The sequence below is a fragment of the Cavia porcellus genome, unplaced genomic scaffold (assembly GCF_034190915.1).
Source record: "Cavia porcellus strain 051 isolate PalLab524CR breed Dunkin Hartley unplaced genomic scaffold, mCavPor4.1 scaffold_10, whole genome shotgun sequence".
Lineage (NCBI taxonomy): Eukaryota > Metazoa > Chordata > Mammalia > Rodentia > Caviidae > Cavia > Cavia porcellus.
Window position 1 is genome coordinate 11,810,013 of NW_026947493.1, and position 66,957 is coordinate 11,876,969.

The 66,957-nt window shown below is 39.0% G+C and overlaps 1 protein-coding gene across 1 annotated transcript; it reads right to left on the reverse strand.

Annotated features, from left to right (window-relative positions):
- Nucleotides 1–18,824: 18,824 nt before the first annotated feature.
- Nucleotides 18,825–60,670, reverse strand: Efhb (EF-hand domain family member B). The gene is made up of 13 exons (XM_063256995.1): nucleotides 59,791–60,670; nucleotides 55,876–55,938; nucleotides 54,932–55,075; nucleotides 53,562–53,742; nucleotides 52,364–52,474; nucleotides 45,779–45,908; nucleotides 37,492–37,575; nucleotides 36,794–36,861; nucleotides 34,524–34,678; nucleotides 28,593–28,800; nucleotides 24,115–24,327; nucleotides 22,850–23,031; nucleotides 18,825–19,033 (listed from the first exon to the last, which is right to left on the reverse strand). Exons 1-13 carry the CDS (start codon nucleotides 60,538–60,540, stop codon nucleotides 18,860–18,862), a joined length of 2,463 nt encoding a protein of 820 aa, XP_063113065.1. The 5' UTR covers nucleotides 60,541–60,670; the 3' UTR covers nucleotides 18,825–18,859.
- Nucleotides 60,671–66,957: the final 6,287 nt, after the last annotated feature.

A 66,957-nucleotide genomic window follows, 5' to 3' on the forward strand; every position in this document is an offset into this window, starting at 1 on the left:
AGACAAAGGACTTACATCTAGTATATATAAAAAATTAAATGAAATCAGATGCCCAAAATTCAAAGACTTAATCCAAAAATGGGCATCTGAGATGAATACACAGTTCTCAGTTGAAGAAATACAAATGGCAAATAAATACATGAAATAATGTTCAGCATCGTTGGTCATTAGAGAAATGCAAATTTAAACAACACTGAGATTCCATCTCACTCCAGAAAGAATAGTCAGGATCAAGAAAACCACCAACAACGAATGCTGGAGAGGCTGGGGGTAAAAGGAACTATTCTGCACTGTTGGGGAAGTGCAGACTGGTGCAACCACTGTGGAGATCAGTTTGGACATTCTTCAAAAAGCTGGGATTGGAAATCTGTTTGAACCAGCTATTCCATTTCTGGGCATATTCCCAAAAGAATCAAAAACATCATACCACATTGATATATGTGCACCTCTGTTTATAGTAGCACATTTTGTAATGGCCAAACCTTGGAAACAACCAAATGCCCATCAACTGAGGAATGGATAAAAAAGATGTAGTATTTTTATACAATGGAGTACTACTCAGCTATGAAGAAGGATCACATTGAGGCTTTTATAGGTAAACGAGTGCAACTTGAGACCATACTCAATAAGTGAAATAAATCAAACTCAAGTGTGCAAATATTGTATTTCCTCCCTATTGTAAGAAACTGAAAAAGTAAATAAGACACAAAATCTTCAATAAATCTTGTGAAAGAATAAGAAACTGCTTAAAGGAGAAAAAATAAATCAGGTAGAGAAAAGGAGAAAATAAGGAAAAGAAAATAAAAAAGACATAAATTTGTATATACACTTAAGATAGCAAAGATGATTGTACAGCTAATTCTACTATATGTTGGAATAAAACAGTTAACATTCATAGGATTAGATCATTCATAGGATTAGATCATTTTGCATGTTTATATCTGGTAATCTGAATAACTCTTTTGAAGATAACTATGCAAAAATAACAACCTTAGTTATGCTCCTACCACCTTGTTTTGAAAGTCTATATTGTTATTATTTGGGGCCCTTCATTATTGTTATTTATTTGTCTCTTTTGTTTCTTGTTTTTCTTGTATTTTGGTTTTGTTGTTGTTGTTGTTTTGTTTTGTTTTTCCCTCTAATACAGAAAGGATAGATGTATATGTACAGGTTTATACATGCCTAGATCTTCTCCTAAAGGATTTATAAGAATTGATTTTATTACATGTGATGGTATCAACGCTACTTAGAAGAAAATGAGCCATTGCTGATTTTATTATCATCTTGTTTTAAAGTCCAGTAATACTTTGATTGGTTTTAGTCTATTTTCTATTATTTTATTTCAGTATGTGTGAAGGTATGGACAGCTATTTTGAAGAGAACAAGAGACATTTATGGTAGCCATTGTTGATTTTCCTGTTGTCTGGTTTTGAAGGCCTATAAAGCTTTCATTCTGTTGTTTTGATCAGCTTATACTACACTGTTTTGTTTGAATTCATTGTGTGTGAAGAGGACAACTATTTCAAAGACAAAAAGAGACATTATGGTATCCACTATTATTTCCCATTGTCTTGTTTTGAAATCTTGTATTGCTTGCATTATTTTGTTCTGATCGGCTTTGTTCTGTTTTGTTTTTTCTCTTTAAATTTAAAAAATAATTAGAAACATCAAAAGCATGAGGCTGATTAAAATGATAATTCTTCGTACTTTTTAATATAGCCAAAAGCTATAGATATCCATATTATTCTACGTAAACTTAAAGAACTCCCTGCTTCATGTTCCTCATAATACCCCAAGCTCCATGCACAGCCATATACTACCATTTCGTTTCAGTAGTTTATGGTGTGGAATGAGGCTGATTTCGCTGGCAAGCCATTGATTTTTGCTAAGCCTTCACCAAAGACAAATGAAGTTCACATTTGCTGGGTTCAAATATTTCTTCAGTGACCGAATAACATATGCCAATAAATGATGTCAAAAAAACAGCCACAGTGCTGGCCTTAACAGGAGGTAAACTAGAAAGTTTTCAACTGATCAGACATTAAGAAAGACAATCTTTACAAAGTTCCAAGAGTCCCTTGATGAAATTCTCAGCCAGACATCTGGCAGCAAACACAAGCCAGATGGCCTGTAACAGACATAGACAGCCTCTGCGTACTTCCTACTGCAATTTAACAGTAAATTTCAGTGAAAACACTGGGCTTACCCAACAGATGGCAGCAATCTTGAGAAGCTGGAGAGCATGCTATAGAGAACTAATAATCATCACTCAAGGCAAAAATCCCATTCTAGTCAGCCATGGTGGTGCATGTTCATAATCCGAGCACTAGGAAGGCTGAGACAGAAGGATCACTGAAAGTTCAAGGCCATTTTGGGCTGCAAAGTGAGTTCAAGGCCAGCCTGAACTACATAGTAAGACCCTATCTCAGAACAGCCCTCCCCTCAAAAATGTGGGCATTAATTTCTCTCTTATTTTTTTCTCTTATCTCACAAAATTGCCTGAACATACATTGTTGCAGTATTGTGTTCTATGTTCTATGATTTGCTTGCTTGGGTTTGTTAAATTAATATTAGTCATTGTTCCCCTTTTTTAATTTTTATTAGTACATGTTTGCAGTACAGATATTACATGCATTGTGAAGAGCTCATTCATGTATGAAACAATTCTCAATTCTTTTTTTGTTTTAATTCTCAGTTCTTTTTACATCCTTTTTTCTTCTATCCCCTTCTGGCTGCATTTCTCTCCTGCTCTCCCTCCCCCCCCCCTTTCCACCTCCCTCCATTTCTTTTTTATTTTTTTTTGTTATCTTTTATTTTTCTCTTTACTTGTATTGTGGGTTTTTCATACAATAAAATCTATGAGGTATGTAAGCTTGGATGTTTGATTTATTTCGCTTAACATTATGGTCTCAAGGTGCATCCATTTACCCATAAAAGACTCAAATTTATCCCTCTTTATAGCAGAGTAATACTAAGTTGTGTAGAAATATCACATTTTCTTTTTTCTCTTTCTTTCTTTTTTGGTCGTTTTGAGACAGGGTCTCACTAGGCAATTTAGTCTCACCTTGGGCTCACTTTGTAACCCAGGCTGTCCTCACACTTGCAAACTATTCTCCTGCCTCAGCCTCCCAGGTGCTGGGATTACAGGACTGTGCTACCACGTTCGATGAAATATTACATTTTCTTTACCCAAATCACCTGTTTGTGAACATTTAAACTAAATCCAAGACTTGGTTATTGTGCTAGACGTGATGGTGCATACCTGTAATCCCAGCATTCAAGGAGGCTAAAGCAGGAGGATCGATGTGAGTTCTAAGGGAGCCTTGGCTACATAGTTCAAGGTCAGCCTGAACTGCATAGTGAAACCCTGTCTTGAAAAAAAAGATTTAGTCATTGTGAATCATGTTGCTATAAATCTGAGTACGCATGTATCACTGCAATATGGTGTGTTTAATACTTTCAGGAAGATACCTCACAGAGAGAAAGAGCTGGATCAAATGGACTTTTGTGTAGTTTTAGCTTTTTGAAGATTCTCCACTGAATTTCAGAGTGGCTGTACTATTTTACATTCCTACTAACAATGAAGAAGGATTCTTTTCTCTCCACAGCCTCGCCAACATTTATTTTCTGATTTCTTCATGGTAGCTATTCTTTCTGGAGTAAAATGAAATGCTGTTTTAATTTGCATTCTCTAATAACCATGTATGTATTGTTCATTTGTACTTCTGTGATGTGTCTGATCATTTCAATTCCCCATTTTTTCATTTGGTCTTTTATATGGGAAGGTCTAAGTTTTTGAGCTCTTTATATATTTTAGATATTAGTCCTCCATCCAATGAATAGCTGGCAAATTTTTTCTATTGTATAAGTTCCCTTCTAATTGTATCACTTGTTCCCTTTGCTGTGCAGAAGCTTTTTAATTTGATGTGATCCCATAGTTGAATCACCAGTGTCTTTGAGAGGTTTTATTTTATCTTCAAGCAAATTGTTTCTGTTTTAGTATTTAGATCTTTGATCCATTTTATTTCAGTTTAGTGTATGGTGAAAGATTTAGGTCTAGTTCAGCCTCTGGCATGTGGATAGCAAGTTTTCCCAGCACTGTTCATTAAAGGACTTATCTTTCTTGTAGTGTAAGTTTGTGGTCCCTTTGTCAAAAATTAGGTAGCTGAATGTGCATCCTCTATTCTGTATCACTGAACTACATATTTGGGAGTTTTGTTGTTGTTGTTACATTGTTTTGTTTTAGCTAATGTTGTGCTGTTTTTATCACTGTAGTTTTATAGGATAACTTGAAGTCTGAAATTGTGATTCTGCCTTGCTCTTGTTGCCCAGGATTGCTATGCAAGTTTTCATCTGGCTCTATATGAATTTTAGGATTATTTTCTCCAGTTCCACAGTGAATGCTTTTGGCATTTTGATTTCAGGATTGTGTTAAACATGCATATTACTTTTGGAAGTATAGCCATTTGGACTGTACTAGTTCTTCCTGTCCAGGAGCAGGGAATGTCGTTCCATTTTCTGATATTCTCTTCAACCACCTTTTTCAGACGACCATGGTTTTTGCTGTGGAAGTATTTCATTTTCTTGGTTAGGTTAATTCCTAATCATTTAATTTTTCTCGATGCTATTGTGAAAGATATTAATTCTCTAATTTCTTTCTAGTGAATTTTTTATTGGTGTACAAAAACACTATTGAGATTTGTGTACTGTCTTTATATCCTTCCGTGCTACTGGGTTTGGTCATTGATTCTAAAAGGTTTTTGGTGGAATCTTCTGAGTCTTCTATGAAAAGAATCATGTCATTTGCAAATGATAATTTAATGTCTCCCTTTTCTTGTACATGTCCCTTTTATTTCTTCTTCTTGCCTAATACGTCTAATATTTTGAGAACTACACTGAACAGAATTGGTGATAGTAAACATTTGTATATTGTTTCTGATTTTAGAGAGAAAGCTTTTACTATCTCCCCATTTAATATGATTTTGGCCATTTGTTTATCATAAATAACTTTTCAGGAGCCAGGTATGGCAGCACACCCCTGTAGTCGCAGGACTTGTGAGGCTGAGGCAGGAGGATTATTGCAAGTCTGAGGCCAGCCTGGGCTACAAAGTGAGTTCAAAGCCAGCTTTAACTGTATAGTGAAACTATGTGTTGAAAAGACAAAAAAAAAGTAGCTTTTCAAATTGAGATAAGATCCTTGTACATCTATTTTCTTTGGGGGTATTTTTTAAACCATGAATTAATGTTGGATTTTGTCAAAGGCTTTTTCTCTGCTTTTTCTCTGCCATCTCAATTGAGATGATCTTATGTTTTTTGTTGCTTCTGTTTATATACTATATTTATTGATACACATATATTGAATCATCCCTCAGATAAATCTTTCTTTGACATGATGGATTAGCATTATTTTCTCTCTGTGAATTCAAGTACAGGGAACTTATTCAAATTTGGTGCATCTGTATGCTGACATTTTATTATTGAAGTGTCCTAATATTATCATTTATTCTCATTACAGAACGCCTTACACATGTCAAACAATGTGGCTAGTCATAATTTGGAATGAGAAATAGAGTAGAAAGTTAATTTTCTACTTGTGAGCCATTATATTCAAGTTGAAAATATACAGTTGTAGTCCATATTATAGCCTACAAGGAACAAAATTTAGATGCCTTATAAGTGATATACATGAAGGACACATATGTTTATACTGAGGAAGTAGATTTTTTTAAAAAGAGAGTCTGGTTTGACATAATGGCAACACTGGTAATCTAAGAGCTCATGTGACTGAGACAAGAATTGCAAGTTTACTGGATATCTCCACCCAGACTGTTGGAGTCCCCCCAGGCTTCCAGGTGCAGTGAAGGGGAGAGGTGGGTTTGAGGCTTCCACATCAGCCTCCCCATTCCGGTTGCACTTGGAGAACTGCTGAGCTCCCGACGGGTGGGAGGGCCCACACTATCAGCCGAGCCCAGCCTGTTGTGCTGCCGCGCCTGGCCATCGGTGTGCAGAGGAGGAGCTGGGCAGATCTGGGGTGCCCTCATCGGCCTCTCCGTGTGTCTGGAGGACTGTGGATATCTCTGCAAGCAGGGAGGGACCACAGGTTCCTGAGGCACAGAGGCCTGTGGTGAGTACCCTAACCCGACTGCAATTGAAGAACTGTGGAGCTTCCAAGGGGCAGGTGGGTGCACAGTGTCCCTGAGGCCCAGCTTGTCTGGAACTGCGGAGTTCTGAGCAGGCAGAGGAGGGCCACTGGTTCTGTAGGCCCAATGGCTTGGGGTAGCGTGGTGCCAGAGTTTCAGTAGCTGCAAACATAGGAGGGGATTTTCAACAGATACTGAGGAAGCTTTCAAATAACACTTGAAACACAGAAATATAGGAAAATGACAAAACGAAAGACCAAATTATAAGCTCAAACCTCCATACCATCTCAAGAAACCCTAGGAGCGATGTATATAGAAGAAAATATATCCCATCCACCTCATATATTGGACACAATAGCTACTGAAATTGACAAGCAACTCCAGGAAGCTTTAAAGAAATTCAAACTCGAAATAATCTCCCAGATAAAAGAAGAAATGATAAAAGAAATGAAAGAGATTCTAAATATATCTAAAGAAAACACAGATAAAAAATTGGAGGAACTAAACAAAAAGATAGAATCCATAGACGAGCAATATAAGAAACAAACAGAATACATAATGCAGATGCACAGAGATATACAGGAAATAAAAAACTCCACTGAAAGTTGTAAAAACCACCTTAATGAAAGTGAAGATAGAATTTCAGACCTTGAAGACAGGATTGCAGCTAGTGAACAGGAAAGAAAAGATCTTTTGAAAATAACAAGGAATCAGGAAACAACAATTCAACAACTGCAAGACGATGCAAAGAAAAACAACATAAGAATGATAGGGATTAATGAAAGAGAGGGAGACAACATGAAGGATGTCAGGAGGATATTTAGAGAAGTAATAGCTGAAAATTTCCCAAGCATGAGATCAGAAACTGACATCGGGATCAGTGAAGCATATAGAACTCCAAATAGTCATAACCAAAATAAAACTACACCCAGACATATAATAATCACCATCCCAGAAATCCAACACAAGAATAGATTATTAAAAGCTGTCAGAGAGAAAAGACAGATCACTTATAAAGGAAAACCTATCAGAATCACAGCAGACTTCTCAGCACAAACGATAAAGTCAAGAAGAACATGGAGTGAAATATTCCAGATCCTAAAGCAAAATGATTTCCAACCAAGACTGATATATCCTGCAAAACTATCATTCAAAATAGATGGTGAAATACGATACTTCCATAACAAAGAACAGCTGAAGAACTTCATGAACACCAAACAAACCCTGCAAAAAATATTGAAAGACAGTTTAGATACACAAAGGAAAAAACCACTAAGCAAAGCAAATAATTAAACAGAACAGAAAGATAAAGATGCAACAGCAGAGAGATAACATTCCTACAATTAACCAGCATTTAACAGTAATAACCATTAATGTAAATGGTCTCAATGCACCAATCAAAAGAAACAGACTAGCAGAATGGATCAAGAAACAAAATCCAACCATATGCTGTTTACAGGAAACCCATCTAACCCAGAAGGATACTCACAGACTGAAAGTCAAAGGATGGAAAACAATTCTTCATGCAGCAGGAATCCAAAAAAAGGCAGGAGTAGCCATTCTGTTTGCAGACAACGTGAACTTTAAACCAACAATGACCATAAAGGACAAAGAAGGTCACTACATACTCGTAAGGGGAAAACTCCAAGAGGAAGAGATAACTATCTTAAATATATACGCACCAAACTCCAGAGCACCAAGTTATATAAAACAATTATTAACAGAAATGAAAACTCAAATTATCAGTAACACAATTGTAACAGGAGACCTTAATATGCCATTGACACCAAGGGACAGATCAACCAGACAGAAAATGAGCAAAGAAATAACAGAACTGAATCACACCTGTGAACAAATGGGTTTGATAGACATATACACAATGTTCCACCCAACAACATCAGATTACACATTCTTCTCAGCAGTACATGGATCATTTTCTAAAATAGACCATATATTAGCTAACAGAACATATTTAAGCAAATGCAAAAGAGTTGAAATCATCCCGTGCATGTTATCGGATCATAGCGCTCTGAAATTAGAAATTAATGATAAAAGATACTGCAAAAATTCCGCAAACACATGGAAACTGAATAACACACTCTTGAGCAATCAGTGGGTCACAGAAGAAATTAAACAATACCTAAAAGAAAATGAAAATGCAGATACAACTTACCGGAATCTGTGGGATGCAATGAAAGCCGTCCTGAGAGGAAAATTTATTGCACTGAGTTCCCACATCAGGAAAACAGAACGAATACAAATAAATAACTTGACACTACACCTCAAACAGCTAGAAAAAGAAGAGCAAGTCAAGCCCAAAGCCAAAAGAAGAGAGGAAATTATAAAAATCAGAGCAGAAATCAATGCAATAGAGACTAAGAAAACAATCCAAAGAATCAACAAATCAAAGAGTTGGTTCTTTGAAAGAATAAATAAAATCGATAAGCCCCTAGCCAACCTTATTTTAAAAAGGGAAGAAAAAGCCCAAATTCATGCAATAAGAAATGAAAAAGGAGAAATCACTACAGACCCAACAGAAATACAGAAGATCATCAACACCTATTTCGAAAACCTCTACTCTCAAAAGTTTGATAACACAGAAGAAATAGACAGATTCTTAGAAGCATATGAAGTACCAAAGCTAGATCAAGAGGATGTAAAACTGTCGAATAACCCAATCTCTGCTAATGAAATTGAAAATGTAATTAAGTCCTTACCCACCAAGAAGAGCTCAGGCCCAGATGGATTCACTGCAGAATTCTACAAGAAATACAAAGAAGACCTAATGCCGACACTCCTCAAACTATTCAATGAAATTGAAAGGGAAGCAATCCTTCCTAAGTCATTCCTGGAAGCAAATTATTACTCTAGTACCAAAACCTAAGAAAGACCCAACTATAAAAGAGAACTATAGACCGATCTCCCTAATGAACACAGATGCAAAAATCCTCAATAAAATATTGGCAAATAGGATCCAGCAAATCATCAAGAAGATTATACACCATGACCAAGTGGGATTCATCCCAGGAATGCAAGGATGGTTCAACATACACAAATCAATAAATGTAATCCACCACATCAGTAAAGCCAAAAATAAGAATCACATGATCATTTCTATAGATACAGAAAAAGCCTTCAATAAGGTCCAACATTTATTCAAGATAAGAATTTTACAGAAAATTGGAATAAATGGTCTTTACCTCAATATAATAAAGGCCATTTAGGACAAACCAACAGCCAACATCATACTAAATGGCCAAAAATTGAAAGCCTTTACTTTAAAATCGGGCACAAGACAAGGATGTCCTTTATCACCACTCCTATTTAATATAGTACTGGAAGTACTAGCCAGAGCAATTAGGCAAGAAAGAGAAATAAAAGGGAGAAAGATAGGAAAAGAAGAAGTTAAATTATCATTGTTTGCAGATGACATGATACTCCACATAGAAGATACCCTAAACTCCATTGAAAGACTCTTAGATACAATAAATAAATTCAGTAATGTGGCTGGATACAAAATCAATACTCAGAAATCAATAGCATTCCTATACTCAAACAACAAAATCGCAGAGAGGGAAATAAGAGAAACTGGACTATTCACATTAGCAACCAAAAAAATGAAATATTTAAGAATTACTCTCACGAAAGAAGTGAAAGACTTATACAGTGAAAATTATAATACACTGAAAAAGGAAATTGAAGATGATCTCAGAAAATGGAAAGACATCCCTTGCTCATGGATAGGAAGAACAAACATTGTGAAAATGGCCATTCTCCCAAAACTGTTATACAGATTCAATGCAATCCCAATAGAAATACCATCAACATACCTTATAGATCTAGAGAAATCACTCCTAAATTTCATCTGGAACCAGAAGAGACCTAGAATCACAAAGGCAATTCTAAGCAGCGAAGACAAAGCAGGAGGCATCACAATCCCTGACTTGAAGTTATACTACAAAGCAACAGTAGTAAAATCAACATTGTATTGGAATCAAAACAGAACCGAAGATCAATGGAATAGATTAGAAGATACAACCACAACTACAAACACACTCAACCACCTTATCTTTGATAAAGGAGCCAAGCAGGTTCACTGGAAGAACGACAGTCTCTTTAATAAATGGTGCTGGAAAAGCTGGCTCTCCATGTGCCGAAAACTAAAGCTAGACCCGTGTCTATCACCATGTACTAAATTAAAATCTAAATGGGTCAAAGATCTGAATATTAAAACAGAAACACTAAATCTATTGGAAGACAAATTAGGTAGAAACCTTGGAGACATAGGAGTAGGTAAAGAATTCATGAACAGGACTCAAACTGCACGGGAAATACTTCCCAGAATCAATAACTGGGACCATTTCTTATTAAAAAGTTTCTGCATGTCAAAAGAAATCTCCAGCATAGTGAAAAGAAAACCCACAAACTAGGAAAAGATTTTAGTGAACTCTCTCTCAGACAAGGGCCTCTTGTCTAAAACATATAAAGAATTTAAAAAACTCAGACCTCCAAAATTCAAAGATCCAATCCAAAAATGGGCATCTGAGATGAATACGCAATTCTCAGATGAAGAAATGCAAATGGCAAATAAATACATGAAAAAATGCTCATCATCATTGGTCATTAGAGAAATGCAAATTAAAACCACACTGAGATACCATCTCACTCCTGAAAGAATGGCCAGGATCAAGAAAACCAACAACAAATGCTGGAGAGGCTGTGGGGAAAAAGGAACTCTCCTGCACTGCTGTTGGGAGTGTAGACTGGTACAGCCTTTGTGGAGATCTGTATGGAGATTTCTCAAAAAGTTGGGATTGGAAATCCCATTTATTCCAGCTATTCCACTTCTAGGCATATTCCCAGAAGAACTGAAAGCATCATACCACAGTGATATATGTGCACCTATGTTTATAGCAGCACAGTTTGTAATCGCCAGATCTTGGAAACAACCCAAGTGTCCATCAACTGAGGAATGGATAAAAAAGTTGTGGTATTTCTATACAATGGAGTATTATTCAGCTATAAAGAAGGATCACATTGAGGAGACCAGAGAACATGGCGGACAGACAACAGCAACTACCAGAGGCTCTCTGAAAGGTTCGGCTCAGAGGCCAGAAATAATGCGGACTAGGGAGACACGAATCAGTAGAGATATGCTCTGCTGACTCAGGAACGAACTGGGCTGAGAGAATCCAACTTGGAATACAGTCCTGGCGCTAAAATAGGAACAGAAAAATCTCGGTGTGGAGGCTCGACTCCGCGCCATCGGAAACCGGTTTGGATTTCCCGCCGTGCGGCGGCCGGCTATCTCCACAGCGGCTCAGCAAGGAGAGACGCGCCGAGCTCTGGGAGCGCCGAGCTCTGGGAACGGGAGAACGGAGTCGAAAAAAAAAAGGACGGACAGAGGTGTACACGAAAACTGACTGGTGGCGAGGTGAGTGAGAATCTGACCCCCCACCACAGTTTGACTCTAGCGGAGATCTCTCTGGGCGCCATTCCCCTCTCGGACGGGATTGGAGAAAAGTGCCTGGCCTGAGTGACGCTGCTGGCGGACTCTCTAGGCTAGACTAGCCTAACCCAGATCCCAGAGCCGGACGATGGCCCGGAGGAGCGACTGACTTCCGCGTAGGCTGCCTCCTCCGACTCCCTGGTGCGCAGCGGTGGGCGGGAACAACTAGCCAGCGCAATTTGATCAGGCTGTGGCTGACAGGCAGGGAAGCCGGGCCTCCTTTGTAAGATTGCATTTTATAAGGAACAAAAAAATATGGGGAAGGGAAGCAACAAAAAAAGCTCCTCGGCCCCCAATCCTGAGAAACAGGCAATAATGGACGCCGCACCAGTATACATTAAGCACCATATTGAGAGCCTCATAGACCAATTCAGGAATGAAGTTATCAATGATCTGAAGCTAGAAGTATGCAGAATAGTTAGAGAAATGCTAAACACCACCCAGGAAAAAACAGATGGTGGAATGGAAGAACAGAAAAAGAGGGGAGAATTGCTTGATGGAGAAAACAGAGAAAGCATTGAGTATGTGAAGCAGGTTCAAAGGGACTATCAAGAAATTAATAAGTCTATACAAGACTGGCATAACAGCTTGAAAGAAACTAAGGACAGACTATCTGAACTGGAGGGCAGACTTGAAATATGGGAGAATGAAATGAAAAACTTCTTAAAAATAACAAAGAAACAAACAGCAATAATACAAAGACAAGAAGATGATAAGAGGAGCCACCACTTAAGGATTAAGAACATAGAAGAAGAAGTAGGGACACAAACAAATGAATTACAAAAGCTACTCACAGAAATAATCCAGGAGAATTTTCCTAATTTAGCAAAAGGTAAAGATACTCAGCTGTATGAGGCATACAGGACCCCAGCTACCTACAACCCTAACAGAGAAACACCCAGGCATATAATAATAAAAATCCCAGAAATTCAATACAAGAACAGAATATTAAAAGCTGTAAGAGACAAGAAACAGATCACTTACAAAGGAACACCCATCAGAATTACAGCAGATTTCTCTTCACAAACCATCAAATCACGAAGAGCATGGGGGGAAATAATTCAAGCTTTGAAAGATAATAATCTCCAGCCAAGATTGAGATATCCTGCACAACTGTCCCTGGAAATTGAAGGAAAAACGAGGTGCTTCCAGGATAAAGAGGAACTGGGGGAATTTGCAACCACCAATTCAACTCTACAGAAAGTATTGCAGGATATTCTAAAAAAAGAAAAATACAAAGAACCCAGAAATAGTGGCAGGGAGGCCACAACGAATGGAGCAGAGAACAAAATGAAGAAGACAAACTGACAGCTACTGACAGAAAAAGAGCTCAACAGAAATGAGACAGAGAAGATTGGATGATAGGAACAGCTATTTTTGAGAAAATGACATCTTAATAGGTAATGCTGATTCAGTACCATCTTGTTTTGAAGTCTCATCTAGCTTTTGTTCTTCTGTCTCCAATGGTCTAACCAGGTTGTATCTTATTGGATTTTGTTATGTACGTTAGTATAAGCAAAAACCTTTTAAAGACAAGGAGATTATACAGAGACCATTGTTCATTTTCTGTTAGTCAATTCCAAATACTCTATAATGCTGTCATTCTCTTAAATGGTTTTACATTGTTTTGATATACTTAATGCTACAGTATATGAAGTTGTACTCAAGGACTTCAGGGAGGGAGTCAATATGGTAACTATTTTTAAGTCGGAAATATCTGGTGGTGAAACACTATTCTGCTTAAAAGGTTATGTTTTGATCTGCCCTGTTTCGCTGTTATGCCCTCTTTTTCTTTTTCTCAATCTCCACTCCATTATATACTTTTTTATTGTTATCCATTTAATTAAAGGGAAAAATATAGCAGGATATAATATAGTAACCCACTTTGACTTTCTATTTTCTCGATTTGAAGCCCTGTATTACTCTCACCATCTTGTTTTTGACTGAGGTTCCTCTATTCTGTTTTGCTGAATAGTATCAGGTTCGAAAGTTTAGGCATCAGCTGAGAAGATAATGAGATTCATTATAACGCCCATTCTCGTTGACTTCTATCTACTTTTGAAGACCTACAATATCTCCAATGTTTTGGTTTTGTCGGTTTTATCCTTTACGGTTTTGTTCAATAGTATTACAACTAACGATATAGGCAATTCTATTAGAAATAGCGGGAGGCATTAAGGTAACCATTGTTGATCACCTTGTATTATGTTTTTATATTATCTATTATATCCACCCTTTTGACTTGACCGATTCTGTTCTGTCATGTCACATTTGGTTTTACTCTCTTCCAAAAAAGCAATAAGAACAGTGGGAGCAATGAAACCCAAAATGTGTAATAGTCACTGTACAAAAGAGAGGAAAAGAAAATGCTCTAAACTATATAACTGCATGTATATTTAAATGTATAAGACAGAAAATGATATCACAGAGTTCTAATGGATCATTGAACAGAACTGTTTGCAGTATCATTGCTGGAATGTCCACTCTACAAACTTTAATTCTGTGACTTGAACAATTATTTCTAAGATGGCAATATGTAATCTATTAACTAGTGATTTCCTACTGCGCATTTTTTTTCTTCTGTAAATCTGTATAACTTGTACCCTTCACTGTTTTTTTTTCTTTTCTTTTCTCCTTAAATAAAAATTAAAAAAAAAAAAAAAAAAAAAAAAAGAACCGCTTACCTGAAAAAAAAAAAAAAAAAAAAAAAAAAAAAAAAGAAGGATCACATTGAGATATTTATCAATAAATGGGCACAGCTTGAGACCATACTCATAAGTGAAATAAATCAATCTCGCATGGGTGAATACCGAATAGTTTCCCTAATGTAAGTAATGATTCAAATATATAAAAATATGTGGTAATCATGATTCCCCATTAGGTGGCCTTGAAGCCTTATAAACTTTTCACTCATTAATTAGAAAGGCTTTATTCTGGGCTTCTTGATATGGAAATATTTGAAGCTAGAGTATATGAAGTTTTATCCAAATATTTCAAGGAAAAAGACAGACACTATGGTAACTACTATTAAGTCGGGTTATATGGTGGTGAAGTACTAGGTTGCTGAAACAGTCATGCTTTGACCTCTATTGTTATATTGTTATGTCCTGTTTTATCTCAATCTCCCCCTTATTCTTTTAAAAAAATTATTTAGTCATTTCTTTTGTTTGTCTTACTTAAGGGAAAAAATTTTAAAAATTAGGATATATAAATAGTAACTTTTTATTTCCTGTTAACTCGTTTTGAAGTCCTGTAATACTCCCACGATCTTGTTTTGACTGATGAGACTCTGTTCCATTCTGTGTGATAGTATCAAGTTTGAGGATATAGGCAACTACTTTGAAGGCAATAAGATTCACTACGATGCCCATTCTGGTTTGACTATTGTCTTCTTTGGAAGTCCTGTAATGTTTACAATGCCTAAGTTTTATTGGTCTTGTTCTCTACTGTTTTGTCCAACTTTATAATATCTAATGAGATAGACAATTCTTTTTAAGGAAACAAGAGACAACGTTGATAGCCATTGTTGATAACCTTGTACTCTGTTCTAACACCATGTGCTATGTCTATCCTTAGTTTTGACTGACAGCTTTGTTTTTCCATATTTGACTGTATTCTCTCCCCCCCAAAAAAGTAATAAGCACTAAGGAGTAATAAAATCCAAAATGTGTAAATTTTGTTGTAAAAAAGAGAGGGAAAATAAAAATAAAAAGAGCTCTAACGGATATAACAGCAAGTGTGTTTAGGGGTGTTAAATAGCTGACTATATCAATGATTTTGGATCATTGAACACAGCTGTTTGCAGTCTCCCTGTTTGAATGTCCACCTTGTATTCTTTGATACTGTGATTTGAGCAACTATTTTCAAGATGATAATATGTAATCTATTAACAGGTGATTTCTTACTGTTATGTTTTTCTTTTTTTTTTTTTTTTTTGTAGTTCTGTATTACGTGTACCCTTACACCGCTTTGTTTTGTTTTGTGTTTTTCTCTTTTTCCTCTTAAATAAAATAAAAAAAAAAAAAAAGAATTGCAATTTCAAGACCAGCTTTGGCTGTATAGTGAGTTCAAGGCCAGCCTGAATTAAATAATAATACCTTGTCTTGAAAAAAAGAGAAGAGAGCTTGGGACCATCCTGAAAAATGATTCATCTGTTGCCTCAGTGTCAATGAGCATATGCCTTCTTGAATGTAGGATAATTATTTAAGCCCAGTGGGTGAAGAGAACATGAACTTGGAAAACATTTGTTATGCTTTGTGTCTAAGTGGCCCCCCGAGCCTCATGCAGTCCCGGAGGTGGCTGAATCTAGTGTCTGTGACTGTCTGTTGTCCAGCACTGGCACTGGCAGTGTGAGAGCTGCTCTTGCCCAGGGGCAGAGCCGGCACACAGTGTAAGGGAAGCAAGATGTGCTTTTCCCTCTTTAGCCCTTTCGCTCTTGCTGTTTGCAGCCACCAAGAATGGCTGCCCCTCAGCCATGCCACCCTGCCTTTGAGCCAACTGAGTATGCACTGAAATCTCCAAAAACTGTAAGAAATAAACCTTTCCTTCCTTCATGTTGGATGTCAGATATTTCGTCTCAGTAAGGAGAGAAAAGTAACCAAGACACATTTCAAGAGAAATCTTATTATCCTCTAATCCTTCCATTTTCTTATGTATGAGAAGAGCTGTACTAGCTGTGAGCTTGTTTTTTTTTCTTTCATATAATTAATCTTTAAAAAACAAATTTTTAAACAAAAAGGAAGAAATATAAAATGGGCAGGATTTTCTACTACATGAACATGAATCCCTTTACTATTGGTATATTACCACATCTTTGATGACCTATGACAAAAATTACAGTTCAAATCAGCTTACCTGCTGATGGTACATACCTGTAATCCCAGCACTCCAGAGGCAAAAGAATAGTGACTTCAGGCCAGCCTAGGCTACATGGTGAAAGCCTTTCTCAAAATAAAACAAAAAGTCTGGGATGTAGCTCAACAAAAAGTATTTGTCTACCATGCATGAGGACCTTGGTTCTGTCCTCAACAGTTTGAAAATAAATGAATGAATGAGCTAATGAATGACCTATATAAATTTTTATAAGTTTATTTTTCCTGGACATAGGTAAAGCAAATTTTGAGCTATAGCTTTGTCTTTTTATTTTTTATGCTGAGACTTGAACTTTTATATGCTTTGCAACTGATCCACCACGGAACTACTCTTCCAGCCCTGGTCTTTCTTGTTAAAGTCAATTTCAGCCATAGTATAACCAAAACGCTTTTGTCAAACAGTATTTTTCATACTAATCAACAACAAATTGCTCCAGACCTATCAGAAAAGTATAATGCCCAGTACTGATAATTTAATAATTAAGTTATGTTATGGTTAAAGAAAGATATTGAAGAAGATGCTACAACATGGGAAAAAAATCCCAATTTTGTGAATCAGCAGCATTTATATTGTTAGAAGGTGATATAACCAAAAGTGATCTATCAAGTCAATGCAATTGTCATCAAAATATCAACAACATTCTTCACAAAACTAGAAAACCCTGAAATTCATAGAAAATACTAAAGATCCAGAATACCCAAGGTAATGTCAACCAAAAAGGGCAAGAATGGAATCATCATAATGCCTCACTTCAAATTATACTACGAAGCCATAGTAACAAAAACAGCAAGGTACAGACACAAACATAGATACATAGACCAAGGGAAGAGAACAGAAGACACAGAAACAAACTCATGCAACCACAGTCATCTGATTCTGAACGAAGGACCCAAAAATATTCATTGGAAAAATGACAGCTTCTACAAATGGTGCTGGGAAACTGGATATTCACCAGGAGAAGACTGAAACTACATCCTTCTTTCACACCCTGAGCAGAAATCAAGTCAAAAAATACCAAAGACCTAGGCATTAAACTTGAAATTTTGCAACTGCGAAAGAAAATATAGGGCAAACGGTTGAAGTCATAGGCACATGTTATGGCTGGTGTCTAAATGTCCTGCAAAACCTCATGCACTCATGCATTTTCAAAGTTGCCTGGATTTAGAGTAGGTGACATTGAGACTGATTCATGGCGCAAATGCCAGGATCAAGGGCACAAAGATTAAGGATGCGAGTTCTACTCACCCTAAGTAACTGGGATAAAATAAAGGGATAGAAAAAACTGTGGTCATCCCTTGTTGCTTTGTTTCCCTCAGGTAATCATGAACTGTTTTCTCTGCTAGAAAGACAAATTTGTAAAAAATTAGAAATATCACATATTTCTAATATATGGAATCTAAAAAGGATGACATGAAGGCAGAAAGATGACTATTATTAGACAAGAGGACGAAAATAAGTAAGGTTTAGGATGGAGATGATCAAAATATATACATTGAAACTCAACACTCTGAAAAATTAATAGGCACTCATAATAACAAAGAATAAACAAAAACAAGCAGAAAATAGAACTACTCTAATAGACCAAGTACAGAAACTGAAAGTTCAGGAGGTGAGGATAAAGTGTCAAAGAAAACACAGAACTTCAGTTGCGGAGTCAACCCCTACTGGCACCTGTTTGATACCGGGAAACACATTCTGCTGGTGTTATTATAATAACAGCACTGCCACATCATAGCTACTAGCAATGATGGGTCAGCTGTATTCTCTTCAGATACATCAAGGACAGCATATTTCCTGGACATAGAAGGACACTAAAAATTTGGTCATTATGCAATTGTTGGAAGTCTATTTTTTCCTGTCTAAATCCTGTGATTGAATTTGTTTTCATCGTATCCTAATAAATGCCATTAAAGACAAAAAAAAAAAAAAAAAAAACCTTCTAACGTAAGCCTTTCATAAAGAAATCTAATAATAAAATAGTGAAGACAAAATTTTATGTGCCTGGAATCACAAACCAGATGAATTTCAGACAACCAACTAAAATGCACGGAACTGTTTACCCTACTGAACACTCCCTGTCTTCTGATCTCATTCTGAACTCCGCCTTTGATAAAGTTTAAAATATCTGCTCAATCATTTGTCAGATTCTTGCGTGGCTTATTGAAATCAATTTTTTAAATCTTTAAAACCAAATCTAATTTATTAGTAGCACGTAGGTGTATCAGTCCAAACACAGTGACTGCTTAATTTTAACATTTATAAAATTGGAATGGACAAACACTTTAGTTGTATACAGACTTAACAATTCTTTTATTTAAATTCATGAATTCCATAAATATCACTTGGAATTTTTACATTTGATCCGGTCTGCATGCTGTAGTTCATCTAGAACATTTCTGATATTCTCAACACAAACTTCTCCTCTGTGATGTTTTTTAGATGCAAGATTCCACACATTTTCAAATTCTTCTTCAGAAAGTTTGATGCCAATGTTACATAGTATCTCTGTAATCTAGAAAAAAAATTAGACTAAAATATGTATTTTACAATATATTTTAAAATATCTTTATAACTTCTAAGATTATGAATATTTATACCCAAAGTGTGTGTGGGGGGGGGGTATGTGTACACATGTGTAGGGAAGTATTTGTATGAGTCTATGTTATATAAAATGAGAAAGTATCAATGGACTTTTCACTCAGGAATCACTTTTTTGTTATGAATCTAGGTTATCCAGCTGTACTAACCAATATATACCATTATTTTCAATTCTAATAATTTCTGATTCTTTTACCAAGAAATAGCACAATTCAAGTAAAGAGTAAAAGATAGATTTACTGGATTTAACTTTGATCCAAGTTATTTATTGTCATTATGATTTCGCATATCTCAAGTAATCCCCTTGGATATTTATTTTTTCTGCTTTAAATTTTTAAAAAATAGAGAGAAAGAGAGACAGAGACAGAGAGAGGCAGAAAGAGAGAGAATAAACCCAGGTCCTTCACACAGAGCTACAAACCCAGCCTTTTTGTATTTTTTATTTGGAAATAAGGCCTTGGTAAATTGCCTAATTTGGTCCCAAATTTGAAATCCTACTGCCTCTGCTACCTACAGTGCTAGGATTACACGTGTCTGTCATTACACCCAGCCTAAAGTGGGTATATCTATAAAAGATACCTAACCGTCTGCTGTGAACTTTAACTATAGTCATGATTATGCAAGTGCTAGAGATAATGCACATGTAATCAAGTGAGCACACTGTTGTATTCAGGGGTTGCCAGGAGAACAATTACATACAGGACTCAGGATTTCTATTATTTTATGATGGTCATGCAGAGTTAAATACAAAAAGTGCAAGAAATCTGTCCACAACACTAAAGACCTAGAAAATCCAGCTGAGGGCCAGGATCCCACAGCAAGGTCCCACATGAGTCTAGCTGAAGACCTAGAGCCTATGACGGTGCCTCCCACGAGTCCAACTGGAGGCCTAGATCCCGTAACAATGACTTATACACGTCTATTTTATAGATTTTATAGTGATGCATAGTGACCCCAGATACCTCATGGAGAAATACACAGGGGAATGGAGCAGTGGACTGCAGTGGCTGTGAGTTATTTGGATTCACACATCTCCCAGAAGAGGGCAATTTGCCCGTAGTCATCTAGAAGAACTGAGCCTGGAACTCAGAACAGCTGCAGGCTGACTGCATCTAGAGGCTTCCAGAGTCAGGGCGATGATGCTGAGTTCAAGGAAGCAGGAAGCACGTGGAGCACAGCAGTCTGAACAAACCATGCTCCAGTCTCACAGTCAGACACCAGCCTACACTTCAGTGGACCTGGAGCTGCAGGCTTACTAGGATTATCTACTACCCCACCATAAGCCACCACTGGCTGAATCAACTCAGATCTGGACTCTGCCCATTTTTTCTACCAGTAATGGCAGACATGCCTTGAAGAGGACATTTCTTTCTTTCTTGTTTTTGTCTTTGTTTTATTTTATTCTACTTTGCCTTGTTTGTTCTTGTTTTTATCATGTGAACACTGTTTCTAGTTTTGTTGTTGTCATTCTTCTGTTGTGTTCTCGTTTTTTGTTTCTTCCTTCTCAATCTCCTGCCTGTCTTCTTCACCAGCTTCCCAAAGTTTATCCTATAGACTTGCTTCAAATATCTTATTCTTCTGTTTCTCTATTTTTTCCCCATAACCCTCATCAAATTTTCAACCTTGAGGGTAAAACTGTCATATTGAGGGCATGCAAAGGAAGGGAAGGGAAGAGAAGTGGGGAGGAGAGGGAAGGGGAGGGAAAGATTATATCCCAATTCTCTAAAACAAATACCACTATTTGCATTACAAATATGCACTAAGAATAAACAACTAACTTAAATAAACATGCAAGGTGCCCTAGACATGATGTACCTTTATGGATAAGTTATGGTATAATCAAATACAAACCAAATATTGAAATTCTAAAGACCAAGCAGAGCTGCCAGCAACTGCAGCCATACGACAAAAATGCCCTAGTACCCACCCCCACAGCTGCTGAGAAAGGGCACCTGTGCTGAAGCGAACCCACGGGGCCCTCAGCAACACTCAGCACCTGGCGGCCTCTCTGCTGCTCAGGAAGTGCTCACCTCTCAACGTGCTCGGGACCAGCAGTGCACTGACCAAACCAAGCCCTTTGTGAAGCCTACCCATTCTCAACTGAATGTCACCCTTGAGTTCTTTTTTAATCTAGACTTGCAAGAAAAAAGGGTGACTTCCTAGTTAGAATTTTTAGGCTTTATGAAACAAGCAGGAGATTTTTGTGGGGCTTTGGGGTAGCTGGTTGTTTGGTCTTTGGTTTGGACCTGTGATTGTTTGTTATTGCTTTGTTTTATTTTGCAACCCTTAAATTCTATTTTACAAGCTTTTTGGAGTGACTGAGGGAAGTGAAAACTTCTGAGAGTGTCTCTCCTCTGCCCCTGCAGGAGGATCCTGGGCTTTTCCTATAGGGCCAGCCATCAGGCATCCTCCTCGGAGTTTCCTTTCCTCTCTCCCCACCTGGGTCGGCCGCAATGAATGGTAGAAATAAATCTGTTATGAGTCAGCCATGGTGGCACATGTCTTTAATCTAGCATTCTAAAAGGTGAGGCAAAAGGATCACAGTTGGAGCCTAACCTGGTGACTTAGCAATTTAACAAGATCCCATTTCAAAATTTTTTTTTAAAAAAAGGCTGGGGATGTAGTTCCAAGGTAGAGCACTTGCTGAGTACCCTGAGGCCCTGGGTTTAGTCCTGTGCACTAAAAAGAAAGAAAAATGAAAAATAAAACAAAACAAAATGCATAGCCTGACATATAGCATGGCAATAGAACAGTATGTCTTATTTATTTGTCTTTAAAATACAATTTTTTAAATCGTTTCAACTAATCTGAGACATATGATATCACTGGACAGAAAGGATGGCAGAGGGCCCTGCTTTGATTTCAGAGGCCCGTAGGCCATCAAGATAACTTAGGCAAGGTAGGGGCTGGTCCTTTCCCTATTCCCCAATTACAAACAGTATTGAATGTTTTAGAAAATACTTTGGTTTTCAATGCAAGATCTACCATAAATACATAAAATGAATGAAATGCTTCATGTCACAAAATAATTTTTATTAGTACATGTGTTTAATACATAATAATGTTAACATTCGCTATGTGGAGTTGGTACTTGTACATAACACATTTAATTCCTTTTTCCATCCCCTTCCCTTCCCTCCTTCTGCTGCTTTCCAACTCTTGATCCTCTTACTTTATTTTGTTTTGTTTTGTTTTTTGTACCTATTTGCAGTACATAATGTTTCTATTCCATGTGTGGAGTTGGTACATGTACATAAACCAACCTAATTTCTTTTTTCATCTCTTATCCCTTTCCTCCCTCTCTCTCTTTCTATGTTGCTTGTTTCTTTTTTCTTTCTTTGTTTTTTGAGACAGGGTCTCAATATGCAGTTCTGGGAAGCCTGAAGAATGTCAGCTTTTTTTTTTTGTACCAAGGATCAAACTCAGGACTTTGCGCTTGCTAGGTAGGCACTTATGCCGCTGAGCTAAACCCCCAGCCCCATCCCTCTCCCTCTTGATCTCCTACTCTTGAGCAAAATAAAAGATAGGTAATAGGAAGTAGAGAAATAGATCTTTCTCAGAATAAATTCTTATTCAATTTGTTCCCAAAAGTGAATTATACCGGAATGTCACAACCAAATGATAACCATTACTCCTGTTTTGAGGGATCATTTGGGCTTTTATAATATAAATGCTTACATTTTGAAAAGTCTAATAAAAATTGATAAGCATTCATTTCCATGTTCCATACCTCTTCTTTGGATCTGTTCTTGAAGAAATCTCTTTCAAACACTCCTTTCTGCGCAAAGATGGTAGGATGTAATAAAGAGTAAGCATTGCCTTCTTCACCATAATTAGTTCTATCGCTGACGCGACGAATCCGAGGAGCAGGAATATCAGCTCGAACAGTTGGAACACCATGGATGGGGTAACCTTGGTCATAAGAGGAGGAGAAACACATTCTAAGAGTAAGCCATATGACACAACAGCCATTAGCCACATGGGGCTACTGACCGCTCAAAATGTGGCTCATTTCAACTGCAATCTGCTGTAAAACTAAAATTCTGTCTGCACTCAAAAGAAAAACTGCCAAGTCAGGCCATGGTAGTGCACACTTGTAATTTCAGCACTCAGGAGACTGAGGCAGGAGGATCGCCTCAAGTTTGAAGCCAGCCTAGACCACCTAATGACATCAAGTTCAGCCTGAACTTCATAGCAAGATCCTGTCTCAAAGAAAAGAATGCAAAATATTTAATGATGAATTGCTGAAATGATGTGCTGGATATATACACTATCAAAATTAATTTCACCCATTTCCATTTTAATGTACTAGAAATTTCTATAGTGCATAGATTATTCAAATTACATTTCTCCTGGACAGCACTATTTTAAAGGGAGTAGCATGATTTCATTACACTATAATGTGTAACATGTGTGTAAAATCCAGTTGATAGAATATATCTTTCATCATCTCCTTAGTTCAAGGAAGTGAACTTAAGCAGCCAAAGTCTCTAAACAAACAATATTCATGCTGTTTTGAGATATGGGTGTGTGACAGTTAATCTTGACTGTCAATTTGATTGGCCTGAGAGACAAATACAAGTGTTAGGGGTTGAAATGCACCTTCCCAAAATTCATGCATCAAAGTTCCAATCTTAGGGCCAGGTGTGAGGTCATACACCTCAGATCCCAGCACCTAGAAGATTGAGGCAGGAGGATCACAAATTTAAGCCAGCTTGGTCTACATAGTGAGTTCAAGACCAGCCTGAACAGTAAATTAAAGAGCAAGACCCTGTCTCACTTCATCGCCCAAAAAATTATTTTCCTTGGGTCACCTTAGCAGTTCAGCTAACATTTATGTGAGACTTTCTAAATGCCTGGGATGTAAAATTAAGAGTTAGACCCAAGGCTTTGAGGAATGAACAATCTAACCCTGAGTGCAGCTAAGAATCAGCAAGGACAAAAGGTGCTTCCCTGGCTGATCCTTTTAAAATCTGACAGAGGTGAGATACTCACAGATAGCAGGAACAGCTCCCACGACCGAACTGATCTCAGAAGAGCTTGTCTTATAGAAATGAGACACTTTATCGTTTGGTCTCTGAAGCGTCCGAACAACCTTCTCTGAGCTCCCTGGCTCTTTTAAGACAATATCTTCAGGCTTTATCAGAAGAGTTGGTTCAGACTCTTTCACGTTAGCCTCAGCAGGGTTTGCACAATCTGGTTTTCTACCTTTCAAAATGGGAAAGAAAAAAAGCACAGGAGGAAGACTTTATTATTCGGCACTTGCTGCTCTGCAACAGATGAGCTTCCTGTAGTCACTTCCAGTGGAACTGAGCAAAGATAAAGCCACCACAGACGCTAACGCAACACTGCAGGTTCAGGCCAACATCAGGCAGCAGATAATCTGAACAAGGCCTAGCATTTCCTTTTGCCATTTCACTTTCTTATCCTAGAATAAAGCGTTCAAATCTGAAAAACCAAAAGTAAATCTGGAAGCCATTCTTTTCCTCCCCATCCCTCCTTTTTTTAAATTACAGTTTATTCTCATAACCTGAACTGCAGAGTTGTTCCCAGGACTGTTGTCACAGGGAAAAATAGGAGTAAACATATTTGGAATTGAAAGTTCCACACGCTTGCCCTGGGGGGTACAGAATGGGTATTCTGACACCCAGAGGGGTAACAAGAGCTCACCGTGAGCTCAGGAATTCATTACATAACCCCTACCAACCGGCATAAAAGAAAACCCAGGGTTAGGGTGTGGCTCAGTGAAAAACGGCGGGCCTAGCATGCACAGAGCCCTAGGTTCAGTTAACAGCACCCAGTGGAGATGGGTGAGGTAGAGCTGCTAAAACCACTGTTTCCTTCACAAATTTGTTTTGCAGAGTCAATTCTCAAATGTAAGAGTACTGTACGTTCCTAGGCATCCTTTCGGAGACCTGGCTACTCCACACATACCGCTAGAGGGCACTGTGGCGTTTCGATCTCCGAAGGAACATAAAGTTCTGGAAAGTCCAAGCAAGAGTTATAAAGGCAAGTAGTGTGTGCATAGTAAAGAAGGGTGGATGATGCGGCAAATCAGAAAATACAAGCCTGAACTGGGCTTACCGGTGCACGCCTGTAATCCTGGCATTTGGGAGCCTGAGGCAAGAGCTTCATGGGGAGTTGAAGGGCAGCCTGTGTGACCTAGTGAGTTCAAGGGCAGCTTGAGCCCTAACAGCAAGACCCTGCCTCAAAAAGCCGAAAGGAAAATAAAAAAGAAAAGATACACCTCCCTAAAATGTGTATAATTTTTGTCATGAAAGCATTCAGACCCAGAGTTCCAGATCCTCTACCACTCCCCCAGCACCTGCGCAATAAAAAGCAGAAATCTGGACAAAGTTTGAAAAACAGTTCCTCAGGAAACTGAAAACTACTGTCTTAGAGAACTTATCCCCTTTCCTCCCAAAGATCTGTGAGACAGTATTTGATAGACAAAATCATGGTGAAACATTCTTGGATCTCTTCTGGCCTACTAACCACTAACTTGCTTATTCTAACCTAGTATCTTAAAAGATAAAAGCCTCAAGAACTCCACTGAAAACATCTGAAGCACGGTCCAAAAACCAAAAACAATTTGAAGAACTCTCATTTGTCAATAGGCAGTTGCTCTAAAAAGGGAACCTGGCCTTTCCTCTTGATTTCTGAAAGAAATAAAATAGAATTGTTTCCTATAAAAACTTTAATCAAGGGGCTGGGGGTTTAGCTCAGCAGCATAAGCGCCTGCCTTGCAAGCAGGCAGTCGTGAGTACGATCCCTGGTACCGATAAAAACGAAAAAGACCAAAAAAAAAAAAAAAAAAAAACTTTAATCAGGTAGAGAAAATTCTGCTGCTGAGTGAATGGAATTGAAGGGCTGTTACAGACAATATTAAGAGCTTATCCCATCAATAAAAACCAAAATGTGATTTTGGGCCCTGCAGAAGGACATGACCCAGGAGAGCAAAGTGAAATGATAGTGTCCTTTGCTTTTTAGAGGAGAGAAATTCCAAGGGGAAATAAACATATAAACAACCTTTTTACAAAGTTAATCCTTTCTAATAATCAAGTTATGAAAATTAAAGCAAATGAGTTACCATTTTATACCAACTAAATTATAATAATGTTTGACGCAGCACTCAGTGGTAACAAGCTGGGAATAAAACTTTCTCACAGTCCAGGGCAACAAAATTGCAAATTGGTACAATCATTTAGACAAGCAAAATGAAAAGAGAAAGAGTTACTTCTGGGACAATAATAACATTCATGAGAAATAAGATAGAAATAGAAAGCTTCTCAACAGATGATAATCATAGCATTACCTGTGTTACACTTAAAATATCTGGAAACAGCCTAAATTTCAAAAATGAAGAAATGATTTAGTAAATCACAGTAGATACGCATGAGGGAACTGAAAATACAGTTTACAGAATTATAGAAATATCTCATTTCACTGAAATTTGAAAGTTAAGGTTTATTTCCTTATTTTTCTTTTTAAAACTAACTGTAAAAAAAACAAAACTGGTATGTTCATTGTTATTACAGATATGTCTAAAATATATACACATACACATTTTCATACACATATCTCTCTGTATTGTTAATAATATGGGAAGATAATATGTAAACATGAAAACATTTGAATCAAAAATAAAAATTATGTTTCTATTTTTATGCAATTTTTTCCCTTTGTTCTTTATTTTCTGAGACGGTCTTGTTTATATACTCTAGGGTGGACTTTAACTCACAACATAGCCCAGCCTGGCCTCAAACTCAGTCCTTCTGCCTCAGCCTCCCAAATGTTGGGATTATAGTCACATACCACCATACCAATGTGTACAAAATTTTTTTAATTTAAAAAAGATTTTTCAAGCCAAGAGTGGTGGTGCATGCCTGTAATCCCAGCACTCAGGAGGCTGAGACAGGAAGATCATTATGAATTCGAGGCCAACCTGGTCTACAAAGTGAGTTCAAGGTCAGTCTGAACTATATAATAAGGCCCTGCCTCAAAATATATATATATATATATTATCATGCAGGGGACTGAACCTGGGACCTTTGCGCAGAGCTACATCTCTAGCCTCTTTTTTATTTTGAGATGGGACACACTAAATTGCAAAACAGCTGAGGCTAGACTTGAATTTGTGATCCTCCTGCCTCAGCATGCCAGAGTGCTGGCACCACCACACCTTACTCCAGCTGTACAAAACTTTTTACATCAGTTTTTGTTATGTCAAAACCTATTCCTATTTCACCAGAAATTTTTCCTGATGAAAGGAAGATAATTATTCTAAGAGTAGCTTTCAAAGAGTTTTTTAAAGAACTATGTTTTGAGCTTCTACAAATATTTTACTTTCAATTTTTTTTCCTTTTTTCAAGTACTGGGGATGAATCTCAGGGTATTCTGCCACTGAGCTACATTCCCACCCCTTCTTATTTTTTCTTTATTTTGAGACTAGGTCTCATTAAATTCCCAAGTGGACCAAGAATTTCGAATCATTCTGTCTCAGCCTCCCAAGTTGCTGAGGTTACAGGTGGGTACCACCACACCCATCTTCTTTCATTCTTTTAATAATAATACATGGTCCCAGATTCAAAAGATACAAAACACACATCAAAAACTTATCTTATTGCTACCTGTCCTTGTCCCTGACCCAGCTAATTCCCCCTCCCTGTGAATAATAAACGTTACTGTTGCAGAATTGGTACTGAACCAAAAGGAAGATGCTCCACGCCAAGAAGCTAGAAGCAACTGTTTATTATGCTGGTGGGCTGGTGGGAATCAGCCCCCAATCACCAGCCCCAAACAGTTGTAGGTCTAGCTACAGCTTTGAAGCAGGAAGTACAGAAGCTTGAAAGCCTGGTAGGTTTTCATTGGGCCAAATTAGTCATCATCTGTTGCTGGGTAGAAAGTCATTGAAGTATGTTAGAAAAAGAGGATATATTTTTAGGTGGGAAGACGCACACATTGCAGCTGGATGTGATCAGGTTGACTTGGGTCACGCTATCTTTGAAAGCAGCTGGACAGTCAAGGCCGACTGGGCTTAGCAGTCTATCTACATGGTGGGCAGGATGAGCAGATCTTCTCTCAATAAGATATCAGGCTGCTAGTTTTAAATTTTCAAAATTTCTGTCACCTTATCAATGTCTTTCCTGTCTTTTCACAGATATTTTATGCATAAGCAAATAAATAGATAAATATGTATGTATGTGTACTTTTCTTTGTTATGTAATATTAAAATTGATAAAGAATTAAGCTCCTAAAAGAATGAAAATATGAATTTAGGAATTCAGCAAATTTCAAAACTTAGATACCTTTGCTGGGCGTGTGTGCACACCTATGATCCAAGCATTCAGAAAGCGAAGTCAGGAAAACAGACTGCAATTCAAGGCCAGCCTAGACTACAAAGCAAGTTCAAGACAGCCTGAAATACACAGCAAAACCTTGTCTCAAAATAAATAAAGAAATAAATTAAATACCTTTAATAATGACCTTCTGTTCATAATCTGTAAGAGGTATATTGTCTTTCCAGGTAAGAAAATTTGCAAATTCCAGGTAGTTAATCAGGCCATCGCCATCCACATCACAGTAGTCAAACAGCTGGGTGAGGAGGGTCTCATCTAAATGCACATTGGCCTGATCACAAGCTTCCTGCAGCTCTGCTTTGTCTATCATCCCGTCTCCCTTCTGTAAGACATGAAGCAAAAAGTGATGAAGAAATGAGCATGGTCTCAAAGAACAGGCAATATCCATTAGTTTAAGTAAAAAGAAAGATTCTGTCACACAAGCTCAAAAAATTTGTCTGTTTGCAGAGGACAGGAACCCCAAATTGATTCTCATTGACTCAGCCTGATAAAAGCACACAGTAATTTCAAATCCTAATTGGAGCAGTGTGTGGTTTAGGACCTCTGCTCTGCGTGTGTGTGTGTGTGTGTGTGTGTGTGTGTGTGTGTGTGGTCCTGAGGACTGAACCCAAGGCCTCACACATGCCAAGCACATCCTCCATCACTGAACTACACTCCCAGCCCCCATTCATCAGTTTAACCGTTTCCTTTAAATTATGCTGTTTGCATTGGAATGGCCCACGTACAGTCATGATACACACCTCCCATCTCATTTGACAAGTACTATCTACTTTTGACAATTCTTTTACAGTACTCCATGTTTACAAAGTTCTTAGCACTATTCATGCTTCAGCTGGGCTGAGGTAGATTCAAAGACAGTTGCCTGGCTATACTTGGTAACACTTCTAAGGATACAGAGAGATTCAGCCAGATGTGATGGCACACGCCTGTCATCCCAGCACTAGGGAAGCAGAAAGATTACCATGCGTTCAAAGCCATCCTGGGCTACAGAGTTCAAAATCGGCTTGAACTTAGGCCAAGACCCTGTGTGCAAAAAAAAAAAGAAAAGTGGGGCAGAGAAAGTTCCAAACAACCAAGTTAATCCCATTGTAACAATTACAACTACAATTCACTCTGGCTTGGTGCACTGACACATGCCTGCACTGCCAGCTACTTGGGTTCAGGAGGCAACCAAGAAACCTAGGGAAACTCTGGCTTAAAATAAAGTTTTCAAAAGGCTGAGAGTGTAACTCATTGTGAAGGCTCTGGTTTCAATCTCTAGTACTGAAAAAAAATAAGTAAATAAAAATAATAAAAATTCATTCTGGTAGGGAGAGGAGGGGAGTCTCTTTTCATAAAAGAATTAAAGACAGAAGCACCTATCCGAGCCCAAACAGAGGGAAATTCAGTTCAAAAGCAGTCCGTGGCCAGGCAGACACGGGAGCCTCCCTTTCACCTTTACTCCAGCCAGATCACACGCCTATCGGTTAGTGCCCCGCACATGAGGTTTTAGAGGGACAATTAGATACAGGCCATAACATCATATCAAAAAAATGTTTTTCATTTTATTATTTATTGCAGTGGGTTCTGGCAGATCTAAGAGAGCTCTGTCCCCAGCCCCCAGGCCCCAGCTCCCAAGAGACTCTGATGGAAGTGATCCCCTATACACTGAGCCAGCCCCAATGAACACTACGCCCATTTCTACAGTCAGACCTGCAGCCCTGGAAAAGTTCCCTAAGCCTCATGTTAAAACAGAGTATGAATTTAAAAGGTATTATCTTGACAACACAGTTATAAGTGCCTGGAGTTAATGTAAACACTTGTACAAAACTGTGCTGCAGGACAAAGTCAACACAAACCTCATGTGCCTAGCTAAAAAGGCAATGCAGGAGCAGCTAATGAATCAAGAGATTCACAAAACCAGGGGGCCGGGGATTTAGCTCAGTGGCATAAGCACCTGCCTGGCAAGCTCAAGGTCATGAGTTCCATCCCCCGTACAAAAAAAAAAAAAAAGAGAGATTCACAAAACCAAAATAGATGCTGTCAGTAATGATGACCTTGCTGCCTAATACAGGGTTTTGTGTACACGACAAACACTGGTGGTTTGTTTCATTGAGCTGTATGCAACCACAATAGCAGTGGGGTTTGAGTAGCATTCCCAGAGAATAATGAACGTCAACAATGGGGCTGATTTCAACCCTCAGCACCAAAAACCTGAATAAATAAAATCACTACTGTTTCAGCTTCAATGACTGAATGGGCACTGACGCTCCACCTGCCTGTGTTCTGAAAGCTCCTGAGCACCAGAGGAGATTATCCTGATCTACAACACATACATACAGAGAATTCCTCAGACTTTGGGGCTTCTACAACTCTAACGAACTCTTTGAACTAAAAATCTCCAAGCCTGATGATTCTGCTAACTAGAGCCTCTGGCAAAGAAAAACAAATTCTGTTACAATCTCGTGCCTCCTGCTGAAAGCTGACTCACTTATCTCATAGTGAGGCATCACACAGAGATGCTGCCCCATGTCCCACACAGACTTCCTCAAACTGCTTCAGAACTACAGACGGTGCCTCTATACCCCTACTGATGCTTTTCAAGTTATGAAATTGCAGTTCTAGTCAACTGGTAGGGCTAGTCACAAAAGTAGGGCCTGCTAAGGCTTGCATCTAGATGTGCCCTCAAAGCCACATGTGCTCATAGGTGGGAGCTATGGATTTGGTTTTGGTACTGAAGATTGAATTCATGACCTTGCATTTGCCAAGTAGGCATTTATGTGCTGAGCTAAACCCCCACCCAGCCCCTGAGCTGAGAGTTTTGAGCGACTGCCGATCTAGGGCATGTGATGCTGGGATTAAACTGTATGATGCTGGGATGAGGGGTGTGTGATTAATCATTATTCTACTGCCTGGTCTAACACAGTCCTGAATGTGGATAATGGGAAGGTCCATCCTGGGTATGGGTTATACCACCCAAAATGTGGGTAGTGTTTAAGTGAGCCCAAGACCAGTCTGAACCACATACTAAGACTCTGTCTCAAAACGACAATAAATAAATAAGGAAAGTTAACTAAGATAGGGCTCATGAAATTAATCTTTTGCTTTTGCTTTCTTTCTTGGTCTATTTTTTAGTCTGACAATGGTATACCTTATAGCACAAAAGCCACTTGACAATATGTCAGCCAAGGTGTTAAATGAAGCATTCTTACTCCCTAACGTTCATTGGCATCTGGTACTACTTAGCATTAGAAAGGCATTCTCAAAAAACTGTCTACCTTTCGCATCAACTTCTGGTCCATAGGCATTAGTAAAAGTAGTTTGGCCCCTCAACGCAGCTGTACTCAACTGCTTCCTGAATAATAGTCAAAATAAAGGAGGCAGGGATCATAAAGACCATTTTTGAAAATTCAGGATTCTGCCCTGCCAGGTCCTGATTACTATACATCTTTTTGCTCCACAGTGCCCCCCAGGCCAGCATGGTTGGTCTACTCCCTGGCAGTGACCAGACACAAGGATTCCAGGGCTGGGGGATGGAGCCCAGTGGTAAAGCATGCCCAGGAAGAGCAAGGCCCTGAGTTCAACTCCCAGCATCACAAAAAGTGTAAAGGGAGAAGGAGGGGGAGGGGAAGAGGAGGGGGAGAGGAGGGGAGGGGAGGGGAGGGGAGGGGAGGGGGCGGGGGGGGAGGGGAAGGGGGAGAGGGAGGGGAAGGGGGAGAGGGAGGAGGAAGGGGAAAAGGTGAAGTTATGGCTGCTGGAGTAAGACACCATCTTTGTGGTGCTGGAGGAAGAGCAGCAATTGGGCCTTGGGGAGAAACCATGGCAGACCTGGGACGTTCAGAGGAGAGGGGAACGTTATTTGGTGTTTCAGCTGGTTCCCAAAGACTGCATCCAGAAGGAAAAGCTGCGGTGCAGCTCTCTCAAGCTGCTAGAAGTAACCTAAGTTTGACTGACTGCCAGGCAGTTCCACCCACACTTTGTTCTTGGAGTGCTGGGGGCCGAATGTCAGGCTTCAAGCCTGCTGGACAAGTGCCCCTCTCTGTCCACAGTCTGAGTGCAACATCTACTGGAAACAGCAGAGAACTCCTTTATGGTCATCCCACAGGGTAAGTGAATTCTATTATTCCACTGGGTGAGTGAACGCCAACAATAAGTAGATACCATCTGCTCCAGCAGGAACAAACTGACTGCCCTTGAGCAGACCCTCCAGAAATAAATACTGGAAACAATTACTGAACTAAGCTGAGAACCCTAGGCCTACCAGAAAAACTTACTTTAAAAGACTATTCTAGGTTTTTTTTGTTGTGTTTTTTTTTTGTTTGTTTTGTTTTTTGTTTGTTTTTTTGTCTTTTTCTTTTTTTATCAGTACCGGGGATTCGGGATCCAACTCACGACTGCCTGCTTGCAAGGCAGGTGCTTATGCCACTGAGCTAAATCCCCAGCCCCAAAGACTATTCTAGTTTTACGTCAACACTGTTTACATATTGTCAACTCATGTATTCCTTAAGTGAGCACAAATTACTGGGTCCTACATATGCTCACCCAATTAATTAAAAGAGAAAAATAATCAACTAACTTGCATTGCTAAGAACATCCATCATGAATTACATGGTGCATCATAGCTAAAAGCCAAAAGTCTGGTTGCAATTTTATCACAGTGTTTGGCCCTCATTGGACTCCAGTTCCGTGCTGTGTATGTTTAACAATTGGCTCTTCGGGAGCTGGCATGAAAATAAAGCCTGATTTTCAGCAGTTGCTACTGCCCACGGTATAAGTGCTCTCATCAGGATTAATTTCTAAGCACCATTGGAACGCCAACTGCCTTACAAACTTCCTAAAATTTTAACAATGTGCTCTCTCAAGCCAGCTGTGGTACTTTACATCATAGCTACTCTAATATGTGGTTCACTACTCTAGATTTCATGTTTCCTAAGTGGAAGGTCTATACATTATTTGGAATAATGTTTGATGTATTATGGATTTTCAACAAAGGATAGAGTTAGTTTTGCAAGCCAAGAATCATTTAGGAAATCATAGTTTATTTGCTCTGGGGTTTTTTGTTTTGGGTTTGGTTTTTTCTGTTAAATTAAATCTGGGCATGCAACAATATCAGATTCAAATAATCAAAAATTATCCTATGACTTTTCTAAACTCATATCTTATTACCCTCTCAATAAAAAGCTCCTTAAGGACACTGAGCACTGCATTGTGCATATTAAAAGTTAACTACTTAAAAGGTATTTTAGCATTAAATAATTATCTGTAATTTCCTCTCTGCTTAATTTAATTTTATCATAAAGAATATGCCTGGTGGTATATTCAGCTAATCAACAGCTATTAAGATGATCATATTTTCTATAATTACATTTAAAATTAATAATTTTTTAAAAAAACAAAGCACTATGTATTGTGGCAGGTTCTCTTATTCATATCACTATCACATCAGTTTCCTCCAATATCCTGTGTGTGAGATAACTAAATCTTCATGAAGGGGGTTAGGGGTGTTGCTCACTAGAAGGGCACATGCAAAACTCCAGGGGCATGCTTCAATTTAATTACCACAATCGTGGCTCTCAGACATAGATCAGAAACATCTGGAATCCGTGCTAAAATCACAGAACTGTCCCTGAGCTCCAAATTCGGTAGATCTGTGGTAGGCATGCTGATTGATAATGGTAGAGGAACCACATTTGACAACCACTAATCTACACACCAGAGGTCAGCAAAATTTAGTAACAGCCAAATGATAAATTTTCTGTTGCTATTATATAATTCTGCATATGTAGAACAAAAACAGCCACAGCTAATACTTTAAAAAGACACAGAAATATTTCAATTAAACTTGAGTTAGGGGGCTGGGGATTTAGCTCAATGGCATAAGCACCTGCCTTGCAAGCGCATGGTCCTGAGTTCGATCCCCAGTACTGGGGGGGGGGGGCTTGAGTTAGAAACCCAAGTAGTAAGCTAGACTTGGCCTATGGTCCATAGTTTGCTGACCCCTGATCTATATCAACCTGCTGGGATTTTCAGCCATGCATACAGCACAAACTCTGCCCTACTACTGGCCTTGTCATAGTGCCTGAAGGCTGCCAGCAAAGTGTCAAAGTTTTGATAATTAAATTTCTTCAAGTGATGTCGGACTGCAGCAACCAGGGCTCGCTGTCTAGTCTTTCCTCGAAGATATTCACCTGGGTGCCTGTTATAGATGAGATCGTCAGCTCCTGTGAAAGACAGGGAAAGTCTTTCATCTGAATTTAAAATCCCAATATTTTTCCCAGAGAGGAGAGAGAGAGCAGTTTCTATGAATGGAAAAATTCTAACTCTCTGATGCTTTTAGGAACCTTTGTGTATAAAAAATACATAAAATAATTCATAAAAGTTAATGTTTCTATTCCGCATAACTTCTCTACTCAAGAAAAAAAATCTTAAAAAATGAAACTGGTGGGGACATCATCAACCTCATCCAGGCATCATGTCCTCTCCAACGCCAATAAAGCCCTTGGCTCACTACCTCTGTGCCACATTGGTCTACACTGCTAAGGATCTGAAAGCTGAGACTGAGATCAAGTGAGGGTCATTAGGGCCCCTGGGGTTGGCTGAACTTATGGGAACCCTTGTAAAAAAAAAAAAAACAGCAACTTATTCTCTATCCCCTCCACCCCTCAGTCTGCAAGCCAAATCCTTGCTTCCGCTAATCCTGCCAGTGTCCCTGGAAGGCTACCCCTTCCAACAACAGGAGTGAGTCCTAACCCACACCCCAAATACAGCTGACTTTGCTTCCTCAGCTGCAGGGGCTGACAGGTACAGCCAGAGGAATCTTTCTGCCTCTATTCATTTTCTCCTGCCCTACCTCGTCCCCCTTTTGCCAAAGACTCCAGCTTTCTTGGAGTAAGGTCATCGCAGCAGTTGGTTGTGGTAAACTGAGTGGATTCATTTAAACGGCAACACTGCTTGCAGTTCAAGGCAACTAATATTTACACCTACCCTGCATAAGGTACAATATTAGCCTTTCAAGGTGGCTTTTCGCCTGCCCCTGTGACAGGCTCTCACTCTGTCGTGTAGGTGCTCGAATTTGCAGTCCTGTGTCAGCCTCCTGAGTCCTCCTGAGTGCTAGGATCACAGGTACGCACCATTGCCCCTAGCCTACAACAGCATTTTCTGCCATGCCCTGTGGCAAGTCACCATACTTTGAAGCCAGCCAGCTATGGAGTAAAATTCCTACAAACTATGAGTGAAAATAAACATCTCCCCCATTAAAATTGTAGGTGTTAGGTACAGTGATACTTCAGTTCATGAACTTAATTTTTTTTAGTTTTGGAGAAGATAGCTGTTTTGTGTTTTGGGTGGGGAAGTAGCCACCTTTTGTCACTCAGTGTGGCGTTTGTGAACCAAAGCAAAATTTAGTCAAGTACATTTGTTTGAGAATCAAATTGTTTGTGAACAGAAGTATTTGTGAACCGAGATACTACTGTACTATGTTCCCGGTGGGAAGAAAAAATTTAAAATTTTGAACCATATTAATGATACTCATTACAAAGGCTTTAAACTGTACTTATTTCAAATGTAATATTTAAAAAAAACCTTTATGGAATTGAATATTTTTCTTGTTACCGTTAATGCAACATTTTAAGGCTTTAAAATTAGAAGACTCAACCAGGTGAGGTGACACACACCTGTAATCCCAGCACTCAAGAAGCTGAGACAGAAGGACTAATGCGAGTTCAAGGCCAGTCTGAACTGTATAACAAAAGCCTGTCTCAAAAAGACAAATAATAATAATAATAATAATAATAATAGAAGCCTCAGAAGGTAGAAGCAGAAGATTGCCACAATTTGGAGGCCAGCCTGAAGTACAGAGTTAGACTGTCTCAAAAAACAAACAAAATGGAAGGAGAATGTAGCTCAGTGGCACAAGCACCAGGTGGTAAATGCAAGGTCCTGAGTTTGATTCCCGATAACAAGAAAAAAATATATATGCCAGGTGCACACATATAATCCCAGCACTCAGGAAGCTGAAGCAGGTGGATCACCACAAATTCAAGGTCAGCCTGGGCTCCATAGTGAGTTCAGGATCTGCCTTGACTACATAGTGAGACCTGGTCTCAAAACAACTACAACAAAACAATAATGAAAAATTAGAAGCCTTTGGGCTGGGGGTTTAGCTCAGCAGCACAAGCGCCTGCCTGGCAAGTGTGAAGTTATGAGTTCAATCCCTAGTACCAAAAAATAAAAATAAAAAATTAGAAACCTTGAAAGGAGATGGTGAGTAATTTTATCAGGATTTTGACAATGTTTGTTCACTGATTGTTTTATAAGGAGAAAGTTTATATATTTACCATATTCCTCAGGAGACAGACAAGCTCCAAATGTGTGGCCTTGGGGAACAGTCATTGTTTCTGCAAGGCTACCAAAGAAAATAAATTCTTTAGTCAAAATTTCCACCACATGGCATTCCTGGAATTTTCAATGTTTGCCATATGTTCCTAGTTTACACTTTCTCCTATCACAATCTATAAAGATCAAACAAAAGTTCTCCAGAAGATCTATTTTCTCACCGTATACTTGCATTATTAACATTGGATAAATGCTTTCACTGACTTTTAATAAACTAGATTTTAAAAATTCAAAGCAAAATTATTAAATAGAGGATGAGACAGACAGGGAAGACAAAGAAAAATGTAAGCACAGAAAGTTAAGTTCCTGATACCTCAGAAATAAAGTTTAATAAAAGAAAGTTTTATGCAAATTCTCTCTCTTTTTTCAAATTCCTTTCTGTCTTGGAGAACTCATATCTCCTGGAAACTCAGATGGTCCAAAGATTAACATTACTCCATTAAAGTTTAAAAAATGATTTTTTTCTTTAATAAAATCTAGTAAAACACAGAACAATATTTAGCACAAGAGTACTTTTTTAACTTTATTTATTTATTTTTTTTTAAACAATCTGTAAACTCCGATTTTTTTTTTTTAAAACAATCAAGAGTACTTTTTTAACTTTAATGCAAAGACAATATGTATCTCGTCATTAACTTACGGATCTAAAACTCTTCCAAGTTTATGTTGAAATTTTTCTTTAAAATCATCAACTCTCTTGGACACAATTTTAGCTCCTCTTTTCCTAAAGAAAAATTAGACAATTGTCAGTTGTTTCTATTAGCTCAACAATTCTTGGCTGCCAATTATACATATGGTCAGAAATATCACTGCTTAACTACGCCTCGATCAAACAAATCTAATTTCAAAAAAAAATTCAATGCTAAAAAAAAAAACTGTATGTGTTCATTTTTCTAGCATTTATAACTATAATAAAAACAAATTTTGATTAAATAATAAAGCAAGCAAACTTTAAAAATATCTTCCATAAATTTTATTGCTATAAATTTAAATTTGCTAAAAGAAAATAAGCATCAAGAAGTAAGTAACCAAAAGATATAAATAGATAGTTTAGTAGACAAATATAGAGAGAAATAATACTCTGTAGCAGTAAAGTAAATAAAAGAATATTAGAGGAGCCCTTCTCACCTAGTAAAAAAAGAAAAACTGTCAAAACAACCTAGTAAAAAGAGCTAACTGTCAAAACAATCACTACGTGTTGTCAAAAATGGTAAAACACTATCAGATTGCTAGTGAAGACATGTGCAATCCTTTTAGAAATAATCGAGCTGGGGCTGCGGATTTAGCTCAGCAGCACAAGTGCCTTCCTGGCAAGCGTGAGGTTGTAAGTTTGACCCCTGATACCAAAAAAAAAAAAAAAGAAATAATCAAGTAATATGTATTAAAATGCATTAAAACACTCATGTCCTTTTGTCCACAACTTTTGAAACCAATAGTGGAAGCTAATCCACACAATTTAAAATGTGGGGCCAGGGATTTAGCTCAGTGGCACAAGCACCTGCCTGTCAAGTGTGAAGTCGTGAGTTCAATCCTCGGTACGAAAAATAAATAAATAAAACACTAAGCAATTTAAAATGTGGAAAGTTAGTACAGGGCCATGCGCCTGTGGTCCCTGTTGTTCAGAAAGCTGAACAGGAGAATCACTTGAGTCCAGGAGTTTGGGACCACCTGAGCAAAATAGTAACATTCTTCTCTTTAAAAAATGCAGAAAGTTGCATGCATAAAAATATTTTTAGGCACACTGACTATCATGGTAAAAAAAAAAAAGTCAAAACGTTCAGTCACGGGTGGTGATTATTTTATGAAAACATCTAATAAGAATACACTTTAGCACTGGTCTTTGCCCAGGGAAAGCTTTAGCCCATCATCCACAGTGGTTAGGTGCCTGCCCAGTTACCCAGAGCACTAAAGGTGGAACTGGAGGGCCTGAGGGCCTGACTGGACCACGCTCAGCAACCTCCATTCAGTCCCAGGAGCCTAGGGCATAGGAGACAATTTCCAACACATCCAGGGGAAGCCTTAGAACAACACTTGAAACACAGAACTATAGGAAAATGACAAAATGAAAGACCAAAATGCAATCTCAAACCTCCAGCCCATCCCAAGAAAGCCTAGGAGCCATGTGCATTGAACAAAATATACGCCATACACGTGAAATCCCTGTACTAATAGCAACTGAAATAAAGAAGCAACACCAGGAAGCTTTAAAGGAATTCAAACTAGAAATAATCTCCCACGTAAAAGAAGAAATGATAAAAGTAATGAAAGAGATCCTGAACACATCTAAAGAAGACACAGTTGAAAAATTACAGGAACAAAACAAAAAGATAAAATCCCTGGATGAACAATTTAAGAAACAAACAGAATACATGAAGCAGACTCAAAGAGATATACAGGAAATCAAAAATTCCATTGAAAGTTGTCAAAATCGACTCAACGAAAGTGAAGATAGAATTTCAAACCTTGAAGACAATCTTGAAGACACAGGGGTAGGAAGAGAATTCATGAACAGGAATCAAACTGCATGGGAAATACTTCCCAGAATCAATAGCTGGGATCACACCTTACTAAAAAGTTTCTGCATGTCAAAAGAAATCTCCAGCATAGGGTAAAGAAAACCTACAAACTGGGAAAAAATCTTAGTGAACAGTCCCTTAGACAAAGGACTTCTGTCTAAAACATAAAGAATTTTTAAAAAATCAAACCCCTGAAATTCAAAGACCCAATCCAAAAATGGGCATCTGAGATGAATACACAATTCTCAGATGAAGAAATACAAATGGCAAATAAATACATGAAAAAATGTTCATCATCATTACTTATTAGAGAAATGCAAATTAAAACAACACTGAGGTTCTATCTCACTCTAGAAAGAATGGCCAGGATCAAGAAAACTACCAACAACAAATGCTGGAGAGGCTGTGGGGAAAAGGGAACTCTCCTACACTGTTGGTGGGAGTGTAGACTGGTGCAGCCATTGTGGAGGTCAGTCTGGAGATTTCTAAGAAAGCTGGGATTGGAAGTCTCATTTGTCCCAGCTATTCCTCTTCTAAGCATATTCCCAGATCTGAAAACATCATACCACGGTGATATATGTGTACCCATGTTTATAGCATCACAATTTGTAATAGCCAGACTTGGAAACAACCTAAGTGTCCATCAACTGAGGAATGGATAAAAAAGCTGTGCTATTTTTATACAATGGAGTACTCCTCAGCTATAAATAATGATCACATTGAGATATTTATAAATAAATGGACACAACTTGAGACCATGCTCATTAGCAAAATAAATCAAACTCATATGTATAAATACCGAATAATCTCCCTTGTGTAAAAAATGGTAAGAGTACATAAGAGTTTATAGTAATCATGATTCCCCATTACATTGCTCTAAAGCCTTATAATGTCTGCATTCATTAGTTGGAATGGTTTTATCCTAGTTTTTTTATTTTATTATCTGTGATAGTATAAACAGCTATTTTAAAGAAGACATTAGAATAGCCAGAGCTGATTTAGTATCATCTTACTCTGAAGTCCTACTATGCTTTTGTTTTTCTGTTGACTTTGGTTCTATCCTATTATATTTTATTGGATATTATTATGTTATAGTATAAACAAATTTTCTATGGAAAATGAGATAATATAATAGCCATTGTTCGTTCTCTGCTATTTGGTTCTGAAAGCCCTGTAATGCTTTCATTCTCTTGAATGGTTTTATACTACTTCGTTATGCTTGATACTATTGTATACGAAGCTATGCTCAACTATTTCAAAGAAAGAGACATTGTGGTAGTTACTGTTAATTATGGGTTGTCTTGTGGTAAAATGCTGTGTTACTTGCATTGTTCTGATCTGATCTGCTTTGTTATGTCCTCTTTTGTCTTAATCTCTTTAAAATAAAAAAAAATTTTAAAGAATACACTCAAATGCTTCATGTGAGAGTGTGTATGCATGTGTGCATGTGCATATGTGTGCATGTGTAGTAATGGTGGTGTTAGGGAAGGACCCAAGGCCTCACTGCTGCTGAGCCAGGCTCAACCACTGTTATATTTTTAATACTTTACTCTGTGACAAGATCTTGCTAATTGTCCATTCTGGCCTCAAAGTTGCCATTCTGTTGCCTCAGGCTCTCGAGTATCTGCTATCATAGGAATGTGCTACAGTGTCCAGCTCTCTATATGTATTTTAGCCTCTAGTTATAAATAATAAACATCAAGATATAATTATTTTATGTTAAGTGAAAAATCAGGGTAAAAAATGGGGTTGTACTCTGGCAAAAACGATACAAAAATCTACATAGGAAGCCACACTAGAAAGAAATGCATACATTGAAGTAGCATAATGGTTGAATTAAGGTGACGTGCTTATGGGTGGTTTTATTTTGCCAGTTTCCTCAAATATATTTTATTCCCACCATTGTGATTAAATGAATAAAATTTCCTTTGGAACTTTAAAATTACACTACTTTTTAATGATATTAAAGTTAATAAATTCCCTATTGTTTTGTAAGATGAGAAACAAAGAACATTAAATTCTTAAACTCCATTTGCTTTTAACACTATTTCCTATAATATTAAATACTGAGCTGAATAAATTTTTGGATTAGAGTGACACTCTGTGGAGAAACAGAAGAAGAAAGATGTTATGACTTATATTTCTGAATATCCCCCAAAATCTCATGGGTTCATAGGTGGAGCATTTTGGAAATTGTTGGACCTAGGGTGTGTGATAGTGAGATTAAGGGTGTGTGGCATTAAATTAGGTCCCTGGCTGGAATTAGTGTAGTTCTGGGTGTGGCTGAGTGGATTCACTGAAGACAGAAGCCCCATCCTGGGGATGGTGGGGTGTTAGCCCCACCCAAAAGCCTTGCAGTCTGCACGGGATGGAAAGGGAAGGCAGGCTCCATACTCTTGTTGCCGTTCTGCCTGCGTGCCCTTGGACTGTTTCTCCTCTGCCATGCTGTCTTGCCTTGAAGCCAACCAACTATACAGACTGAAACCTCCACAAACTGTGAGCAGAAGTAAACCTTTCCTTCTTTAACTTGTGGGTGTCTGGTATATTGCCCAAGCAACAAGAAAAGTAACCAAGACAAAATATTACCTAGTTCATCTCATATTTCTTCATTTCCTTCACATTTTTGAGGCAAAAAAAAAAGTACATGGGTAAAGTACAATAAATTAAGGACTACAATTTGAGCAAATGGAGTTGACAATCTAAAAATCAGCTGCAAAGCAGGTATAGTGGCACACATCTATAATCCCAACACTTGGGTGGCTGAGACAGGAGGATTGTCAAGAGTTAGTCAGTGAGATGTATGTAGTGAGATCCTGTCTCAAAAAACTAAAAATAAACAAATAAAACAAAACAAATAAAAATCGGCTATGAGTGAGGTGTAGTAGTTCATGCCTGAGATCCTAGCTTTTCAGAGGCTGAGACAGGAGGATCACAAGTTCAAGGTCAGTTTGGGCTACATAGTAAATTCAAGATCAGTATGGACTATATAACAAGACTCTGTCTCAAAAACAAAATTAAAACTTAGATCAGTTCCAAAGGGAGTAATTTTAAAATGCAATGATAAAAGAATAGACTAAAAGGCACAGGATCAACTCTTTTTTTTTTTTTTTTTTTTGATACAAAGTTTTGCTATAAAGTTCAGGCTAGTCTTGAATTCACTAGGTAGCCCAAGCTAGCCTTCAACTCACAGGCAAGCCTCCCAAGTGCTAGAATTAAAGGAGTATACCACCAGGCCCAGCCAAGGACTCTGTAGTCTGAAAGTGCTTCAATTATGCTTTTAGGAGAATTTAAAAGTATGTACTGTTTCCGTGAATAGACAGTATGTTAGAAGATCAATAAGATCACTATACAACTCATGGGAATTCAGTAACCAATTCAGACAACATTTTTTGAGCACCACCAGCAAATTAACTCACACACACACACAGCCTAGCATCTGATGATTCAAACTGATTCTTCAGACTAAATGGTTATAGATAAAGATAAAATAAAATACAGAGGTAGTTTCACAAAGAAATACACCCCTTAAAACTTGAGAGTATACCAATTTTACATTAAATAGTGCATGTAAAATTAGATGCCTTAAAATATAAACAAACACGCTTGACTTTATAACAGAAATTTCACTGAAGAATAAGAATTGAACCTGGTGAATTTTTTTTTAAATCTGGTAAATCAAAGGAATTAAGAATTTCTTTACTGCTTTTAATAGTAATATTCAATGAAGTTTGAAAATACAAAAAGTATGATCTAATAAAACAGTATTCCATAAATAATGCTCCTAGAGGGTGGAGACCAACAGGAGGGAAACACATGATGCATATTGTCTGCTCTTAGAAGGCTAATGTATTTTTCTATAACTACCCCCAAAGAATTACTAAGTATATCCTTACTAATGACCCAAAGGTTCTATCTACCCTTTAGACATTCTAAAGGACAGTGTAATGGTTAAGCTTAATCATGTCAATTTGATTGGCTTGGGAGCACAGAGGTGTTGGCTTGTTTGGTTGGCTGGGTTTTGTTTTGTTTTGTTTTGTTTTGTTTCATTTTAGGGGCTGGGGATTTAGCTCAGCAGCGTAAGTGCCTGCCTGGCAAGTGCAAGGTCCTGAGTTCAATCCCCAGTTCCACCAAAAAAAAAGAGGAGTTTTGTTTCATTTTGAGACAGGGTCATGCTGTGTAATGTAGACTGGTCATGAACTCACTTTATAACTCAGGCTGGCATCCAACTCACAGCAATCCTCCAGCCTGTCTCCCAAGAGCTAGAACTATAGGCATGCGCCTCCATGTCCAGCTGTTTTTGTTTTTTGAGAAAAGTTCTTATTCTGTAGTTCAGGCTGGCATTGAACTCACTATGTAGCCCAACCTGGCCCTCAAACTCATAGCAATTCTCCTGCTTAGCCTCCTGAGTGCTAGGATTACAGGTGTGCACCACCACATCTGGCCACTGAAGATAGATATAGATATAGATATAGATATAGATTTTTTGTGTGTGTGCCTGGGATTGAATTCATGACCTTGCGCTTGCCAGACCTTGCACTTGCCAGTAGGTGCTTCTGCCACTGAGCTAAATTCCCAGCCCCAACTGAAGGAATTTTTTTTTTCTTTTTTTTATAGGTACCAGGGATCGAACTCAGGACTGCCTGCTTGCAAGGCAGACGCTTATGCCGCTGAGCTAAATCCCCAGCCCCAACTGAAGGAATTTTTTTTTCTTTTTTTATAGGTACCAGGGATCGAACTCACGACTGCCTGCTTGCAAGGCAGACGCTTATGCCGCTGAGCTAAATCCCCAGCCCCAGATGAAGGAATTTTTAAAGCACATTTCTGGATGTGTCTGAGTGGGTCATGGAGATGTGACCATCAGTATGATGTCTGATCTTTGGTTATCCTTCTGTGGTCCTTCTGCACCTTTGCTTCCTGGCCGCCGTGAACTAAGTAGCTTTGCTCTGCCAGGCCACCATGACATTCCTGCCTTGGAGCCATCCAACTGTGGACTAAAACATCTGAAACCATAAGCTAAATTACACCTCTCCTTCAAGCTGCAGGCATCAGATATTATATAGCAGAGATGAGAAAACTGGCCAATATACGGGGGCTTTGAAAACCTAGAAGTCAAAAGGCAGAACAAATCTCCCTCTACTATTGACACAGAAGACTGTAGAGCTGACACAGGCATGGCACAGGCCTGTAATCCTAGTAATCTGGGAGGCTGAGGCAGAAGAATCACAAATTTGAGCCAAACCTGGGTAATTTAGTAACTCAAACCATGTATCAAAACAAAATATAAAAAGGGCTAGGGATATAGCTCAGTGAAAAGGTGATGAGTTCAATCCCCAGCACCACAAGAAAGAAAGAAGAGAGAGAAGGAGGGAAGAAGGGGAGGAAGTGAGTACAGACCTAGTATACTGGTTTCCTGTGGTCGCTATAACAAATTGCCATAAACTTGCTAAGGCAACTAAAATGTATCCCCTCACAGTTCTGGAAGCCAAAAATAGGAAATCCAGGGTCAGCAAGCCCTCATTTCTTCAACCCCTCTAGGGAAGAATCCTTTCCCTTCTTTTTCCAACACCTGGTAGCTACTGGCATGACTTGGTGTCCTCAATGTACAGCCACATTACTCCAGGCCCTGCCGCTTGCTTTTTCACCTGTTCCAAATGTCTTTTTTTCTGTCTCAAATTTCCCTCTGACATTCTAAGGGAATTTATCATTTCAGGTAATGCTGGATACCAGAGTAATCCACTCAGATAATCCAAGATGACCTCTTTCATCCTGAATGACATCTACAGAGGTCCTTTTTCCATAGGTATCATTCATAGATTCTAAGAACTAGGACATGGGCATATCTTATGTGGGGCAGAACACCAGTTTTTATCATTTCAACCCACTTTACCACTACAGTATTTACAACCTTATTTTTTAATCATACCAGGGAATCTACATCTTTAGGAACACAAAATATGTGTTTGTTGCCTTGGGCATAAAAACTAACACAAGTCACCAGGTGTGGTGACTCAGGCTGTGATCCCAGCACTTAGGAGGCTGAGGCAGAGAATCACTGAGTTCAAAGCCAAAATGGGCTACCAAGGGAGCGCAAGGTCAGCCTGAACTTCATATTAAAACTGCGTCTCAAAAAGATTAAACAAACAAATATATATACATGTGTTTATATTTACCTATAAATTCTTGAAGTAATTTCAGAGAGCTACAAACAAAAAATAGTGTCATATTTACTGTGGGAGAAATTGAACAGACTGTGTATCAGAAAGGAAAGACACTTCACTGTATATTTTTCTGTAACTTTATGTTTGAATTATGTCAGTGTGCAATCTCTAAAAGACAAATTAAAAATAAACATTTCTTCCCAAATGTCAAATATGCAACATTCAGTCCTAGACACAATCTAATTAAACTTACATCTGTAGTTCATGGAGCCAATGTAAACTTTTTGCCATGTTTTTTCCGTCATTACAATGTGGCGTGGGGACACCAAATAAGTCAAACCGGTGGAAACTTTTCGGGTTATACTTTCTGTTCTTTGCTTCTCCTGTGAGAGGAATGAAATTTTTGAATTAAGCAATATAAATAACCTTTCCTTGCAAGAAGTATGTCACGGTCTTATTTTTATTTTAATTTTAGAAACAATATGGAATTTCAAAAGAAAGTAGGAAATTAACACTAGTTAATATATTGCATATTGTTATCTAGTTCTTATTGATATTGAAAATAAGAGTTAGACAAAGAATGAAATCATAACAGTGCAGGGAACTGGGAAGATGTGGCCATAGACAGCAGCAGCATTCCCCACACGAGCCGGGAGACTGGTGGGGTGCTACACCCCACCAGCATTGTATTAATATTGTATTAATATTTGGAGAGCTCCATGTAGAAAAAGATTACACACACACACACACACACACACACACACACACACAGAGACCTATTAGAATTAATGAAAGAATTCAGTAAAATTGCAGGTCACAAAATAAACATACATAGCCAGGTATGGTGGCACACACCTGTGATCCCAGCACTCGAGCGACTGAAGCAGGAGGATTGTGAGTTGGAGACCAACCTGAACTACAAAGTGAGCGCAAGGCCAGCCTGAACTGCATAGAGAGACCCTGTCTCAAAAGGACCAAGAAAAAAAAATTACCTTCCTAAAAAAAGAAATCAAGAAAACAATCCTTTGCAGTGAGAGGTTGGAGCAGAAAGATCTCAATTTCCAGCTCCGCCTGGGTAATGTAGTGAAACTCTTCTGTCTCAAAATAGAACTGGGGATGTAGCTCAGCACAACAGAAAACAGACAAATCCCACTTAAATAACATTAACTGACAAAATACTTATATATTGTGGCGCTTTGCTAAGATATGGTCTTACTATATTCGCTCAAACTCTTGAACCCAAGCAGTCCTCCAACCTCAGCCTCTGGAGTGGCTGAGCCTACAACATACACCACCACAATTGGAATTTCAGAATACATTTCACATAAATGGCAAAAAGACCTCTGAGCTGCTTGTATGTAGATGTGCCTCCGAAGTCTCATGTGCTAACAGAGGGCTTTCTGAGGTTTGTTGAATCCAGGGTGTGTGTAATATGATGTTCCTCCAAAGCCTCATGTAGTCAGTCATAGGTGGGGATTTTTAGAGGTGGCTGGATCTAGAGTGTGATGCTGGGATCAAGGGTGTATGATTATTGAATTAGTCCCCTGATTGGTTTGGCATAGTCTGGGAGTGCATAATGGGAAGGTCCACTCTGGGTGTGAGTGCTGTCCCCTGGGGGTATATAGAAGGATAGATGTAAGGGACAGAGAGGCTGTCGCTGCTGCTTCTTTGATATTTCACTGTTTGACTGTCTTCTGTGCACTATACACTGTTTTTCCTTGCAGTGCCCCTCTGCTGTGCCACCCTGCCTTGAAGCCAGCCAACTGTGGACTGAAACCTCTCAAATGGGGAGCTATAATAAGCCTTTCCTGTTTTAACTGTGGGTGTCTTGTATTTTGTTCCAGCAATGAGAAAGTAACTAACATAATCTTTACACTAAAAACTATAAAACACTGATGAAAGAAATTAAAAAGGCACAAATGGAATGATATTCTATGTACATGGATTGTGAAAATCTATTTGTCAAAATATCCCAACTATTCAGAGCAATAAACAGATCCAACTCAACTCTTATCAAAATCACGTTTTATAGAAAAAAAAATGTAAAATTAATGTAAAAGCATAAAAGAGCCCCAAAGAGCCAAAGCAGTCCTCAAAGAGAAAGTTAGAGGCACCACACCTGCTGATAGAAAAGCCCATGACATGGGCTAGAGGTATAGAGTAACAGACCAATGATAGAATGCATTCTTGGGTTCAATCCCCAGTGCCAAAAAAGTACAAATATAGTAAAATTATAAAGGCTACAGTAATCAAAATAGTATAATACTGCTACCAAAAATAGACACACAGACCAGCAGCATAGAATATGGAACCTAGAAGTAAATCCAGGCAGACATGAATCAACTAATTTTTGCCAAGAGCACCAAGATTATATAAAACGAGGAAAGAAGAGGCTCAACAATAAATGGTATTGGAAAAACTAGATTTTAACCTGAAAAAAAAAAGAAAGAAACTGAAGTTTTATCATACACTACTCATAAAAATCAATTGAATATTGATAGAACCTAATTTTAGGACCAGAGGAAAATCTTTGGCCCTGGCAATGATTTCTCAGATATCCAAAAACTCGGGTACTGACAAGCACAATGAGTCATGCCGATGAGCCCAGCATTTGGGAGGCTGAGACAGGAGGATCACTGTGAGTCCAAGACCAGTCTAGGGAATATAGTGAGTTAAAACCAGCCTGCACCACATAGTAAGATTTGGTCTCCAAAAAAAAGTAGAACTGAAACTATAGAACAATTAAGAGGCTCAGACCAGGCGTGGTGGCACACGCCTATAATCCCGCACTCAGGAGGCTAAAGCAGAAGGATCTCTTGAGTTTGAGGCCAGCCTAGGCAACATAATCAAGCTCAAGGTCAATCTACACTAAATAGCAAGACTCTGTCTCAAAAATAATAATAACAATAGAGAACTGAGTATGGTTACACATCCCTGTAAACATAGCCTAGGGAGGCCAAAATAGAATTGCACATTCGAGCCCAAGTAGGGCAATTTAGCAACTTGGTGAGACTCTACCTCAAAAAAAAAAAAAAAAAAAAAAAAAAAAAAGGCAGGGGATTTTCAGTGCTACGGTCCTGGTTTTAACCCCCAGAACCACCACCACCACCTCCCCTGCCCAAAAAAAAAGGAGAGAAAAGATACTCAGCCTGGCTAGTAATCATATAATGTAAATGTAAATAAAAGCAATAACAATAAACTATTATTGCCTTTCAGTTAAGAAAAATAAAGATAGGCTAAACTCACTTTTGGGGAAGGGGCAATGGAAATTTTCTTACATTGCTGCATCTGAGGACAAAATGAAGCATTTATCTGTGAGGACAGTTTGGCTCTAGGAGTGAAAAGTTCGAACACTCAGAAATGAATGTAATCTAAAGGAAAAACAGACCACATTCACAAAGGTATGTAGACAATTTTTTTTTTTTTTTGTCTTTTTTGAGATGGCGTCTCGAGATGCAGTTCAGGCTGGACTTGAGCTCACTTTGTAGCCCAGGCTGGTCTCGAACTCGCAACGATCCTCCCACCTCAGCCTCCCGGGTGCTGGGATTACAGGCATGAGCCACCACGCCCGGCAAACAACACATTTTTGTAAGAATGAAATATACCATATAGATACCAACATGAAACAGATATGCTAAGTCAGGCGTGGGGGGGCATGCCTCAGTACCAGCGCTCTGGAAGGCTGAGGTAGGAGGATCACAAGTTTGAGCTCAGCCTAGACAACTTAGTAATTTAGCAAGATCTTGTCTCAAAATAAAAATTAAAAAGGGGCTGGGGATGTAGTAACCCTGGATTCAAACCCAAGTACCATACAGCAAGCAAACAAGGCGGAGGTGAGTTGACTAGGCAAGGTACTATGCTCCCAACACCAAAACAAATCAAAAAAGTAAGAAAAACCAGGGACAGGACTCAATGGCAAAGCACTGGCTTAGCATATGCTAGGCCATGGGTTTGATCCCTAATACAGAAGGAAGGGAGGCAGGAAAAAGTAAGTCAGTCATTCGGAGCTTGGCATGCTGGTATACATCTATACTCTCAGGTGCTAGGGAAACTGAAGCAAGAGGATTGCAAGATCAAGGCCACCTGGGCAATTGGGAGAGATCTTGTCTCAAAATCTAAGAGCTGGGGAGAGACATTCTGAAATATCTCACAAGAAAAAATATATATGGTTTTTTTTTTTTTGGTACGAGGAATCAAACGCACAATCTCACATTTGCCAGACAGGTGCTTATGCTGCTGAGCTAAATCCTTGGCCCAAAATATGATTAAAATATATACATATCCTCATACAGATGAATGTACACAGAAAAGCATATATAAAGGTTGGAATTTAAAGGAGATACTCTTGTATATTGTATATTTCTATATATTTTGCACTTTATAGAAGAAGTCTCTTACTTTAGTTAAGATTAAATATATTTTAAAGATGTTATAAATCTGTGGCTATTAAATGGAGACCTTGAAAAATTAAGTATAAAACTTTAATGTACACAGTAGACTTCTCAAAAATATGTAAAGTACTTGAGATGATTCTAATCAGATGAAAAAAATATGTAAAGTACTATTTTGTGTATCTAAAGGCTTAACAAATGGAGATAAGAAAAATATTTGATTTATCAACCAAAGTTATCTCTAGCTAATAAGGTTTATCACTGGGTCCCCAGGGTCTCATCTGTAACCCCAGCACTCTAGAAGCTGAGGCACGAGGATTACTACCAGCTACATACTGAGTTCCAGGCCAGCCTAGCTTACATAAGATCCTATTTTAAAAAAGGATTTATGATTACACTTACTTTTTTTTCATTTTTATGGTTAAACTCACTAGTATTATGAGGGTGCTGTTGTTATTTTGCTATTTTTTGGCTTTTTTGAGACAGGATCTGGCTCCAGAGTTGAGCCTGCCTTGAACTCATTATCTGTCCCAGGCTGACCTGGAATGTGTGGGGATCTTACTGCTTCAGTCTCCTGAGTTCTGGGGATACAGGCATGTGCCCCTAAAATCAGCATATGATTATATATTCATATGTAAAAAACAAAGATACTTTCCTTATGAAAAAATAAGAACAATGTTTTAAAGTTAGATTCCATGACTTTTAAGAGACTAATGAAACTATCTTTTTTTTCCCCCTGGAACCAGGGATCAAACTCATGACCTCATGCTTGCCAGGCAGGCAATTACACCACTGAGCTAAATCTCCAGCCATGAAACTTTCATAAAAAATCAGCAAATGCAAATAATTTCAGTCCTGTGTTATTCATTAGAGCTATTCTAAATATAAAGGTTATAGTAAATTTCTTTAGAGTATTAATGCTTATACTTCATTATAGGTTGCATATATATATATATATATATATATACACACACACACATTCACTGACATGGTTCTTTTTAAAACAATTAGAAGACATTGGATTGGATGTACAGTAGATGCTAAGACTTTTAAAAACACATCAGACATTTTCAAAAGACAGGAAGGGAAAAGGGAAAAAGAAGAGAGGTGGCTAGGCCCAGAGGAGGGGTGGAGATCCAGTGAGGGGCTGAGCGAGAGCAGTGTGGAGTCCAAGTGGGCAGGAGCAGAGACTGCCCAGGAGCTGGGTCCTCAGGACTGGGAACACAGGAAGGAGCACCAGGCAATCCACAGAGATGGAAAGACCCGGAAAGCTAGAGTAATGCGGGGAGGAACAAAGCCCCAGATACAGATAAAGGCTTGAAAGAAACAGGGAAAGGCAGGATGGTGTTAGGAGGCAAAGGGGAAGAAAAGAGAAGAAATAAGCAAAAAAAGGAGCAAGTCACAAGTGCGCTGCTCTACAGTAAAGGTAGCTCTCATGTCTGGCTAGCAGAGAATCTTTGAATTTCACACCATCCATGGGTTTTCCCAGGACATGGAACACAGTAGTTCTCAGCCCTCTGTTACAACCACCTACCATCAATATGCTGTCGTAATGAATTCCTTTTAGTCATGCCTTAGAATAATTTTAGTATTGTTAGAGAAGATTACTTAATAAATGTAAGCATGAATAATAGTTATGAACATTTATCATGTTCCATGGGCTATGCTCAGCATTCTGCATGTATTTAATCTTCATATTATTAGTATACCTATTTAAGAGATAAGAATGGTAGTGATCAAATAAGTAAATTGTTCAAGATCTAAAAGACAGAAAATGGATAAACTAGCATTTGAACCTGATCTATCTGTGCTAAAAATATGTGCACTTCCCCAGGAGGCTGAGGCAGGAGGATCTCTGTGAGTTTGAGGCCAGCCCAGACTACAAAGTGAGTTTAAGGCCAGCCTGAATGCCACAGGAAAACCCTGTCTCAAAAAAGATTAAAAACAAAAAAAGTGTACCTAGAGTTCACTCTAGTGTACCTAGAGTTCATTACCTAGAGTTCTTCATCTAAAACTAGCACTTAGAGTAAGACTGGCATTTGAATAAAAAAAGTAACTTTTCAGCCTAAAGCCACTAAACAAAATATACATATTAATATGTAATTAATTTATATGTAATTATGTATTAATACAAAACACATATATTTTTACATTTTATATACCAAATGCATAAGTAGCGCAGGGGGGGATATCCCAGGGAGAGAGGGCTTCACTAGCATATGCAAGGCCCCCGGATTGTATCTCTAGGAATTAAAGTTTAGGTGCCTGTGTTCTTCAGCAGGGATTATGTGCTCCCTATCAAAGTTCCTATCAGGATTCACAACCTTATAAAAACAATAAATTGCCATTCATGAATCACCTCTTATTGGCCAGGCACTGAGCTTTTCGTACCAACATTATGTCCCTTACTCTTCACAATCTGAGGGTCCACAGCCACAGGCACTCACCCGCATAATAATCATTGTGAGAAATGACATACAAGTCGTGTCCTTCTCCTCCTTCTTTAAATACTTCCTCATAGGACTTTGGTGGATTCACTACATCTCTAGCGGAGACCTCTGAAAGAAGAATCAATGAAGTCAGCTTCAAAGTATCTATCTGTAATGTACTTAAATTGACAAGAACAAATGATAGACACACAAGGTACACAGATATTCTAGGAGATCACAAGCCAGCATAAGCCAAGATTTATCAAGGAAGACAAGATATAATCTGGAGAACTCTCCTGACCTAGAATTCTGAAGAATTCCAGAACTCTGTGTCAGTCAGCCATTTAGGTTGTCCTGAGTCAGGGCCCACACCCAGTTAAATTCCCAGCCCTAAGACTCTCTAGAAAACTTCTATGTGAGTTTCTTCCCAGCTTCTTAACGCGACCTAAGCAAATACGTATTTTAAATTAGAAACCCTAATGCTCTGTGGGTGACTACAGCTGTAGAGTTTTTTTCAATATGAATTTCCATCCCCAGAGGTATTTGGGAAATCACTAGAACCTGGAAGAGATTCTTTTTCCTACTGGTCTAAATTCTAGATAGACCTCTGTTTAAAAGTTGCTTTTCCCATGAGTGGTAGTCCCTAGTTGCCTGTTTGGTTAATTATTTTGTTTCCATTGATTTACATAATAACTTTAAAATGCAACTCCATTTACGGTTTCAATCTTCCCTTTCAACTGAATAGCACAAATTTCCCTGACTGCACTTGGGTAGAGCACAACCCTAATCCCAGCACTCAGGAGCCTGCAAGAGGATCACTTGTTTGAGGCCAGCCAGTGTGAGCTACTAAGGAGTTTAAGGCCTCAGGATGCAGCCTGGATTTACTACATTTCCCTTTCTTTCTTCTCCCCTCCCCTCCCGTTCTGTCCCCTCCCCTCCCTTCCCCCCTCGGGTCACTCTCTCTCTCCCCACCCCCCACCCTCTTTTTTGCGACAAGGTCTCAACATGCTGTCCAAGCTGGTCTCCAAACTGCCTTCTTCCCAGCCCAGATTCCTTCCCAAACAGCTGGCATAACAGGCGCTCCCCCACCACACTGAGCTCTGTCTTTCACTCTTTGAATAATCATTTAAATCACCAAAAGCCAGACCAATGATATATTTAACTCAATTTTCCAGAAATTGGAAAATTGTTTGATACCCCCGCTATGTTTTACTACCTCTGATGACTGCTGTCCCAAACGTCGTATTGATTATGTCCATTCCTTTAGGTAATCCCGGTGTTTGATCATGAGATTTTCCTAATGGTGCCCACCGATTGCTATAATATATAGACTCTTTTTTATCTCTAATTTTCTGTTGAAATGTGGTGATAGGCTGTGGGTTTATCAATGCATTTACCTAAAGAAATGATACAGTGTATAGACGTCAACAAAAAAAGTATAAATCTGAAACTAAAGTCCTAATCAAAAGCTGGGAAGAAGAGAGAAATACTCTCTTATGGAAAGATATTTAATTATCACTGTGGCTTTCTCAGCTTCAAATGAACTATCAGCACTGATACTATGCAGTACACATATGCCTAAATGAGAATAATCATAGGAATTTAAAGGTTTCAATGGGACTAGAAAGCTTGAATAGTGCCAGCAAACTGACTCACATACTCAAGAAAAGTGGAAAGACGCCATTTGTATGAACTCCACGTATGAATGTCTCATTGTATATCACACATACTAATAAAAAAGTAGGAATAACAAGCCAAAAATTGTATCGCTATGTTTCTCAAAATGCATAGATGAGGTCCTTCTGAATCTAGACTACATTCAATCAACTGCAAATCACTTTCAGACTCTACTGCCACTCAGCATCTAAGCATCCTGCAGTCCTTCTGTTCAGGACTCATCAACACTGTCTTCTTTATTCTCCTGAAACAAAGCCTGAAAGCATTTCTGTTAAATGGCAGAAAATGGATTATAACTCCTCCTTTATCATCGAGGGAAGAAGATAAGAAGAGTTTGTGGTTTGAACCGCTGATTTCTTCACTCTTGGATACTGCTTGGATTTTTTTCACTGATCAAAATTAATGCTTTCAAAACACGTATGGTGGTGGCATGCCTATAATCCCAGCACTCCAGAGGCTGAGGCAGGAGGATCACTGCAAATTCAAGACCAGCCTGAGCTACAAAGTGAGCTCAAGGCCAGACTGAACTGCATAGTGAGTTCCTATCTCAAAAAAGACAAAAAAAAAAAAAAAAAAAAAAAAGATTAATGCTTTCTCCTATGATGAATATAATCAGTACGTACTGCAAACATGTACTAATATAAATTTTCAAAATATTAATGCTTTCATATAATGGGGCCAGGCATGGTGGCAGAAGCCTGTAATCTCAGCATCTGGGAAGTTAAGGCAGAAGGATTGCCAGAAGTTCGTGGCCAGCCTGAACTACATGGCGAGACCCCACCTCAACAAAAGCAAAAAACAAAAAAATACACAGTGGAAAGAAGATTAGATTCTTCATTTATGCATTTTTATTCTGGTAAATTTATAAAGTACATTGGAGGAAAAAAAAAAAAAAAGAAAACTTGTTACCGGTATTGAAATTTTAGATCTTATTCCATGTGTCAAGTATGGTGCAATTCGGGGATCATTTGCTTTGCCATAGAATATTCTCTCGGCCCCAGGAGGTGGGTACCTGAAGTTGAAATACTTTTTTGCCTCTGGTGGAGTAATTAGCTACAAAGAGTAAGATAAGAAATTAGAATTATTAAGCATAATTTTTAAATAACTGAGTTTTTCTACACCAATCAATGTATGTCCTTAAATTCATGAGTGCAGTAAAGTACACAGAGAATTACAGCTTCAAATTTCCTTTAAAACTTATTTGCTTTTGAGAAAAAAAAATATATTTTAAAAGTATATTTAGAGAATAACTAAGTAGTATGAGATTTAAAATTATACCTTTTTTGTTTGTTTGTTTGTTTGGATTTTTTAGTACCAAGAATCAAACTCAAGACCTTGCGTTTGCCGGGCAGGAACAGTGCCACTAATTACATCTCCAGCACTTGTTTGTCTTTTGGGGATCTAGTCTTACTATGTAGTTCAGGCTGGTTTTGAACTCAGTATTGTAGCCCAGCCTGGCCTTAAATCTGTACAGTTCTGCTCAGTCTCCCAAGTGCTGGGATGATAAGCATGTGCCACTATGTCCAGCTATTCATGTCAAAATAACTGAATCCTTTGCGACTTTTACAGAGCCAAAAAACATAAATCTGTAATTTTTACTTTCCCAGACAAAGTCAATGAAGAGCCCAAACTGACCACAACTTTCAGACGGAATGTTGAGCCGGACATAGTGGTACACACCTGTAATCCCAAAACTCAGGAGGCTGAGGCAGGAGGATTCTGTGAGTTTGAGGCCAGCCTAAACTGCACAGTGAAACCCTATCACAAAAAAAGAATGAATTTAAGAGCTGTCTATCTCTTAATGATCATATGTAAAGCAAAAAGAGAAACAGAGGCAGATAGAAAATGCTTACCCTAGGAAGTTTTTCAGTTAAGCAAGTTGCAACTCTGTATCCAACTGGAGACACTTTCCCTGCCTAAGGGGAAAAAAAGCAAAAGTTGGTCACTATCAGGATAGAAGAGAACATTCTGAAGAAGGGAATTTATTTCAAAACTATACTACAAAATTACTTTCAACTAAAAAGCAAGAGGAAAAAAAGAATAGCAAATCTAAGAAATTCCTGCTATGTAAACATTAAATATTAAGTACAGAGACTGGGGTACAGGTCAGTGGTGTAGTATTTGTCTAAGATGCATGGGGTGCTGGTTTGATACCCAGCAGTTGAAAAACTGAATATATATATATATATATATATAATATAAATGTAAGTATTTTTATAGGATTAGTATTGTCAATAGTCCATCTGATTACAGACCTCTGTGACATGCTGAGATACTCAGTGTTCAGAAGCAATCTAGACATCTGTAATCCCAGCCCTTAGGCTAGGACAGAAGAAATGCTGAGTTCAAGGCCAGCCTGGGCTGCACTGTAAATTCAGTGCCAGCCTGAACTACACAGCGAGACCTTGTTTTGAGGGGAGAAAAAACAAAGCAATCTTGTAGTTCACAGGTTAATTTTGTATTGCCCTAAATCATCAGCAAAACGGAAGCATAGCTGCATGCAACTAAGATCAAGAGATGGTGTCCAGTGTGTCTGAAAACACATGGGTGTGCTTTTATGCTGCTTTCGAGAAATACACTAACTTTTGATGCCTGTAAGCATCTCATTTCTAGCCCATCCCCTTCAATGAATGACATAAATCCTACTTGGCTTGGCTTTTTGTCTACTTAATTGTAACTCAGATCTTTTCTGTCCTTCCTGTGCCCATAATAAGTATTACGATTGTTCATTCCCAGAAATGCAACTCTTATCTATTTCCTCTTTATCTATTTCAAGGCTTCTGATATGTTTGAAATATGTAAGTTTCTTTTTTTAAACACTGAGAGCAACTTCTCATAAGGAGTATCCTGGTCTCCCAGACGGCGGTGAGGAGAGAAAGCATGAGAGCAGAAATGTGGGGCGCTGAGTGAAGTGAATGTGAAGATGCAGGCTGGCAGGGGATGGAAAGGTTAAATTACTAAATTACTAGACTGGATGAACACATGGATAAATATGGATGTGAGCCGGTGAAAAGTACTTTCATCATTTTGGGCTGAGTACAGAAATTCCTCTGAGGAGGGTATCAGCATGTTAGAGAGGACCTTCATTACACCTCATGAGGAAAGCCATGAGGCTACTGTCATTCTAACAATGCTAATTTCCTTAATATTCAGAGTGAAATGTCATCTGTTTGGCCTACCGAAGAAGTTCAGTAAGACATTCTCTCCTCCATCCTGACTTCTTAGTAAGAAGGGTGAGTGAAACGGGAGGAAGCAGAAGTTCTAGAACTAGGTACCTGCTTCGGAAGCCAGAAACTGAGTCTATCTGTGGGTGAGATCAGATTAAAAGGGGTCAGCTGCAGAAGCAATGCAGAAACAGGAAGCACCACGTAAAAAAGCAGTGGCTGGGGAAATCCAGTGATGGATCCAGAAAGCCAAGTGGGTCAGACACAAAACACCCTGACTCCCAAGGGGAACAAAAGCCTGTGGGCCGACAAAATTCTGCAGAAGCCCGTGACCTCATTAACAATTTTAGTTTCAGATTTCAGATTGTGGAATTTTTATTCCCAGAAGCTTCAAATATGCTTTCTTTACATTCCTTAATACCATACTCCCACTTCCACCTCTTCCCCATTCTACTTCCCATTTAATCATCCTGACTTAAACTATGAAAAACGCATTTGCTAAATGGCTACCATATGGCAAGCACTGGGATAACCATGAAGGTAAACAATAAATATGATACAGTTAAAGTTCACCTTACATGCAGGAGGATCACCATGAGTTCCAGACCAGGGTTGGCTATGTAGTCAGTTTAAAGTCAGCCTGTGAACTCTTGAAGATCACTGTGTAAAATAACAACCTGCCACCTTGTTTTGAAAGCCTATATCATCACTGTTTTGGGCTCTTTGTTATGGTTATTTGTCTTTTTTATTTCTTATTTTTCTAGCAGTCTGTCTTGTTTTTTCCCTCTAATGCAGAAAGGATAGGTATACATACAGAGGTTTGTTTACACATGCCTAGAACTTCTCCTAAACGGTTTACAAGAATCGATTGTATTATGTGTGATGAAATGAACAGCTAGTTTGAAGAAAAACAGACATTATGGTATCCATTGCTGATTCCATATTGTCATGCTGTAAAATCCAGTAATGCTATTATTCTTTGTTCAGAGTGGTTTTAGTCTGTTTTGTATTGTTTAACTTCAACATACATGAAGCTATTTTGGATAGCTATTTTGAGAACGAAGAGACATTATGGCAGCCACTGTTGATTTTTCTGTTGTCTATTTTTGAAGGCCTATAATGCCTTCATCATTCTGTTTTGGTCAGTTTTATACTATTTTGTTTTGTATGAATTCACTGTGTGTGAAGATATAGACAACTATTTTTTTTGTTTTGTTTTGTCTTTTTGAGACAGGGTGTCTATGCAGTTCAGGCTGGCCTTGAACTCACTTTGTAGCACAGATTGGTCTGGAACTCACAAAGATCCTCCTGCCTCAGCCTCCGGGAGTGCTAGGATTACAGGCGTGAGCTACCACACCCGGCTTAGACAACTATTTAGAAGAAAACAAGAAACACTATGGTAGCCAATGTAAATCTCCTGTTGTCTTGCTTTGAAATCTGTGTCACTTACATTGTTTTCTTCTGATCTGCTTTGTTTTACCCTCTTTAAAAAAAAAAAAAAAAAAAAAAAAAAAAAACAGACCAAAACAAAAGACAAGACATAAAGCCAGGCTGTGTTACATAATGAGATACTGTCTCAAAATCCACTTTTAATCTTGTACCCATATACTTTACCCTTGCACCCTAAAACTTTAGATTTCTTCTTTATTTTTCAACACCATGTTGCCTAGTAGAATTATTTATATCTCCTGAGCACAAGTGACTTTGATCATCCTCAGAGTCTTTCTTTGTCCAAAATACCTTTTTGTAATTTTTGTGGTATTGGGGATGTAACCCACAGGGTTTTGCATGCTAAGCAGGTGATGTACCACTGAGCTACATCACCAGCCTATGCCATCTTTCAGTGTTAGCTCGCTTCCTTATTTAAGCCTGTCCAGTCTCCTCTAAACAGAACTCTGGGAATATTTCCATTGAGCTTCATGTGTGTTTTTCCCACACTGGGATGGAAATGGGAGTGCACTACCACTGAGACAAAGGTCTCCTGAAGGTACCCTGCCTGGGCGTGAACTTGTGGTCCTCCCAATCTAGTCTCCTCATTCACCTCCACACCTGGCAAAAATGCATTTCTGTGAAGGCAGACTCATATTTGTAGTCATTTAGACACTTGGATAACATTCATTCAAGTATCTGTCTCCAGCACTGGCGTGAGCCTAAACCAAAAAGGCAGAGACCACATACTTTTCATTTTGTATCATCTTGTTTCTGCACAATGACCATTACCAGTCTTTGCTGAAAGTAACAACTGACAGAGTAAACAAAACGTAGAGAGAACACGTTTCCACTTATTCATAATATGAATACCAGGGCACATCAGAGGGTGAGAGACTGAAGACTGAGAAATAAAAGTCCAAGAAGAGGAGGAAGATATCAGGAATGACCACTGTTAAGCACAGAAAACAAAAGTGACATCAATGCAGGAAGGCAGAGAATAAAAGGCTACCAGATGAAGTGACATCTGCAAGGCTCCGCAGGGCAAGAACATTAGAATTTAGTGAAGTCTTGTGATTGATCTCCACAAACCCAAACAAGTCTCGATATTTTAACATTTCAACAAAGACATGACCATATATAGTTTGTAGAAAAAGTACAAGGGGAAAAACTCACCGTCGGCCAGCAAGGCATCCGATCCACAAACTTCCCAGAGTATATGGGTCTGATGCAGTCCGGACGTTCCACTGGGGGAAGAGGAGTGCCAGCCTCCTCAGGGGGTTGAGCAAGCTGGCACGGGGAAGGTTCTATGACCAAGCCCATCTGGGGCTCTGTGACATCTGACTCCGTTTGGGGTAGGCCAGTGTCCACCTCCACAGGAGGCTTCACCTCTGTGCTGGATTTCATCACAACGCAGGTGGATTCTTCTTCCAGCCCTGGTCTTCCTTGTAAGCCTAGAACAGACTGCTCTGTTCCTTCAGGGCCACCAGCCACAGAAGCTTTTCTGCTGTCCACAGCCTGTGGACTTCCACACACCACGCCTGAGGGAGGCTGTCCCACACAACACTCATTCTCCAGTGCCACCCGTCTCCCTGGTGACATGCCCAGGGGTTCTGTTTCCTGTAAAGCCGAGACCCCACTGAGCCCTAGACTGCCCCTCTCTGTGAGGGTCTGTCTTTTCAACCGCAATTCAAGCTCATTGCCCAAAGACTTTGTTTCTGGTAAGGCCCCCCTTTCCGTATATTTACTGCCAACCCCAGGCCTCTCCCTCCATTGGGAGTCTTGTCCTAATCCCATGTCAGTCCCTAACTCCTTGGGAGATTTCATTCCTGTACTGATCCTCTGGACTCCTGAATCATCCTTGCCCAATTCCACGCTCAGGGGAAATTTCCCCTCAGACACCTTCGTTCTGCCAAGGGCTCTCATCTCTAACGGGAGAGCTGTCCTTAGCTCCAGTTTTCAATCCCTGGGAAGAATCCTCTCTCACGAAAGCACATCCCCAGTAGGACCACCTGCCCACCGCCTCCTGCCTGCCTCCAACTCTGAGCGGAATTCACAGGAGTGGACGCCTGGTGTGTTTACCCGGTTACCCGGGAAACAGACTCCGGCGGGCGGGCTCGTCCTCCTCAGGGAGGTGCCCCGCCCACCCCCACCCCCCAACTGGGTCCAGCTCTGCGGGAGCTAGGCTGGCTCTCCTCCCTTCCCTTCTCGATCCTCTTTCCTGTGTCTTCGCTAGACTCAGAAGGCAAGAGTGAGCATGGAATCGGGCACTAGATCAAACGTTCACTGACTTCTCTGTGGTTTCCCAGGCGAGGATGGTTCCAACCATTGCGTTTTTCGGTCCATCAGCCTCTTCATTATACGCACCATCTGGGAACAAATAGCCTTCTAGCCAACACTCCTTCTTTTAGGCCTTAAATTCTTAAACTGCACTGCACTGTTCTATTTGACAGCTGTGATATAGAAACATCTTAAAGTTTTTAAGTACACTTAAACTTTAATAACTAGGCTTTAAATCATAGTTAAAGTGAGTATTTTGAGATATGGGACTAGAAGTATAGCTCAGTGTAGTCCCTGAGTTTGGTTTGGTTTAGAGACAGGATCTCACTATGCAGTTCAGGCTGGCCTTTAACTCACTTTGTAACCCAGACTGGCTGCAAACAAGCAGTGATCCTCCTGCCTCAACCTGAGTGCTGTGATTACAGATTTGTTCCGCCATGCCCGACATTAGCCCCTGGGCTTGATCCCCAGCCCAAAATATAAATGAATAAAGTAAAATAAAGTATGAGCTATGTGGGCTGGGGATTTAGCTCAGCGGCATAAGTGCCTGCCTTGCAAGCAGGCAGCCGTGAGTTCGATCCCTGGTACCGATAAAAATGAAAAAGACAAAAAATATATATATATATGAGCTATGTTCCATAAGAATGCATATTGTAGCTGGGAGTAGAGGTGCATGCCTGTAATTCCAACACTTGAAACTTTGAGGCAGGAGGATTGTCGCTGAGTTTGAGAGCAGCCTGGACTACATAACAAGACCAGGTCTCAAAAATAAAAAATAGAGCCAGGCATGGTGGCTCACACCTGTAATCCTAGCACTCAGGAGGCTGAGGTGGGAGGATCACTGCGAGTGCAAGACCAGCCTGGGTTACAAAGTGAGCTCAAGGCCAGCCTGAACTGCATAGAGAGACCCGGTCTCAAAAAAAAAAAAAAATGTGTATCATATTTTGAAAATATTGTCCCAAACTCAAATTTACTGTTTCAAGCATGAAATTCTCTTAAAGTTTGTCATGTTCTGCCCAGAGACATAAAACACCTCATACAGAATTTAGATGGAAAAGAGCCAAGTGTGGTAGTGTGTGCCGATAGCCCCACCACCCAGGAGCCCTAAGCAGGAGGACTGCTGTGAGTTCCAGGGCACACTGAACTACATAGTTCAAGGCCAGTCTGAATTACACAGTGAGACCCTGTCTCAAAAAAAAAAAAAAAATTGAAAAGAAAAATGAATAAGGAATACTACACCACTTCTTTGAGGGTGGCAAAGAGTCTTGTTCAAGCTGGCCTCAAATACTTGTTAATCCTGCTTCAGATCCCTAGTGCTGGGATGATAAGCATGTGTCATCACACTCAGGTACTATTTAACATTGGTAAAAATTATTTACTACATATTTTTTAGAGATAGGATCTCTCCATCTCCCCATCTTACCTGGCCTGGACTTGAACTTACCTCTTCCTATCTTAGCCTTTTAGGTAGCTAGGACTACACAGGTATAGGCCACAGTACTAACTGTGTATGATGTCGCTTTCTAGATTATTAATACAGATGTTCTTCTCCCTTGAGCTCCTTAAATAAGCTGATAGGGTGTGATCAAGCTATACAAGGGCTTATTTAGTTCATTCATTCCACAAGTATGTATTCAGTCACAGTTCTGTGTCAGTGCTTGGGGCACAATGGAATATTACCAAGTTCCCATCTCATTGAATTTATATTTTAGAGGGAACAGATAACCATCAAGTGAATCATTTAAGATAGTGTTAAGTGTTATGAAGAAAATAGGATACTGATGCTGTGAAGGAAAATACTTTGGTGGGGGGCCTTTTTGAGACAGGGTGTTGCTATGCAGTTCAGGCTGGCCTTCAACTGGCTTTACAGCACAGGTTGGCCTCGAACTCACAGTGATCCTCCTGTTTCAACCTCCCAAGTGCTGAGATTACAAGCATGCACCACCAGATCCAACTAACAAATAATAATAAATCACTTTAGAATCCATGTGTTTAGAATCACAATTCTCTTCAGAACAGTTGTGATGGTGCACACCTATAATCCCAGTATTTGCAATGTTGAGGCAGAAGAATTGTCATGAGTTCAAGGCTAGTTTGGACTACATAGTGAGACTGTCTCAAAAAGGGGAAGGTTGCCCAGCTTGGCTGCTCATGCCTGTAATCCCAACACTCAGGAGGCTGAGGCAGGAGGATCGTCGCCAATTCGAGACCAGCCTAGGCTACAAAGTGAGCTCAAGGCCAGCCTGAACCGCACAGGGAGACCCTGTCTCAAAAAGACAAAAAAAAAAAAAAAAGAAAGAAAAGAAAAAGTGGGAGGTTATTCAGTAAGTCACATTTGAACTGAGATATGAATTATGCCCTCCAAAAACACAAGATTTTTTAAAATTTTTATTTATGAATGTTTGATGCTGGGAATTGAACCGAGGGCCTTTTGCTTATCAAGCATGCACTCTAAAACTGACTCACACTCCAAGTGCTACACATGTGGCACCCATGTGCTATATACATGCCAAATATGCCTAGCTCAAGTCCCACAACCTTTCTCTCACCGCCTCGACCCCATGCCTTACATTAGAGTTACCATTTATTTCTTGTGTTCAGAACAAAATTTAAATAGTCTAAGACAGTTAAAAGTAAATGTAACCAACTATTCAACTACACAAGGGAAGAAAAATTTGCAAAAGAGAGTAGCGAATATAGAATGCATAAATAGTTGAAAAAAGCTTGGCACTAGAAATTTATGATGGGCTATTAAGATTTCAGAGCAATATAAGCACTAAAAGCAGTGTCTATGTCTTTCTGACATAATTTAGGCTCATCCATTTTGAACCTCATTTAAAAAGTTTAATCAACTACTACAATCTCACATTTGACACTAAAATATATGTAACTATCCGTCCTCCTCAGTTGTCTCAGGTTAGGAAAAAGAAAAATTCACATTGTGAGTGACAATACAACAGCAAAACTTCACTATGGCATTGTAATTTCTCTAAAATTACCATTGGAGCACATGATAAGTATGCACAAGGCCCTGAACTCAATGCCCAGCATGATAGGTAGATAGATGATACAGACTGTCAGTAGATCTTTAGAAAAGCTGGCCATTGGTTAGTACCTTCTCATGCAAACATAAAAACTAATCTGTAAAACAACCTGGAAGGCACTGATGGAGTAGACAGAAGTGAATGAGGACACAATGTTCTAAATGATGAGACAGGGAATTCCTAGCAATTCATAAATTTCAGCTTCCCATAATATTGTGAATGCTTAAGTCAAATATTGTCATTCTAAATATAATTACATTCACCAATATTATAAGATTTGTATCAGCAAAAAATCCTCTGTGAGAAACCATAATGAAGAGTAATAGATGACCCCAGTCCTTAAACTTTATAATACTAAGGGAATAAAAGGCTAAGAAAAGGCTAACTGTAAAATAAGGCAGATTTTAGAATCATTATAAAGCATCATACTTCCTCTAGTCTCTCTTCCTTAGTGTGAAATTACAGAAATAGTAAAATCCACTAGAAGTGTCCTCAGATGCTTTGTAGAGGAACTGGTACCCTGCATGAAGTGAGGCCAGCAAAGATGGATATCCCAGACCAATCGGGCCTGCAGCTTCCCAAATAAGGGGATAGTGAAGAGACAAGTGGCATGATTTTAGGGTTCCAGGGACATCAAAACCCTCTAGCAGAATTTGAGATTCTCTAGGGGTTGAGACAAAGAGCTTCTCTATGTGGCCGGTATTTATTTGGTCTTCAAACTAAGGGCTTAGAATGGAAAACAAGGGAAACTGAGCAGGACCTTGGGAGTGGGTTTAAGGACTTCTCCAAGTAATAAATCATCTTAACTTAGGAGAACTCCTTTAGTTGACCACCAATGGAGTGAGAGGCCTGCAGCCTTTATGCAGTTAACTGGGGTGGGAGCCACATGCCCTCTTGTCCTTTGTGATGTCAGGACATCACAGGCCACTACAAGCCTCAGCTGGGATCAGTCATTCATTGAGGTCACTTACTGTGAATCTGCTGCCCATCTCCAGACAAGGGGCCTAGGTGTGGGTCAGACTCACGAGTAAACACAGAAAGCCAACTGATGAATTTTCACTCCTGCTTAGAACCCCTTCATAGTGATCTCCATCAGATGGGGGTTGGGGGTGGTAAAGACAGAACAAAGTGATCAAAGATACTAAGATGAAAACTGGCCTGGGTCAGGGAATGGGGCAAATATGTGTGGTCAGAAGACAAGGCAAGGCAGGAGGAGAAGAAGGCTGTACATGTAGAATGAAAGAAACATGAGTTGGAACTAAGGCTGAAGAACTTTTAGATTCTAGTTAGCAAATAATGAAATAGTCTTAAACATTTTTTCTCTACTCCTGAGGATTGAACCTAGTATAACCCATACCCTCTGTCATTTTTTTGAGACAGGGTCTCTGTAAATTGCTAAGTTAAAGCTTGGCTCCAAATTGGGATCCTCCTGCCTCAGCCTCCTAGTGTTGGGTATATAGGCATGTGCCACCACCCCTGACTACCATTAAAAAATTTTTGAGAAGAGTGACTGCCTAAAGTGTAGACAGGAATCTGCACTCATTGCCTTTCGCATGAATACTACCATTGCTCACACACCTGAAATTTCAAAATCTGAGACTTTTTCATGATAGAAATCAATAATGAAACCTTTGTGAGGGAAGAAAGACTCTAAAATGATGCCTGTTCTGAGGGAGTGACTAGGAAGCCATTAATGTGAGGCACAAAGGAGAAACAGGTTTGGAATAAATTTGGCTTGGGACATGCTGTTGACATGATGAAATTCATCTGACATATCCTATTTCTCAATTCTTCTTGGGATTATTCACAAGTTAGTATCAGGACTAGCAAGTAGTATTCAAACACCTCCATGGGGCTTAAGTGCCACAGATACCAGGTATGTATGACACATTCTGCTCTGCCAATTGGGGAGCTGACCTCAGGCTGACTTTTCAAGCATTCAAATCATCTTCACTGCACAATTTTCAAAGTGTACCTCAGGATGCCTTAGCCCAAGTATGCTTTTTTTTTTCTTTTGTTGGCATAGGTATATTTGAAAGATATTTGGCATAGGTTTATTTGAAAGATATTTGTTGGTATTTTCTCACAACAGGGATACAAATTATAAATACGAACCAAAAAGAACCCCTCTGGACATCACTTTTCATTAGTTTACACAATTTTATTCAATTATAATTTTTGGCTTGGTTCGGACATCTTGCCAGAAACTGTCTGTAGCAAGGGAATTAATCCCCCTCTTCCCAAAAATTTAAAAAATAAAAAATCGTATCTTAAGCAGGTCTGCTGTGGAGGGTAACAAACGTCTAGAGTTATACTTCATTAGAACCCTAATATGCACATCTTGGAGCCAGAGCGCAGATTAGAATCTACTTTCAAGCCCCGTATGGTGGGTCAAGCCTCTAATCCCAGCACTCCACAGGAGAATCACCGTGAGTTGGAAGTCAGCCTGGGTTACACAGTGAGCTCAAGGCCAGTCCCAACTACATAGAGACACTTCCACAGCCATGACTTGAGACTCCATGCTAGACAAAGTTTTACAGCTGTGAAAATCACTTTTAGGAGGCTAATATTGTAGCGTAGGGAGACAAGCGATAAACTGGTTTCAGAATATAAGACTCACAGTGTAAGCATTCAACATGATAAATCTTGTTTCGTTTTTTAAGATAGGGTCTCGCTATGTAATTCAGGATGGCCTTGAACTCACTACGTAGCTCAGGACGGCCTCAAACTCGCTGCGACGCTTCGGCCTCAGCCTGAGCTCTTGAACTCGCTGCTGTCGATCCATCCATCCCCAAGAAGAAAGGGCCTCGGTGTGTGCTAAAAAAGACTCAGACAAGCGCCTTCGCCTGGACGCCAGAACTAAAGGTTTGTGAAACTGCGGGAAAAGGGAGGCAAGCGTGCGACCACTTCAAGTTTGGGACCCAAAGCCGGAGTCGCGCGGTCCGCCCCCAAAGCACTGCAGCCAGCGGGCTCCCTGTCCAGCCGCCTGGTGCCTTGTGATCCTCGCCCAGGAAACAAT

Bases quoted from the DNA above. Each gene is read 5' to 3' on its own strand.
- Efhb (XM_063256995.1), bottom strand. From the start codon at position 60,540: ATGAGAGCCCTTGGCAGAACGAAGGTGTCTGAGGGGAAATTTCCCCTG. The intron at 55,939-59,790 runs GTGAGTTTTTCC...TTTTCCCCTTAG, and splicing joins GGATGCCTTGCTGGCCGACG to GCAGGGAAAGTGTCTCCAGT. The intron at 53,743-54,931 runs GTAACAAGTTTT...TCATTTCTTTAG, and splicing joins GATCTAAAATTTCAATACCG to GTAAATGCATTGATAAACCC.